At 46.4% G+C, this 70700-nt stretch overlaps 2 protein-coding genes across 10 annotated transcripts; one reads left to right on the top strand and one right to left on the bottom strand.

Moving 5' to 3' along the window:
* The first annotated feature begins 15637 nt into the window (after window positions 1–15637).
* Window positions 15638–64390, top strand: RUFY1 (RUN and FYVE domain containing 1). Of its 2 annotated transcripts, none has more exons than XM_080923174.1 (18): window positions 15638–15942; window positions 24890–25063; window positions 26100–26217; window positions 26853–26954; window positions 29783–29906; window positions 32669–32730; window positions 34608–34673; window positions 37343–37412; window positions 40117–40218; window positions 41730–41846; window positions 43292–43459; window positions 46240–46337; window positions 48781–48900; window positions 49476–49605; window positions 50874–50968; window positions 53768–53816; window positions 54983–55060; window positions 62792–64390. In XM_080923174.1, exons 1-18 carry the CDS (start codon window positions 15639–15641, stop codon window positions 62813–62815), a joined length of 2001 nt encoding a protein of 666 aa, XP_080779300.1. In that variant the 5' UTR covers window position 15638; the 3' UTR covers window positions 62816–64390. The 2 variants fall into 2 exon arrangements, with proteins under 2 accessions (XP_080779300.1, XP_080779299.1); XM_080923173.1 differs by lacking the exon at window positions 62792–64390 and adding an exon at window positions 55408–55978.
* HNRNPH1 (heterogeneous nuclear ribonucleoprotein H1) lies at window positions 57894–66684 on the bottom strand. Of its 8 annotated transcripts, XM_080923179.1 has the most exons (14): window positions 66665–66684; window positions 66040–66176; window positions 64740–64895; window positions 64400–64543; window positions 62760–62898; window positions 61624–61802; window positions 61466–61537; window positions 61277–61410; window positions 61028–61163; window positions 60625–60684; window positions 60443–60532; window positions 59658–59750; window positions 59188–59237; window positions 58503–58633 (listed from the first exon to the last, which is right to left on the bottom strand). In XM_080923179.1, the coding sequence occupies exons 2-13, from the start codon at window positions 66134–66136 to the stop codon at window positions 59188–59190; spliced, it is 1350 nt and encodes a 449-aa protein (XP_080779305.1). In that variant the 5' UTR covers window positions 66137–66176; window positions 66665–66684; the 3' UTR covers window positions 58503–58633. The 8 variants fall into 8 exon arrangements, with proteins under 8 accessions (XP_080779301.1, XP_080779302.1, XP_080779303.1 ...); XM_080923175.1 differs by lacking the exon at window positions 59188–59237 and having other exon boundaries at window positions 57894–58633; XM_080923176.1 differs by lacking the exon at window positions 59188–59237 and having other exon boundaries at window positions 57894–58633; window positions 60473–60532.
* Between the last annotated feature and the right edge of the window lie 4016 nt (window positions 66685–70700).

The raw sequence follows: 70700 nt of genomic DNA, 5'->3' as shown, positions 1-70700 counted from the left end.
CCTCTCTCTCTGTATGTGTGCCCTCTCTCTCTGTATGTGTGCCCTCTCTCTCTACATATGTGCCCCCTCTCTCTCTGCATGTGTGCCCTCTCTCTCTCTGCATGTGTGCCCTCTCTCTCTGTATGTGTGCCATCTCTCTCTGCATGTGTGCCCTCTCTCTCTCTGCATGTGTGCCCTCTCTCTCTACATATGTACCCTCTCTCTCTCTGCATGTGTGCCCTCTCTCTCTCTGCATGTGTGCCCTCTCTCTCTCTGCATGTGTGCCCTCTCTCTCTGTATGTGTGCCCTCTCTCTCTCTGCATGTGTGCCCTCTCTCTACATATACGCCCCCTCTCTCTCTGCATGTGTGCACCCTCTCTCTCTGCATGTGTGCCCTCTCTCTCTCTGTATGTGTGCCCCCTCTCTCTCTCCATGTGTGCCCTCTCTCTCTCTGCATGTGTGCCCTCTCTCTCTACATATGTGCCCCCTCTCTCTCTGCATGTGTGCTCTCTCTCTCTCTGTATGTGTGCCCCCTCTCTCTCTCTGTATGTGTGCCCTCTCTCTCTCTGCATGTGTGCCCTCTCTCTCTGAGTGTGCCCTCTCTCTCTGTATGTGTGCCCTCTCTCTCTGCATGTGTGCCCTCTCTCTCTGCATGTGTGCTCTCTCTCTCCATGTGTGCCCTCTCTCTCTCCATGTGTGCCCTCTCTCTCTGCATGTGTGCCCTCTCTCTCTGCATGTGTGCCCTCTCTCTCTGTATGTGTGCCCTCTCTCTCTGCATGTGTGCCCTCTCTCTCTGCATGTGTGCCCTCTCTCTCTGTATGTGTGCCCTCTCTCTCTGTATGTGTGCCCTCTCTCTCTCTACATATGTGCCCCCTCTCTCTCTGCATGTGTGCCCTCTCTCTCTGCATGTGTGCCCTCTCTCTCTCCATGTGTGCCCTCTCTCTCTCCATGTGTGCCCTCTCTCTCTGCATCTGTGCCCTCTCTCTCTACATATGTGCCCCCACTCTCTCTGCATGTGTGTCCTCTCTCTTTGCATGTGTGCCCTCTCTCTCTCTGCATGTGTGCCCTCTCTCTCTGCATGTGTGCCCTCTCTCTCTGCATGTGTGCCCTCTCTCTCTCCATGTGTGCCCTCTCTCTCTGCATGTGTGCCCTCTCTCTCTACATATGTGCCCTCTCTCTCTGCATGTGTGCCCCCTCTCTCTCTGCATGTGTGCTCTCTCTCTCTCTGCATGTGTGCCCTCTCTCTCTCCATGTGTGCCCTCTCTCTCTCTGTATGTGTGCCCTCTCTCTCTGCATGTGTGCCCTCTCTCTCTCTGCATGTGTACCCTCTCTCTCTCCATGTGTGCCCTCTCTCTCTGCATGTGTGCCCTCTCTCTCTGCATGTGTGCCCTCTCTCTCTCCATGTGTGCCCTCTCTCTCTCCATGTGTGCTCTCTCTCTCCATGTGTGCCCTCTCTCTCTCCATGTGTGCCCTCTCTCTCTGCATGTGTGCCCTCTCTCTCTGTATGTGTGCCCTCTCTCTCTGCATGTGTGCCCTCTCTCTCTACATATGTGCCCCCTCTCTCTCTGCATGTGTGCCCTCTCTCTCTCTGCATGTGTGCCCTCTCTCTCTGCATGTGTGCCCTCTCTCTCTGTATGTGTGCCCTCTCTCTCTGCATGTGTGCCCTCTCTCTCTGCATGTGTGCTCTCTCTCTCCATGTGTGCCCTCTCTCTCTCCATGTGTGCCCTCTCTCTCTGAATGTGGACCCTCTCTCTCTGCATGTGTGCCCTCTCTCTCTCTGCATGTGTGCCCTCTCTCTCTCCATGTGTGCCCTCTCTCTCTGTGTATGTGTGCCCTCTCTCTCTGCATGTGTGCCCTCTCTCTCTCCATATGTGCCCTCTCTCTCTCCATGTGTGCCCTCTCTCTCTCCATGTGTGCCCTCTCTCTCTGAATGTGTACCCTCTCTCTCTGCATGTGTGCCCTCTCTCTCTCTGCATGTGTGCCCTCTCTCTCTCCATGTGTGCCCTCTCTCTCTGTATGTGTGCCCTCTCTCTCTGCATGTGTGCCCTCTCTCTCTCCATATGTGCCCTCTCTCTCTGCATGTGTGCCCTCTCTCTCTCCATGTGTGCCCTCTCTCTCTGCATGTGTGCCCCCTCTCTCTCGGCATGTGTGCTCTCTCTCTCTCTGCATGTGTGCCCTCTCTCTCTGTATGTGTGCCCTCTCTCTCTCTGCATGTGTGCCCCCTCTCTCTCTGCATGTGTGCCCCCTCTCTCTCTGTATGTGTGCTCTCTCTCTCCATGTGTGCCCTCTTTCTCTCCATGTGTGCCCTCTCTCTCTGCATGTGTGCCCTCTCTCTCTCTGCATGTGTGCCCTCTCTCTCTGCATGTGTGCCCTCTCTCTCTGCATGTGTGCCCTCTCTCTCTGCATGTGTGCCCTCTCTCTCTCTGCATGTGTGCCCTCTCTCTCTGCATCTGTGCCCTCTCTCTCTACATATGTGCCCCCTCTCTCTCTGCATGTGTGCCCTCTCTCTCTCTGCATGTGTGCCCTCTCTCTCTGCATGTGTGCCCTCTCTCTCTGTATGTGTGCCCTCTCTCTCTGCATGTGTGCCCTCTCTCTCTGCATGTGTGCTCTCTCTCTGCATGTGTGCCCTCTCTCTCTGTATGTGTGCCCTCTCTCTCTGCATGTGTGCCCTCTCTCTCTACATATGTGCCCTCTCTCTCTCTGCATGTGTGCCCTCTCTCTCTGCATGTGTGCCCTCTCTCTCTCTGCATGTGTGCCCTCTCTCTCTCTGCATGTGTGCCCTCTCTCTCTGCATGTGTGCCCTCTCTCTCTGCATGTGTGCCCTCTCTCTCTGCATGTGTGCCCTCTCTCTCTGCATGTGTGCCCTCTCTCTCTACATATGTGCCTCCTCTCTCTCTGCATGTGTGCCCTCTCTCTCTACATATGTGCCCTCTCTCTCTCTACATGTGTGCCCCCTCTCTCTCTGCATGTGTGCTCTCTCTCTCTGCATGTGTGCTCTCTCTCTCTGCATGTGTGCCCTCTCTCTCTCTGCATGTGTGCCCTCTCTCTCTGCATGTGTGCCCTCTCTCTCTCTGCATGTGTGCCCCCTCTCTCTCTGCATGTGTGCCCTCTCTCTCTGCATGTGTGCCCTCTCTCTCTCCATGTGTGCCCTCTCTCTGCATGTGTGCCCTCTCTCTCTCTACATATGTTCCCTCTCTCTCTGCATGTGTGCTCTCTCTCTGCATGTGTGCTCTCTCTCTGCATGTGTGCCCTCTCTCTGCATGTGTGCCCTCTCTCTCTCTGCATGTGTGCCCTCTCTCTCTACATATGTGCCCTCTCTCTCTGCATGTGTGCCCTCTCTCTCTGCATGTGTGCTCTCTCTCTGCATGTGTGCTCTCTCTCTCCATGTGTGCTCTCTCTCTGCATGTGTGCCCTCTCTCTCTCTCTACATATGTGCCCTCTCTCTCTGCATGTGTGCCCCCTCTCTCTCTGCATGTGTGCCCTCTCTCTCTGCATATGTGCCCCCTCTCTCTACATATGTGCCCTCTCTCTCTGCATGTGTGCTCTCTCTCTGCATGTGTGCCCTCTCTCTCTCTCTACATATGTGCCCTCTCTCTCTGCATGTGTGCCCTCTCTCTCTCCATGTGTGCCCTCTCTCTGCATGTGTGCCCTCTCTCTGCATGTGTGCCCTCTCTCTGCATGTGTGCTCTCTCTCTACATATGTTCCCTCTCTCTCTGCATGTGTGCCCTCTCTCTGCATGTGTGCTCTCTCTCTGCATGTGTGCCCTCTCTCTGCATGTGTGCCCCCTCTCTCTCTGCATGTGTGCCCTCTCTCTCTACATATGTGCCCTCTCTCTCTGCATGTGTACCCTCTCTCTCTGCATGTGTGCTCTCTCTCTGCATGTGTGCTCTCTCTCTCCATGTGTGCTCTCTCTCTGCATGTGTGCCCTCTCTCTCTCTCTACATATGTGCCCTCTCTCTCTGCATGTGTGCCCCCTCTCTCTCTGCATGTGTGCCCTCTCTCTCTGCATATGTGCCCCCTCTCTCTACATATGTGCCCTCTCTCTCTGCATGTGTGCCCTCTCTCTCTCCATGTGTGCTCTCTCTCTGCATGTGTGCCCTCTCTCTCTCTCTACATATGTGCCCTCTCTCTCTGCATGTGTGCCCCCTCTCTCTCTGCATGTGTGCCCTCTCTCTCTGCATGTGTGCCCCCTCTCTCTACATATGTGCCCTCTCTCTCTGCATGTGTGCTCTCTCTCTCTCTGCATGTGTGCCCCCTCTCTCTCTGCATATGTGCCCTGAATCCCTTTGGTCTTTCACAAAGTGTGCATTAACCCACCTGGAGACAGACAGGCGGGTTAAGTCCTCAAATACACCCCCTCCTCTCCAATGCTCTTCGTCCATTAGTTAATGTTTCATAATGTAGGCCTTGCCTCCGTTTCCCAGCCATGGCTGTCTCTCACAGGTGAAGCAGCTCCAGTGAGTACTAGATATGGGATTCCAATACGAGTCTTCAGACCGGCAAGAAACTTAATGGTTTTGTACTAGTGTTATAAAGAAATAACATGAGGTGCTACTGTAATCGACATATTAGTGCTGACCGCAACCTCAACTGTAAATGTAACTTCGTAGCATTAATGTCACCGGGTTAATATTAAAATGTTATTACACTTCTCTGAGATCTACAACAACAGCAACAACCCATGTATAGGGTAAGGGTGTAGCTCCGCGGCAGGGTGCCCGCCTAGCAAGCAGGACAGCCTGGGTTAATCTCCAGCGCACCAACATGAGTTAACAGAATGTGAACCAGCAAGGACGTTTCCGAATAAGAAGAATACGAATGTGTTCCTGGGGGCAGCTGGGGGCTGTCTCTCAGAATCCCTACCACCGCCTCGGCCTTTCCCTGCTCCCCGTGGACAGGAATGCTAGCTGCACCTACGGCCACATCCCCACCTATCCAAGGAGCTGTCCACCAGCAGCATCCTCTCCCACATCATCTGCTTTCCACATCACTGGCCTTCTCTAGCATATTAAGATGCTGCTGCCCACCCCGGCTGAGAACAAACAGAACCCAGTCTTACGTGCTCTACCAGCTGTTTGGCTTTACTAACCTCTCATCCCTCCCCACATCCCAGCATCTCACTTAAGCCTACTCCAAACAGGTTTTTGTTTGCTTGGTTTTGCATGTGGCTCTGGGAAATTATTTTAATCAAGATCTCAGGTTGTTTGTGCCTGCTGGTCCTCAGTCAGCTTTCCTTGTTTCCTCTTCTGTGTGTACGGAAGGAGGGCGGGGTCCAGGGTCTCTGTGTCTCAGTCCTGGCCTCAGCCTCCTAAACCCTGTGACTGCATCTGGATTCCTACCCATCTTGATGACTCCCTCCCTGGGTTCTATGATATCTCCTGACCCTCTCCCTCCACTCCTCCCTCAACACGCTTCTATTCCCCTGTCCACTTTGCGACAGCCTCCTTTCCCTCTCTGTCTACCTACTTTTCCTTGTTCTCTTGGCTCATCCATATATCCTCTCCCACTTTGCCAGGAAGAAGAAAGGCATCTGCAACTGGTTCTGGCCCAAGAGCTGTGAACAAAAGAGACAGGCCACTTCCCAGCACCGCCTGGTGCACGAGTCTCCAGCTGCCTTTTCTCTGGCTACGACTATTTGCAAAGATCTTCACTTCTAGACGTGTGACCAAAAACCAAAGCAGCTGGATGGCTGAGTCATGCTAAGAGACAGATGGGCTGGGAGGAAGCCCAGACCTGCAGCAGGCTTCACAGGAGCAAGAAACAAAAAACGGTGCCAGGTGTGGTGGCGCACGCCTGAAATTCCAGCACTTGGCAAGCGGAGGCAGGAGGATTGCAAGTTCCAGGTCAGCCTGGGCTATGTAATAAGATCATCTCTTTTTTAAAAAATTAAATCTAACCACAGATTTGGGGGCTGTTTGTTACCAAGGCAGAGACCCAAATCTGCCCTAACTTCGTGTAGTTACGCTGCCCGGGTTTGTATTTTAAATACCGTCTGTACACTAATGACGTCCACAGTTCTAGATCTTCCCTGAGTCTAGACCAGTGAGTGCTCCTCAGCCTTCCTAATGCTGTGACCCTTTAACACAGTTCTTCCTGTTGTCATAACCCCCAAGCATAAGAGAAATTATTTTGCTTCTTTGTAACTGTCATTTTACTACTGTTATGAACCGTAATGTAAATGTCTGTGTTTCCCCATGATCTTAGGTGACCCCTGTGAAAGGTGGCTCTGCGCCAGCTTTAGTACTGGTCTAGACTCAAGTAGCCAATCACCCAGCCAACACTCCAATAAAATGTTAGATACTTCAGAATCAATATATACAAAGTGAATTCTGTGTGTGTGTGTGTGTGTGTGTGTTCTGTGTTTCTGACTGTTGCTGTCTCTTTCTCTCTTTCTCTCCTCTCTACATGTGTGTCTCTCTCTCTACCTGCCTCTCTCCCTTTCCCTCCCTCTCTCCCTCTCTCCCTTCCTCTCTCCCTCCCTCCTTCATTCTTCTTCTTCTTCTTCTTCTTCTTCTTCTTCTTCTTCTTCTTCTTCTTCTTCTTCTTCTCTCTCTCTCTCTCTCTCTCTCTCTCTCTCTCTCTCTCTCTCACACACACACACACACACACACATTGAAGGAGGACTATTCAGGAGGATAAAGAAGAACCGCAGGGCAGGGAGAAGGGAAGAGAGAGGATAATAGAGATTAGATATGCATATGTTAAAAAAATGTTATAACGAGCCCTATTATTTTGTATACCAACTACAAATTAACTAGATAAAAGGAAGCCATCAGGCATCTAGCATAAAGATGATGTTTATATCATCTGAGGTTGAAGAGGGTGCCGGTGTGTGTGTGTGTGTGTGTGTGTGTGTGTGTGTGTGTGTGTGTGTACCACATGCATGCAGTGCCTGAGGAAGACAGAAGGGGGCGTCATATCCTCTGGAGCTGGAGCTTCAGGCGGTTGTGAGCTGCCCGCCATGGGTGCTGGGAGCTGAACTTTGGTCCTCTGCAGCATATGCAGTAAGAAGCCACTGAGCCATCTCTCCAGCCCCCACGCTTTACTTTTTTGTGTAATGAAGTGTATCCATTGTTGCTCTTATTGCTTCTGGATTTTGAGTCATAGGAGACTAGACTTGTTTCCAGTGTGAGTCATCGTGTGAGCAAACAGCCGGGGCGCTGCCTTCCTGCAAGTGTTATTTAATGACATGCACATGTGTGAGCGAACGTTTGCCCAGAGAGCTGCATCGCTAGGCTCACAACACTGGGAAATTTACTCACTCTATAATGTTTCGATTAATTGTCAAAGAGACACCCTGGGAGGGAAGTCTCAATAAGTGGTTGTCTGGATCCAGCTGGCCTCTGGGTGTGCCTGGGGGTGGGAGTGGGGCTGTCTTGATTGCCTTAATTGAGATTAGAAGACCCAGGCTGAAAGTAGGCAGCACCATTCCCTTGGCTTGGGCCCTGCTCTAAGAGCAGGGAATGCTAGCTGAGCACCAAGCAGGCGTGAGTTTGTTTTGTCTGGGCTCTAGACCATGGATGAGCTATAACCAGGTACTTCAAGCTCCTGTCCTGACCTTGCTGTAATGGTGGGCTGTAATGGAACTGTGAGCTAAAAGAATTCCTTACTCCCTTAAGGTTAGGGGCCAGGTTATTATAGAAGCAAAAGTGGGTCCAGGAACTTGTTCTCTGTTCTCATTCTGTTTCCTTGAAAGCTCTGAGGTCAGTCTTACTCCTCAACTACCAGTTGTAAGGGAACGTCTCTTTATCGTGCGTGTATGTGCAAAGGTGGCAATTATGTGCCTGTGACAACACGTGCGCACGTGTGTGTGAAGGTATGTGCATCCACCATACATGTGCTTATGAAGACCAAAGGTGGAGATTGAGTATCTATCTTAATTGCTCTCTGCTTTTATTATTATTATTATTATTATTATTATTATTATTATTATTATTATAGACAAGATCCCTTCACTGAACCTGAAGCTTGCCATTTTGGTTAGCCTGGCTGGCCAGCGAGCTCCAAGGAGCTGCCCATTTCTGCCCACCCCACCGCCAATCTAGAACTGCAGACCCATGGAGTCACACCAAGCCTTTTACATTGTGCTGTGGATCCGAACTCGGGATTTTATAATCATGTTTCTTAAATTTCTCTTTTACTTTTTTAAAGGGTGTGTTTTCATTTTTATGTGTCTGGGTGGTTGCCTGCATTTAGAGATGTACACCACATGCGTGCCTGTGGAAGTCAGAAGAGGGAAGGCATTCGATTTCATGAAACTGGAGTTCCAGATGGGTGTGAGCCACCCTCCCTGTGGGTTCTGGGAGCTGAACCTGGATGGTCTGCAAGAGCAACCAGTGCTCTTAATCTCTGAGCCATCTCTCCAACAAGTCCATTTCCTTTCCTTTGTTCATCTTGTTCTCTGTGTACCTTTTGCTGCTTCTGGGAGTGTTACTTAAGGAGTTCCAAAGTGGCCATTCTTTTTTTTTCAGCGCGCTCTCTCTGTCACTCTCTCATTCTCCCTTGCTCTCTCCTGCTCTCTCTCTCTCTCTCTCTCTCTCTCTCACACACACACACACACACACATACACACACACACACACACACTCTCTCTCTCTCTCTCTCTCTCACTCTCTCTCTCTCTCTCTCTCTCTCTCTCTCTTCTCTCTTGCTCTCTCGCTCTCTCGCTCTCCTATTACCTATGTCATCTATTGTGCTTTTCACCTCCATTGTTATCTTTTGGACACTTAACCTTTTTTTTTTTTTAATTTAAAATGATCGCTATGGGGCCTGGAGAGGTGACTCTGCCATTCAGAGCAAGAGCATTTGCTGCTCTTCCAGAGAAAGAGTGTAAGTATAAAATAAAATATAGCCAAAAGAATCAAACCATACACAGGGGGCTGGGGAAGGGAGCCTAAAGCGAAAGGGAAAAAGCCCACAAGGCCTCAGTCTTTCACAAAGGACTACAGGCAACAAAGCAATGCTGGGGTGAAAGAAATACTCTTTCCTAGAGAAGAGAACACCCATTGGTTAGAGGCATATGGGGGGGGGGGGACAAGAAGAAGAAACAAGAGGGGAGAAATGATCTAATTATATTGTAATCTCAAAAAAATTGTCAAGATAAACCTTTTCCTTTATTAAGTTGATTATTAAATTATTGTGCTACTATGGTACAAAGCTGACTAAAACAGAACTCAAAAACAACACCTTCCCAATGCCAGGTCTGGTGATAAATGTCTGTTTTCTCAGCTCCCGAGAGCCTGGGACAGAAGAACCACTTGGAGTGGGTAGGAAGATAACCACTGGAGTGGGTAGGAAGATAACCACTGGAGTGGGTAGGAAGATAACCACTGAAGTGGTAGGAAGATAACCACTGGAGTGGTAGGAAGATAACCACTGGAGTGGGTAGGAAGATAACTATTTGGGGTATGTATGGGGATAAGCACTTTGAGATTAGAAAGATTACCACTTAGGGTGGGTAGAAGGGAAACCAGATGTGGGACTTCCTTTCCCGTCTGAAAAGCAGACATGGACCAGAAAAGGATTATTCTTCATCCTGCCCTTTGACTTGCTTGTCAGTTTCCTCCCAAATTCCAGTCCTAAGCAAGCCTCAGTCCTGAACCTTCTTACAGCGGGTACAACATGCTGTGTGTGTTTCTGGGGTTGTTTGGTTGATTTTGTTTGAGGTTTTTTGGCTTTTGTTTTGTTTGTTTGTTTCGGGGGGGTTGTTTCTTAGTTTTTTAAGATTTATTTATTTACTTTATATGAGTACACTGTTGCTGTTTTCAGACACACCAGAAGAGGGCATCAGATCTCATTACAGATGGTTGTGAGCCACCATGTGGTTGCTGGGAATTGAACTCAGGACCTTTGGAAGAGCAGCCAGTGCTCTTAACCCCTGAGACATCTCTCCAGCCATCTCTCCAGTTTTGTTGGTTTTGTGTTTTGTTTTGTTTTGTTTTGTTTTCCAGATCTTAGTCCAAGCTGTCCTCAAAGTCACCTTTTAGTTTAAGATGACCTTGAACTTCTAATCCTCTTGCTTCTAGCTTCTCAGTGCTGGGATCACAGGCATTGAAAGGATCTTCTTTCTGCTCAGGACAAAGGAGACGCATTTACCCCAGAGGAACAAAGGGGAGGGAATGAGAGACAAAAACAGAAGATACAGGATGAGGTAGACTGGAAGGGACAAGGAGAGGAAAAAAGACATTTGCACCAGAGAGACAAAGGACTGCCTCTGGGTAGAGAAAATACAGATGTGTCCCATAGGCAAAACGAAGGCTATAAAGGAAAAAAAGAAACCCCATTAGGATGACTTGGTTTGTTTGGATTGAGCATTTTAATTAGGATAGCCAAAGGGGGCTTTGGATTACTAGACTTCTATACTTTGATGGCTTCTCTTGGTGGTCAGCCTTGGGGGTGGAGGGGGGGAGTAGCTAAATAAGGGGGTAGACCTTGGAGGTTAGCTTTAGGGATGAAGTCTAACAGTTGAGCAAAGCAGAAGAAATGGGGGGGGGGACTGTTAAGGACATGATTACTGTGCTCAGGTCTGAGTGTCTGATGCCACCAGCCCATGTCTTCCGAGGTTTAAGAGATCAACTCACAGCTTTGTGTGTCCTATGAAAGCATGCTGCCAAGGAGCTACAACTGCAGGCCCAGCCCCAACCCAGTACCAGTACCAGCCCCAGCCCCAGCCCCGGCCCCAGCCCAGGCACCAGCACCAGCCCCAGCACCAGCCCCAGCCCCAGCCCCAGCCCCAGCCCCAGCCCAGCACCAGCACCAGCCCAGCACCAGCAGCAGCACCAGTACCAGCCCCAGCACAAGCTCCACTGTGTGTATTTTTATCTCTCTTTCCTCCAACCACTTCATCACAAAAGCTAAACTGGTGAACAAAAGGAAGAAGGTGCCTGGGAGTTAGGCAAGATCAATGGTGCTGGGAACGAAACCCAGGGTCTCTAGAAAAGCAGCACGTGGTTAACCACTGAGCATCTCTTTAGTTCCCACTCTTTCTAGTAACATGTTTTTCACAGAGAAATAGATGGGCCTTTGAATCCACAGAGCAGCATAGCCCTTCCTGGCCAGGGTGGTCACCAAACAAACTCCTGTGCAAAGCTGTTAATGCCCTTCGCCTGGGCATGACCAGGGCAGGTCTTGAAAAGCTAAATTCCCCAACTGCTACCTCTGAAGCAAGCGGCCTCCTCTTATTCACAGTGCTGAACATACAACCAAAGTTACCACACCCTCAATGGGTCCTGATGGAGAAAAGGAGGAGGTACAGCTTACAAGGTGAGAATTTCGTGTCTCACAAGGTGGGGATGCTGAGGCTAGGCCCTACTCTAACTCACTCTATCATGGATAAAACCAGGCCTTTTCAGACTGTACATAGGAGATGAAAGACCTCCGAAGGGAGACCCTCACTCAAATCTCAGGAGAGGCGCGCACCCAGCGAGGCACCGAGACCAGACTTGCTGCAATCGCATGAGGAAGTTTATTGAAAGTGAAAGAGTGAGATCTCAGGCCAGCATGCTGGGGTCGAGACTCATACACCACGCAGGGGTAGAGGAGTTCGACCCCGGCCTGAACTTGTAACGGGCTTATAAAGGCAAAAATCACAAAGGAGGGGGAGGACAGGCGGAATGAGGAAATTCAAAGGGGAAGAATCATACATTTTTTTATCAGTACACCCCCAGGCACACCTAGGGCGTTGGAACATTCCACAGAGGTCATCCGGACCTTCTGTGGTATTTTGGGAACTCAAATCTCAAGAAAGTGGGATTTCCTGGGTGGGATTTCCTGGGAGCGATTTCCTGCAGAGGAAATCCCTAGGGCAAGGAATCAGTGTCCTTCGACAACCTTTTACTCTTCAGAGACAATATTTTACAGGCAGTTTTTGGCTCTATTTAGGGAAGAGGGATGTTAGGAGGAAAGAAAACTAGGGAGATTTACCGGTGATGGGGATCGGTTTGCTGCGGAACAAACCTGAGAAAGTGAAGATCAGAAAAGATGAGAGAACTTCCCTTAGAGGTGAGGTGGGGATTCGAACTGGCAGAGGGAGGGATTGAGGTCCGGCATGGTCAGGAAGTGTTACTAGTTAAACTAGAATATGCAGAAATGGTGTTAGTAGTATTGACTTCAGGAAATTGGATCCGTAGATGCAGGAGAGTAGTCACAGGAGGAAGACATGGTTCAGGACCCACGACTTGACCATCTGCCGGGCACAGACCACGCATCAGAGACTTATTAAATAGGTGCTTTCTGGGAACAGAACCAAATTACAAGCTTCTCCCTCTAAGGTGAACTGAGAGGATAGGGAAACATAAATATTTTCAAATCATGAGGGGAAAACAGGCCACACCAGACCAAGGACAGTGTGTAACTCCCCGAACCCCATAAATTGATGGACACCCAGCACTAAGATAACATGCTATGGCCCACCAGCCTGACACCCAGTATGCACTAAAGATCAACAGTCACAAAACACTAGTCTGACGCAGGAGCTTCAGCTCAGCTTGGGCCCTGCTACCTACTGGAAAGCCGACTGGTCCATCTGTTTGCCTGGTGGACATACACACACAGAGAGAGAGGGGGGGAGAGAGAGGGGGAGAGGGAGAGAGAGAGAGAGGGAGAGGGAGAGGGAGAGGGAGAGGGAGAGAGAGAGAGAGAGAGAGAGGGAGAGGGAGAGGGAGAGAGAGAGAGGGAGAGAGGGAGAGAGAGAGGGAGAGGGAGAGGGAGAGGGAGAGAGAGAGGGAGAGGGAGAGACCTGCTCCAGCCTGTTTTCACACTTCACTAGATCTTCCCTGAAGTCTGTCCTTAAGCCTGACTCCTCCCTGGGCCACAGCAGCAGCTTCATCCCAGGGTTGGTCTCAAGTTCTCATCTATAAGGATTCTATTGACATTATCCATACACTTCTCAAACCCTTCACACTCTGCTTTAGCCTCTTTAACTTGAATCCACTCTGTAAACCACATACTAGGGACCTATAGAGAGCTATAGGCACTGTGTGCAGTCTGACGGGAGAATTAAGGTTGGAATCAATGAATCTGTGTTAGCCTCTGCCACAGCTCCAAAATAGGCGGATTGTCTGACAAACTGCTGCCACAGAAACCACCAAGCATTGCGAAGGTGCACAGAGAATGAGTCACTTCTCAGATCTCCAAACTCATCTGCATCAAATTTGGGGAAGGCCCAGGCCCTTGATATGTGGGTGGATATCTAGTGGTCAGTGTACTTGAGCCTAGCCCGGCTATAAGGCCGCAATCGCATGCTTCTCCTTCTGCAGCTCGGAGCAATGGACCTGATGCTCTAGAGAAAGAGAACCTTGTGTCTCCTGTCTTCGAGCACACAGACACTATGTTACACTTGTGCTGGCTGGTTTTGTATCAACTTGACACAAGCTGGAGTTATCACAGAGAAAGGAGCCTCAGTTGAGGAAATTCCTCCATGAGATCCAGCTGTAAGGCATTTTCTCAACTAGTGATCAAGGGGGGAGGGCCCAAGCACATTGTGGGTGGTGCCATCCCTGGGCTGGTAGACAGTTCTACAAGAAAGCAGGCTGAGCAAGCCAGGGGAAGCGAGCCAGTAAGTAACATCCCTCCATGGACTCTGCGTCAGCTCCTGCTTCCTGACCTGCTTGGGTTCCAGGCCTGACTTCCTTTGGTGATGAACATCGATATGGAAGTGTAAGCTGAATAAACCCTTTCCTCCCTAACTTGCTTCTTGGTCATGATGTTTGTGCAGGAATAGAAACCCTGACTGAGACAACACTTCTCTGAATTTTTCCAGTTTTAGTGTCTGTAATGCCAAAGGGAGCCCAAATACATAACTTCTCACTGCAGTCATTCAGCCACTACTGATAATGTATCACCATCAGGAAACATACTCTTCTTTATTTACTTTGTGTATATTATCTTCAGACTCACCAGAAGAGGGCATCAGATCCCATTACAGATGGTTGTGAGCCACCTTGTGGTTCCTTGAAATTGAACTCAGGACCTCTGGAAGTGCAGTCAGTGCTCTTAACCACTGAGCCATCTCTCCAGCCCAGGAAGCATGCTAAGTTGTCCAATCTTTCAATGATTGGAAAGGACTAAAATCCAGATTTTAGGTGAAAGTATTTGATTTCTAACAATCTACCACAACATTTTGTTTTGTTTTGTTTTATTGAGACAGAATCTTACTGCCCAGCCTTGGCTGGGTTGGAACTGGTTGTGTAAACTAGAGTGGTCTTGAACTCACAAAATAAACCTGCCTCTCCTCCCAAGTGCTGGGATTAAAAGTGTGTGCCACCACACCTGGCCTGAACAACACTGTAATAATTTTAAACACTAAGAGTTCTGTGGTTTGACATGGTCCAAGTTGTTAAATTCCAATTTGCAAATTGTTAAATTCTCCTGACAGTCACATCCCAATCTGGCCAAATTCCCTTCCATTCCTAGTAAGAAAATAGGCTTAAATAACCACATCTCTGTATCGTGACTCATGCTGGCCAGAGTTTGAAAGCAGAGACAATAATCACAAGGTAGGCTGTGTGCCGTGTCTCCTTATTGTGAAATCCCATTAAGTAATGAGGTTGGTTCAATTCCTATCACACTTAATTAAGAGCAGAATCCAGAGCTCATTTCCAGTCCACCACGGTGGATCTTGCCTGCCAGGCCGTCGTTCAGATTCATCTGATTTAAAAGAAAAAGCCCCACCACCACACACACACACCTCTGACTCATCTGCCCTAGTTTCTTTGGCAGTTCTTTTATAGCCTGTTCTGAAGAATGCTGAGGAAGACGAAAAAGTCCAAAATAGTAGACGAGTTGACATGGTGAGGCACACATTTAATCCCTGTACTCAGGAGGCAGAGGCAGGATGATCACCAGGAGTTCAAGGCCAGGTTGTGCTATATTACTGAGTTCTATGTCAGCCTGAGCCACACACTGAGATTCTGACTGGGAACGGAGTTTTCTGTCAGTAGCACGCCTGCCTAGCATGGTGTGTGGTGTCAGAAACACTTGGGAGATGGAGACAGGAGGATCACAAATTCAAGGGTCCTGTGGGTTGTGTGTGTGTGTTGGGGGTTGGGTGAAGCACACTAGTAGAGGTCTTGATTAGCATGTGTAAGACACAAACTTTAATTCCCAGAACTGCCATTTCCCCCCCAAAAAAGTGGTTAAGCACACCCTTGCCAAGTGGCCTATTGGGAGGTGAGAGGGACTGGGTTGAGACGTGATTTCTCTGTGTAGCTCTGGCTGTCCTCAGAGATCTGCCTGCCTATCTTTTTTCTAACAATCTACCACGACATTTTGTTTTGTTTTGTTTTATTGAGACAGAATCTTATTGCCTAGCCCTGGCTGGATTGGAACTGGTTATGTAAACTAGGGTGATCTTGAACTAGTGCTAAGATTAAAAGCGCGAACCAGCACCACAACTTAAGAGGGGAAGTTGTTTAAAAGGGGGAAGCTGGGTCGCAAAACGTCAAAATAAGGCGCATTCCCGGTCGTGGGAAGTAGAAAGTCTAAAGGTAACTTCCAAGTACTCCCGGCCTGGGATCCCCCGCGGTTAGGAACCGTATTTCCCCCGAGTGCTGGACAAGAAAAGCAAGCCCAGGCGAGCGGGAGCAGGGAGGGAAGCCGCCCGGGCGAGCAGCACAAGGCCGGCGGCCCGGGCCCGCGGCGGCTCACGTGACCGGCCAACATGGCCGCCCGCGGAGACTGCGGCCGGGCGGGGCAGGATTCGGAGCCGGAGGCCGAGCCCCGGCCGGAGCCCGAACCCCAAGCAGGCCTAGAGTCCGGGGAAGAGTTCGAGATCGTGGACCGGAGCCAGCTGCCGAGCCCCGGCGAGCTGCGGGGAGCGTCGCGAACTCGGGCGGCCGACAGCTGGTCGGCGCCCATCCTGACGCTGGCGCGCAGAGCCACCGGGAACCTGTCTGCGAGCTGCGGCAGCGCGCTGCGCGCGGCCGCGGGGCTGGGGGACGGCGGCGGCGGCGGGGAGCGCGCAGGTAGGCTGGGGTCCGGCGGCCCGGGGCTCTGCAGTTGGTGTGACCCAGCAGGAGAAGCGCGGGACAGGGCGACTGAGGCCGGTGTCGCCCTCCCACCTTGTGTTTGTCTCTGTGAACCTCAGAACCGTGGCGGCGTCGAGGTCACGGGTTGACTTTAAACAGGTTTAGCTTAGAGGCTTAGACGGAAGGTCATCTGTGTTCATATTTTGCATACTTGAGAAATAAAGTCCGGTGCGGGTCCCTAGTTAATAATCTCGGCGGCCAGCCCGATGTGCACCTGCAGCTGGGGTCGACAGCGTATTCCAAAGTTCGTGAGAGCAGCTAGTCAGAGTCTGGTGGTTTTGGTTCCTTTTATTCTCCGCCACTAACCCCCTGGGGAACAATGACAACCCGTCACCCCTCCTACTCGCATTTCTCAACCTATAAAAATGGGGATTTAAAACAAAATTTTAATCAATTATCTTGTACAATCCGGTTCAGCTCTTATGATCTAGATTAGAATTTCAGCATACCAGTAAGAAACAATAAAACAAATGATTGTTTATTTTTGAGGGCTGAGAGCTTGGTGATTCAGGTGCATACTTCCTGCACAGCGTGTTAATTACGTACTCTGAACTGTGCTAATTATAATGAGGTGGTGGTTCTGTTTCTAAACATCTAAAATTACAATATAAAAGCCAGCCAGCCAAGGTGCTGGGCCTTGTGGTGCGTGCCTTTAATACCAACCAGCACTTAGGAGTCAAAGGCATGTGGAGCTCTGAGGGTTTGAGACCGGCCTGGCGCACGTAGTGAGCCCCTGCCTCTAAATAAATAGTCAAATAAATAAATAAGCATGTATCTCATGGCTCAGCACTTACTGTGACTGGACTATGCGGACCTCAAGTGGCTGTGGTAAAGAGTGTTGACTAATTGCCTGGGGCATCACGTGCACACAATAGACTTTATTACCCAGAGTTTAAACAGAATCACAACAAAAACAACAAAAAGGCTTCTTTCCCTGGTAATGAATTAACCTTGTTTTTGGGGTTTGGTTTTGGTTTGTTTTCATTTTGGCTTATTTTGTTTTGTTTTGAGGGGTTTTTTGTTTGTTTGTTTGCTTTGAGACAGGGATTCTCTAAGTAGTCCTGGTTGTCTTAGAACTAACTCTGTAGAGCAGGCTGACCTCAAACTCAGAGATCCTCCTGCCTCTGCTCCTGAGTGCTAGAATTTAAAATGTGCACCGCCACTGCCTGGCCATCTTGGTTATTTTTATAACCTTTACTTTTGTGTGTGTGTATGGGTTCACATATGTTTGTACTTGAAGACCAGAGGTCAATGTTGATGGTCTTCCTCAACTGTGTTTAATCTACCTTATGTTTGAGACAAGGTCTCTCACTAAGCCTGGAGCTCACCACTTGGCTACACTGTCCAACAAGACCCAGGTATTCTCCTGTCTCTGCTTTCCCAGCACTGGGGATACTAACAAATGTTGTCATGCCCAGTTTTTAATGCCAGGAATCTAAACTTAGGTCTTCAAGTTTCATCTCTCTATCCATGATGATGGTGATAAGGATGGTGATGATGATGGTGATGGTGGTAATGGTAATGATGATGGTGATGATGATGGTGATGACGATAAAGATGACGATGAAGATGTCACTATGCATGCCGTTGTGTGCCTGTGAAAGTTGGAGGATGCCTTTCAGGAATCCATTCTCTTCCTGTGCCATGATATTTCCAGGGTTAGAACTCAAATCACCAGGCTTGTCAGCAAATGTCTTTACTGACTGAGCCATCTCACTAGCCCTGGATTTTAGTTTTTGACTCTTATACACATACACACTTGAAACATACACACATTATGTACCTATACAAAAATAGTTTCTTGTCAGTCCATATTTTATCCTTTTTCTGTTTAAAATTGTTTTGGTTTTAGTTTCTTACTTAAACCTGTTGGCTCAGAGCAAAGATACAGAGAATCAACAATAGTTCCCAAATCTCAGGCAGTTCTGGGTAGTGATGGGAAGAGGCAGGTTAGTGAATTCAGGGTAGACCTGGGTGGGCGGAATGTTTCTGAAGATCTGTACTGTACTAGAAAAGCTAAGATCCACAACTATTGAATTATTTTCTAACAGCTAATGGAGATTTTCCACACCTTCCCTCCCCTAGGGCAAGGAAAACTGAGGTGGTAGGTATGCCAGTTGCCCTGGTGATCAATACATGTTATAGCCATAGGCTAAAATATCACACTGTACCCCTTAAATTTGTACAATTACTGTTGAATCTACTAAATATAAATATATGTTGACAAATGGCCCAGGGGTAAAAGTGTTTGCCTCCATGTGAAGGCCCACATGGGAGAGGAGAACTGAGTCTCAGAAACTGAGCTCTGATCACCACATGTGTACCATGACATGTGCAAGCACCCCTCCCAACTCACTAAATAAAGTATGTATGTATATAGACATGTATTCTAACTAAGATACATTAGCTCAGGCCTCTGTCAGGATTGTGATTACTTCTTGTCCTATTGGAAAATCTTCAGGAAACAGTACACATAGAGCCATCACCTGTTTACAGTGCCTTCTTCTAGAACATACCACACACACACACACACACACACACACACACACACACACACACAGCGCTAACATTTGTTAATCTCACAGAAGGAGAATAAAGACCATTATCCAAATTCTTTGGTCAGATTATGCAAGCCCTATTTTCTGTCAGACAGGGATAGGTGGGCTTTTTGAAAATAGCATCAAACATCGGAGAAAGTGAGATCCAGAAAGCAGCGGGCTCAAGGGGCTCCGAGGGTTTTTTGGTTACATAGAAAAGTGACAGGACACCTCATAATTCTTTGTCAGAACATCCTATCTAATTAAGGTGGAAGTTAAGGTATGGAACACATCAAAGGGGTCAAGACATAGTCAAACCCAAATTTTACAGAAAGCAGGAATGAACTTACTTTGACCTTGTAACAAAATGGCTTTTAACCTTTTGGGTGGGTGGGTTGTTTGTTTTGAGTTTGGTTTGGTATTTGGTTTTGTTGAGAAAGTGTTTCTCTGTGTATCAGCCTTGGCTGTCCTGGAACTCACTTTGTAGAGTAGGTGGGCCTTAAACTCACAGAGCTCCATATGCCTCTGCCTCCTGAATGCTGGGGCTAAAGGTGTGCGCACTACCCCCGAGCAGTGCTGGTGGTTTATAATCTTGAGATGAAGTCCAGTTGGTCCATCACTTTTCAGTTAACGTTTTTAAATGTGGAAGGAGGACCTACTGCAGTAATGACAAAAAGGGTGAGTGATAAAATAGGGTGAGCACACAGGCCAGTAACTACAACTTATCCCTACCAGATTCTCATCTCTCCACGACTGTGTGGGGACCACTCTGCACCTCCAGCAGTGTGAAAGGCTTGTTCACATGGCTGTCCCGTGGCCCATGAAGAATGCAATGCAGCAGCTCTGAGGGTCACAGACCTCGGAGATTCGGTTCCGTTGCAGTCTTGTATTTTATCAATCACTGACAGAAGCACTTTACATTAATCATACTGCTCGTTGTGGGGAAAATGCGCCCATGCCTCTCGGAATCACAGATGATCAATAACTGTCTGATGAACAAGAATGTATCTGTTTTCCTTTCAGGGAAACAGCATAAAGTGTAGACAGCACTTTATTCTGTGTTAGGTCTTTGCTCACACCATCACCCTCATTTTACTCAGTCTCCACAGGAAGCCTGATAGTCATGGGGCTGGCTTCATAGGTACGCCCCTGCAGCCGCTGTGATCCAAAGGCAAGGCTTGCAGAAGCCCCATGCTTGGAATTGATGATAATTTTTTTCAATGAGGCATTGTGGCTCATACCTCTAATCCTAGCACTAGAGAGACTGAGGCAGAAAATTTACCGTAAGTTTGAGACTAGTTTGGCCTACAGAGTGAGGCTCCTGCCCCCCCCCCCAACACAATAATAATTTTTCCTTGGATTTCTGGCAGGCGGATAAGTGATTATTGTGTTATTTGTGTGCTTGGGTGAATTTACACTCTTGTTATATGTGTAGGTGCTTGCAGAGTCCAGAAGGGGCAGCAGATACCCTGGAGCTGGAATGAGCTGCCTGATATGGGTGCTTGGAACCAAACTCAGATCCTCTGGAAGAAGTAGTGCACGCTCTTAATTACTGAATCAACTCTCCAGCTCTGGATTTGTGTTTCATAAATGAAGCATGCTGAGACCAAGGAGCAGGGGCACCTGGAGCCAAGCTCAGATGAGATCCCTGTCTGTCTTCTTTAAAACGCTGAATCTTCTCCCTAACAGCACTCCTCAGCTCCACTGTAGCCGGAGTGGCCAGGAAGGGCAGGGACCAATACCCACTGAATTCCAGGGCAGGGTGGAACCACAGCCCACTAGTCAAGCCACTGAGGAGGCAACTGTCACTCATCAATCTATGAGAAAGGAAGGCTGACATTGGTATTTTGTTCCAGGCCCAAATTTTACATAGGTTTTATGAATTGTGTGGTAGTTACTATTATTTCCATCCATTTTATTACATTTTTGACTGATTTAATGAATGACAGTGAGAGGGGTGTGAGAAAGAGACAGATACATAGAGAGACAGAGAGATACAGAGACAGAGACAGACACACAGAGACAGAGAGAGATACAGAGAGAGAGACACAGAGAGACAGAGAGATAGAGAAAGCAGATATACACAGAGACAGATACACACAGAGAGGAGAGAGAGAGAGAGAGAGAGAGAGGAAAGAAAGAAAAAGAAGCTTCTGTGGAATGTTTCAGCATGTTTTGATCTGTGTTTTAAAATATCCCACATGAGCCCAGGTGCATAGTTGTCTTGTTTTACTTGGCGACATTTTCTTACACATGCATGTGTGCATGAGTGCCCATGTGTACTGTTGAATCTTTCCTTGCACATAGCTCACTAGCTTTCCCCTCCGTATGGTGCTTTCAGATACACTGGATATCCATAACAGCATATCTTGCTTTTTAGAGTGAAACTTCCTGAAAGATGAAGGCAGTCTTTACTTCAGTTTTTTAGATAGGCCTGGAGATTCGGCTACTCACAAGCTTGGGAAGAGGCTTGCTGAGCCAGGAGTTGAGACAAAACTGGTAGCACACTGGCAGGCTGTCTGCGGGGAGGTCCCTCCTTGTGTCTGTCTCATCTGGTCATGGTGGGAACTGTGACCGCCTGTTCTTATCCACAATTTTTGTTTGTTTGTTTGTTTGTTTGTTTGCTTGCTTGCTTGCTTGCTTGGGTTTTGAGACAGTCTTTCGTGGTCCAATCTGGCCTCAAAGTTGCTATATAGACAAGACTGGTTTCAGTCTCTGACGCCAAGTGCTGGGATTCAGGAACATGCCACCACACCCATCTTCCGTGTGTCAGAACACCTCTATACATATCTGGTGCAGTTCTTTTTAAGTGACACAACCTAGCTTTTCCCTTCACTTTAGTGATTAAGTGAGCTGTCAAAACAAACACAGAAAATGTCTGAAAATCAACATAGCCTAGGATTGTTCGTGCTGGCAGTTCAGCGTCGTAAACACTACCCCATATTAGTGCACCGTTCAACCTGGGTATGGAGCATGCAGCTGGGGATAATAGTGGAGCATGCAGCTGGGGATAATAGTGGAGCATGCAGCTGTGGCTATAGCTCAGTGGCAGAGTGCTTGCCTTATATGCACCAGACTTTGGGTTAAGTACCCAACACAAAGTAAGTGGGCATGGAAGCATGTGTCTGTAATCTCAGCACTTACAAGATGAAGCAAAAGGATCAGAAATTCAAGGTCATGTTGTCTTTTATCTGTTTTCAATTTTTGTGCATCCCTGTACTTGTATGTGCTGGCCACACTGCTTGTATGACAGAGGATAACTTGCAGGAGTTGGTTTTCTCCTTCCAACATTTGGGCCCTAGGGATAGAACTCAGGTCTTTGAGCTTGGCAACAGACATTTAACAAGCTGAGCCACTTTAGCATGCTGGGCCAGGTACTGACTTTAAACCTAAAATTGTGGGCTGGAGAGATGGCTCCGTGGCTAAGGATACTGGCTGTTCTTTCGGAGGACTCAAGCTTGATTCTCGGCATCACATGGAGGCTTACGACCATCTGTAACTCTAATCCAAGCATATGAGACACACTGTTTTGGCCTCCGTGGGCACCAGGCACACATATGATAACATGCATACACGCAGGCAAAATCCCCATACACACATAGTATAAAAATAAGCTTTTTAAATGCTTTAAAAAAAAAGAAAAAGAAAGGAAGAAATGTCTCTACTTCTGAGAAATATCAAAACTATTTCACCAAGACTTACCAAATGGTAACCATACCTGTTAGTCGTCCATTTACACACACACCTTGTGTGACGCAGAAAACTTGAAATGATTTAAATGTTTCTCATTTCATTACTCTTTTGTCAGTGCAGCCTTTTTTCCATGACGTCACTGCGCTGAGAGGAGCTGTAGGCTCAGGGATCACTTGCCTTTATAAAGCAAAGCAAGAATGCACAGGAACCCACAGCCTCACAAGGAGGGCGCCGACAGACCTCAGGGGCCTGGTGTGCTGTTGCATGTCTTTAGTTCCAGCACTCAGGAGGCAGAGGCAGTCTGATCACTGAGTTCAAGGCTAGCCTGGTCTACAGAGAGAGCTCCAAGACAGCCCAAAGCTACACAGAGAAACCCTGTCTCGAAAAATCAAAATAAATAAATACTTTTCATAAACTTTCTATGACTATGATATATTCATGGTTTTTTCTTGAAGAAGTTCTCCTTTCTATTATTTTTCCCTTAAGTTTTACAACTTTTTCTAATCTATTTCTTTAAAATGTAAACATTTAATTAATAGGTTTTCCCAATAGATAAAAATAACTTTTACCACTCCTATCAAACTCAGCACTTAACCCACTTTCTCCTCCCCACAGCCAAGAGGAAATGTTGAACAGCAGGACCCAGCACCTCTCCCGGATTGAGAGAATTTAGAAATGTTAGCCCCATGCAGTCTTAATAACCTTCATTGTAAACTCAGAATTGTAAATCCATCTTCTTTTAGATTTAACTATTGTGTGTGTGTGTGTGTGTGTGTTTGTGTTTAGGTATTAAATACCTAGAAATTCCTCTCTCCAAAGTCTGGCATTTAAAACAAAAAGCCAGTCATTCCCTCAAGATTTAAGAAGGTCGGTCACACTTCCTAAAAGGAGTCATTCTCCTTATCTCTGGCAAAAAGGACAAATGGCTTCTCCACTGACCTTTGTCTGTGGTGCCTATCAGCATGATAAGGTCTCTTCTAGCCCCTAAGCTCCCTCATTTTCCATTCAGAAGTGTCTGCTACCTAGTAATTCTGACTGGCATACCCCGCGCCCAAACCTAAACCTCCGCAGTGCCCACCCCCACCTTCTGTTCCCACCCCAGCTTCTCTTTCCTATATAACTCAGCCATTTTGGCTAAGAACTATTGGCTTTCCGCTTAGCTCCCCTCTTGGTCCTCTGCGTCTCTCCGCATCCGTTTGCACACACTCTTCTTCCCCAGGGCAGCGCTCTCCCGCTGCCCATACCGTCTGGACTCTTCCAGATGCCTCTGGCTTTTCAGTCTCATACCTGCAATAAAAAACCTTCTCAACCATACCCAGGAGCCATGACCGTTCACATCCAGAATGTACATTATCAACGAGAAGGGAAAAACCAAAAAAACTAAAAAACCTAGGAGGCACTAGATGATGAAAAGTTGTGTGACCTCAGTGATCTAGACAGCTGCAAACAAACTGGAATCTCAGGTGCCAAAGGACAAGATAGAAGGCTGTCCCAGGCCAAGGGGCCAGGGAGCTCCTCCTCCGCTGGGCAGCTAGTGCACCTGTGGGAACTTTTAGTTTGAAGCCTTAGGGTGGGTGGGTGGGGCTTAAGGTATTTTGGGGGATGGTCCTTGGGAGGGGGTAAAACGTGTATGGGGGAGGAAGGTGTGTGCAGGTTTCTGCACAACCCAGAAAACCTCATAGGATGCTCAGGAGCTGGACATACGGGTGGTTGTGAGCCTGGGTGGCACATGTTTACAACCAATAATCTCTCCAGTGGCGGAGTCTATGTGTTTTAAACTCTGGGATGCCATTTCCTAGGTTTGAGCAAACATTTGGTAAGCACTTGTCCTAGATGTCCCATACTAATGGTAGACAGACTCACTCTCCAACTTTACAAGATAATAGAGTAGAAATGGAAAACGTAAAAGATTTACTTATTTATTTATTATGAGTACACTGTGACTGTCTTCAGACACATCATAAGAAGGGCATCAGATCCCATTACAGATGGCTCTGAGCCACCTTGTGGTTGTTGGGACTTGAACTCGGAACCCCTAGAAGGGCAATCAGTGCTCTTAACCACTTAGCCATCTCTCCAGCCCTCTAACAAACTTTTTAAGGGTTTGCAAAACAAAGCCACAAGTCGTGGATGAAAGCTCAAAGTCTGGAAAGGGAGGAGGGACGCTTTTCTGCAGGCACGGATAATGGGACAGAAAGACATCTGAAACCCTGTAAGCCCCAGAAAGCTACAGATAGCACAAAATAGCCACTTTCCTCCATAGGAGGGCTCAGAGCTTCGTCCAATAGAAATGGTCAGGGGCGGGGTGGGGGCTGGTCAAGGCTCTCTAGACTTTGCGCCTTATCATTGGTCAAGGAAGAGACCAATCGGGGCGAATCTTGTTAGAACCAGCCCCCTAGCAACGCAAGGAGCGGCTTTGAAGGCTGCTGAGCTTCTGGCAGTCTCTGTGGCTATATTAGGGCCCCTCTCCCCCGCACTCAGGAGCTGTGGCCTGCAGAAATGGACTGCGACTTAACTGTGAACCCCGGATATCCTCCCGCCAGTGCGTCCTCACCCTGAGCAAGCCCCCGACCCTCTGCCACACCACTCTGACCCCTGTCACCTCCAAACCCCACTCAGCCCACTAACGAAGCTTTCCTTTCATGTGCCCACAGCTTCCAAAGGCCAGATGATGGAGGAGCGCGCCAACCTAATGCATATGATGAAACTCAGCATTAAGGTCTTGCTCCAGTCTGCCCTTAGCCTGGGACGCAGTCTGGATGCAGACCATGCCCCCTTGCAGCAGTTCTTCGTAGTGATGGAACATTGCCTCAAACATGGGCTAAAAGGTGAGCCTGGGATGTGTGGGAGCATAGTCTTTGACCTGGCTAGTGGTTGTTGTGGTTGTAGAGAGGAGAGTAGCCCACAGAACAGACAAGTTCCCTGTGTTCTAGAACGGCGCTGTCCAGTAGAAATGATACGGCATGCCACAGAGGCCACTCTTAGTTCTCTGATAGCACTTTTTAATAGGAAGGCTTAAAATCCACCATGTTTTACATTGCCAGCCCATGTCATTTCAGTCCTTGCTGAACCTGCCACACTGCGGGTGCACCATTAGTAACTCACAGTTAAAGGCCAAGACGGTGAATGCAGAAACACAGAATTATGAAATGCCACCAATTCAGGGAAGCAAAAAAAAAAAAAAAAAAAAAGATGGTGGTAGAGAATGGAGACCAGAAAACTTTTTTTGAGGGGTTGACATGTGATCTGAGACTTAAGGAAGAGAGAACACTTCGGAGATTTGTCCGACAGCATTCCTAGCACAAGGGAAGGGAGAAAACACAAAACACACACAAAGGTGCCAACGGGCTGAGTGGGACCAGTGTGGCTTGAGGCAGACACTTGGTGACCAGGGAGTGTGGGATGGGAGACGGGAACCAGGAGGTGGACAGGGCCTTAGAGGCCATGACAGGGAGCTGTATTTTCTTCTTAGTAAATGTGGAGTTTACAGGAGCAATGTGACTCGGTTTGCATCTTAAACAAACAAACCCGTCCAGCCCAATGGAGAGCAGATGTTAAGGGTAAGGAGATGAAGCCGTTAGGAAAGCAATGAAGTTAGTTTGGCAGTTGAGGTTGGAAGTGGCCGTGTCAATCAGGAGTCCAGCATTGATGCTGACACCAGGACGAGGTGACAGGGTTTCGCAGATTTCAGTCCATGAGCTGAAGGAAAGTGGTGCTGAGCTATTCTGTGGGCTCTGCAACCATAGGGTCATAGGGCGGTGGATGGAGCTTTGTAGCTGTATTTGACTTTTGAAAGGAAGACGGTGGGCCTCAGGAGAACCTGCAAGCCATTCTCATGACTCTCACTGATGTTTCCCCTCTTAGTCAAGAAGAGTTTCATTGGCCAAAATAAGTCTTTCTTTGGTCCTTTGGAGCTGGTGGAAAAACTTTGTCCTGAGTCATCAGACATCGCTACCAGTGTCAGGAATCTTCCAGAACTAAAGTGAGTAAGAAGTCATCCTGAGTGTTTACTTTCCCCTCTCTGATGTTAGCCTCTTCGGAACACCCTGTAACAGGAACCATGGTTGACGTGGACTGTCGCCTGTGCTGCTCATTAGTCACATGACCTTGAGCGAGACTTGAGCCTTTCTGGGCCTCATACTTACATTCTTTATGAAGACAGTGGTTTCCCTTGCCACATGGTTCACATCATTTACACTGACTGCAGACAGGGCTCAGCAGTGAGGAGTGCTTACTGCACCTGCAGAGGACTGGAGCTTTGATTCTAGCACCCACAGCAGGTGGAACACGGGAATCGGGGAAACTTCAATGTGTCCCCACCGCAGTGACATGGTATTTCACCACAAACATGAATTACATACATGAGCCTGTGCTTCAGAAATGTTATGAGACACTTCTGTGATACAAAACTCAAAAAGTACCTAGGTTGTAGAGTAACTATTTTCTATGCCCAGACAGTACCTCTAAAACTCCTAAATGAAGTGTGACTTGTGTGTGCGTGCACGTGTGTGTGCGTGTGTGTGCGTGTGCGAGTGTGCATGCATGCATCCCTCCCACAGGTAATTATTTCATTCTGTGTTACTGCCATGGTGGTCTGATTCTCTGTTTGAATTCTAGGACAGCTGTGGGAAGAGGCAGAGCGTGGCTTTATCTTGCTCTCATGCAAAAGAAACTGGCAGATTATCTGAAAGTGCTCATAGACAACAAGCATCTGCTAAGGTATCATAGACAACAAGCATCCCCTAAGGTATCATAGACAACAAGCATCCCCTAAGGTATCATAGACAACAAGCATCCCCTAAGGTATCATAGACAACAAGTGTCCCCTAAGGTATCATAGACAACAAGCATCCCCTAAGGTATCATAGACAACAAGCATCTGCTAAGGCATCATAGACAACAAGCATCACCTAAGGTATCATAGACAACAAGCATGTACTAAGGTATCATAGACAACAAGAGTCCCTAAGGTATCATAGACAACAAGCGTCCCCTAAGGTATCATAGACAACAAGTGTCCCCTAAGGCATCATAGACAACAAGCGTCCCCTAAGGCATCATAGACAACAAGAGTCCCTAAGGTATCATAGACAACAAGCGTCCCCTAAGGCATCATAGACAACAAGTGTCCCCTAAGGCATCATAGACAACAAGTGTCCCCTAAGGCATCATAGACAACAAGCGTCCCCTAAGGTATCATAGACAACAAGCGTCCCCTAAGGTATCATAGACAACAAGTGTCCCCTAAGGTATCATAGACAACAAGCATCACCTAAGGTATCATAGACAACAAGCATGTACTAAGGTATCATAGACAACAAGCGTCCCCTAAGGTATCATAGACAACAAGTGTCCCCTAAGGCATCATAGACAACAAGAGTCCCTAAGGTATCATAGACAACAAGAGTCCCTAAGGTATCATAGACAACAAGTGTCCCCTAAGGCATCATAGACAACAAGCGTCCCCTAAGGCATCATAGACAACAAGAGTCCCTAAGGTATCATAGACAACAAGAGTCCCTAAGGTATCATAGACAACAAGTGTCCCCTAAGGCATCATAGACAACAAGCGTCCCCTAAGGTATCAAAGACAACAAGCGTCCCCTAAGGTATTGCATCATTGTATTTGTCTATTTGTAGTTGCAGCATAGTCTGTAAGTCATAGTCAAATAAAGAAAATAGAATGTTCATAGCTGAAATCAAAATCTTACTAGTCTTGTGCTCTGAGATTTGGTTTGAAGTTTTCTTTATTGAACCCTAGTATCCCAGAAGCATTATGACTGAAACTCACAGGACTTCATTTTGAAATTCTGATGATAATTCTCCCAAAATATTAGTACTTATAATTTGCTAACTGGCAGCCCATTCAAAAAGCTTCAATAAAATGGTATTTCTTAGACTGGATGATAACAGGAGTAAAATAACTTTTGAACTAGTGATGGTATGGCACGTAATTTCTTTTTAAAGAACATACACATGTTATCTAACTGAAGATTTCATAGCCATATGTAAAATGGATATTTGTTAGCATTAGTGAAAACTTAAATAGTGACTATCACTGAAACTTATGACTGACTCATTCTTTATATTTGTGGTTTATAAACAAGTAGTCATAAAAAAGATTTTCTCTAGACTGAAATTTATATAACAGATATATTAAATTTCTAGAGTGAATTCTCTTGTCTAGTTCAGATAAAAATATCCTTTACATCACAGCCAAAACCCAAATTTTTCTTATTGTTGAACATAGCTTGTTTTAATTTTTGGTTTTTCTTTCCTTTTAAATTAACTTACTTATTTTGGGGGGTAAATTTTATAGATATCATGGCACACTGTGTGGGTCAGAAGAGAATGAGGAAGTCGGTTCTCTCTCTCTCTCTCTCTCTCTCTCTCTCTCTCTCTCTCTCTGAAACAAGATTTCTCTGTGTAGCCCTGTCTGTCCTGGAACTCTCTGTAGACCAGGTTGGCATTGAACTCACAGTTATCCACCTGCCTCTGCCTCTCCCAAGTGCTGGGGTTAAAGATGAGCCCCACCACACCCTGCCCAATTCTCTCCTTCAATCCAGTGGGTTCCAGAGATCAACTCAGGTTGTCAGGCTGGTGGCAGGGGCCTTTGTCACTGTCACCTCACCAGCCAGTCCTAGTGACCTAATGTTTCAGAGAGCCAGGTTTTGTGATAGGGACACACAGGAGAATGACAGGACAGTGTTCAGGAGTAGGGAGAAGGACCGAGATGAAGCGCCCAATGGAGGAGCCTGTTTTAGGCAGCTTTGCAGGTTTCCCTTGCTGTCACAAAACACCCGAGAGAGGCAGATTTTAAAGCAAAGAGGTAAAGTAGTGGCTAGCTACATAAACTGCTTATTGTGCAGACATGAGGTTCCGTCCCCAGCACACAAATGAAAAGGCTGGATTTGGAAGCGCTATTTCATGCAGACAAAACACCCATACATGCACATAGAATAAAATGATAAAAATTAAATGAAAAAGCAGGCATCTGGGACCAGCACCTGAGGCACCTGAAGTTGACCTCTGTCATGCACACACACACACACACACACACACACACACACACACACACACACGTGATCCCACACAACCACATATATAAAAGAAAAACTCTGGCTCACAGGTTTCTGAGGTTTCAGTCCATAATTGGTTTTTTTGCTTTGTGCCTGGAGCAAGGCCTCATATCCTGCAGGAAGCATGTGGTAGATAGAATAAAAACTGCTGACTTCCAGCAAGTGAGAAAGGGGAAGCCAAAGGCCATGTACCTTCAGAGCACACCTCCAGTGGCCTCATGGCCTCTCTACCTTCCCAACTGCTAACTTCTTAGCAGCGCCAAGCTGGGGCGCAAGGAGACCATGTAGGCTTTGGGGAAACATTTAGGCCAAGAAGAGGCGTTTGACACAATAGGAGAAAGGAAGCTCCCAAGGGCCCTGCTCAGGGTAGGGCTGGAAGCCAGGCGGCAGCCTAGCAATGGAAAGGCAGGAGGGCTGGGGTAAGGTAAGGGATTTCCCAGCAGCTCCCTGACACGCAGTCTCTTGCAGTGAGTTCTATGAACCTGAGGCCTTAATGCTGGAGGAGGAAGGAATGGTGATTGTCGGTCTGCTGGTGGGGCTCAACGTTCTGGACGCCAATCTCTGCCTAAAGGGAGAAGACTTGGACTCTCAGGTAACGTGGAATTTCCGCTTTGGCAGAATGAACCAGGTCAGCATGAAATCTTCAGGCATGTGCTGAGCCTAAGGAAAAGACAAAAGGCAAGAGCCCTTTGGTAGAGGTTAGGACATTTGGCTGTGCTGGGGAGGTGGGAAAGCAGCTAGGGTGTCTCGGGAAAGACCGGGGAAGGAAGACTCAGACATGGCTCCTTTGGTAGTACTTTCATAGTATATACAAGTTCCTAGCACCACATAAACTAGGCATGATGGTTCATGCCTGTAATCCCAGCACTCTGGAGCCAAGAGGGTCAGAAGTTCAAGGTCATCCTCAGAACACAGCAGGTTCAAGGCCAGTCTGGAATACATGAAACCATGTCTCAAAAAGAGATAGTACTAGAGAGATGGGTCATTGGTTAAGAGCACTGGCTGTGAGCTGAGCATACTGAAGCATGCTTTTAATATCAGCACTCTGGAAGACAGACAGGTGGATCTCTGTGAGTTTGAGGCTAGCCTGGTCTCACAAAGTGAGTTCCTATCTGGAAAATAAAATTTTTAAATAAAAAGCACTAGTTGCTCCTTCAGAGCATCCAGGCTTAGTTCCCAGCACCCACATGGCGGCTAACAGCCATCTCACTCCAGTTTCAGAAGAGCTAACGCCCTCTGCTGGCTTCCGTAGGCACTGCAGGTACACCCATAGACATAATTTGTAAACAAGGAGGGAAGAAACTAAACATTACAATGTCTCCGTTTTTAAAGAAAGAAAAGAAGGAAGGCTGAGGGTTGATGATGTATACCTTTAACACCAGCACTGGAGACACAGAGGAAAGGCAGAGTTCTTTCTGTAAGTTCCAGGGGAGCCTGATCTAGTGAGTTCTAGGCCAGCAAGGGTTACACAGTGAGATCTTCTCTAAATAAAAGTGAGCTCACAGCGGCACCTTATTGACTGACTCCTGAACACCTCTCTCCTAATCTGTATGCTGGAGCCTGTATTAACATATCTTTAATAAAGTGCTTCACTCTGCTGAAAGAAACAATCAGAACACCCAGCACCAACCTGGGGCCTCTGAATGCACACACCTACATACATCCACATACATCCACAAAAAAAATGTAAAAAATGAAAGAACCGTTCTGAGATAGGCATAGTTGTAAGCCAGATACATGGGAGACCAGGGCAGGAGGATTGCAAGGTTGAGGCCAGGCTGGACCATTTAGTGAGACTTTTGTTTTAAAAAAAAAAAAAATAGAGATCTCCAGGAGGTATATATATAATCTTTTATTCTAGTTTTCTAATTTACTTTGTGTTTTATTAGAAGTGAATGTTGAATGCTATTGCTCTCCTGTTTGGTTGACATCTGCTTTTAACTCAAACACAGCAGTTAATGTATGGCTTTGTCATAACAGTACTGTTTCTGTGTCCCCCCAAATGAGCCCTACTTGGTCACTGTGTCATATTCTTTTCCTAACTCCTGAATCATGAGTCTCTGCTTCTGTTCTGAGTCTCCGGTGGGCCTTTGACTCCTTCTGGGATTGAATCCCCTCTCAGACTGAGCCAGGAGACAGTCATTCTCCTGTTTGTACCGTAGCTTAGTAGAACACAGAGCTGGATCTTTGCTTGTTTGTTTTGTTCTTTCCTTAAAGGTTTACATTTCTTTCTTTAAAAAAATGCAGTGTATGTGTATTCTTAGTACATCAGTGCAACCTGCTCAGTCTGCATAGTGTTACCTGTGTGTGTATTCTCAGGGCTGACTGCTCAGTATTAGGTAACTAAGTGGTGTGCTCTTCCCTGAGGAAGTTTGACTCCAGCTCTCAGCATCCCTTAGTTGCCTACAGTTCATGTGGCTGTCCTTGTTCAGTTCCTGTTTAGGCTGTCATGCTGATGAGACTTCATGGGTGTAGCTTCAGACATTCCCAGGAGGCTACCTCACTGGCAAAATCACGTCCCTGCTTCTCTGACTCCTACAGTCTTTCTAACCTGTCTTCTGACCCCTACGCCAAGGTATATTGTAAATGTGTCCATTGGGACAGGGCTCCACATCTCTACATTTTGGGTGGATGTAATTTTCTGTAATGATCTCCATCTGTTGCAAAGAGGAGGAGTTTTTGATGGGGGTGAGGACTACACTTACCTGTTCACGTACGGATATTTAGAGTGTGGTTATGGATTATAGTGGTGGTTGTTCCTCTCCGGGCTCCGTGCCCTCACTAGCTCTGGGTAGATGGCTAGGTTTCCAATACCAGGTATGGTTTTTGTCTCACTGAGTGGGTCTTCAGTTCAGTTAGAGAGCTGTCACTTACTGTCACTGTAAGTTCAGTATCTGGGCCACTCTGGACCCTTAGGTCTGTGGTGCCATACTGGTCATTGTTTGGTTCATATCAGCCTTTCATAAGCATCCAGGAGCACATGCCCAGTGGCTCCACCTACAAGGGTCTCAGCCTTCCCATATCAATCAAGAAAATGTCCCACAGGCTACAGAAGCCTGTGTTCCCTCTTCTCAGATAACTCTAGCTTGTGTCACATTAACAAACAAATGAACAAGACAGGTGTGCAAAGGACTTAGAAGTGTCAGGTAAATAAGACTGTCACTTTAATCTAGAAGTCTGGTGTTTTCTCCCTCCCCTCTAAAATTACTTAGTACACCCAAACCTTGACACTCTTTATAAATACCATGCTCCTCCTTTAGACACACTCACAGTTGTGGAGTGACCATCCTGAAGTTCCAAGGTTTGTGGGGTGAGCACTGTGTTTGACCTGAGCTGTGCCCTTTCTTCAATCAGGTCGGAGTGATTGACTTCTCCCTCTACCTGAAGGATGTGCAGGATCTCGACAGCGGCCGAGAGTGAGTATGTGCTGCTCGCAGCTCCTCGCTCGGTGACCGGGGCTTGGTTTTGCTTTGCCATTTTAGCTTTGTTGAATAAGTTTGTCTACAGAGGTGGGTCTGGTGGCATCCTCTCTGTTTTAGGAGTTGAACTCAGACTAGAGCATGCATGTGCAAGTTCCCCTTTTATACATCTCCTTCGCCTCTACGCAACCCACTCCCCTCACCCTGGGAAGCTGCTATGGTCACTTCCTTCTAAGCCATGTGGTGAGTGTGTGGTGTAGCATATGGGTGGGTGCACATTCCACAGCACACCTGTAGAGGTCAGGACAAAGCTGGCTGCCTGAGCACCTCTATGTGGGTTCTGGGAAGTGTGCTTGGGTCACATGCTTGCAGGTAAGTACCTCCCACTGAACTGTCACCTCTGACTCCAACTTTATTTTATTGACCATCCAAAACATCTGGAGATTTTCTACAGTAGGGGGTGGTTGAAGGCCACCTGTGGTGCTTACGGGTAGCAGACATGCAGGACTGACTGACTGCAGGACCGACTCTGAGCTACTTGACTAGTGGACTAAGAGAAACTTGCCCAAAGGATGATGAAATGAGAAAAGTATAATACCAAGGAACATATATATTCCTTTTTTATAAGCCAAAAAAGTTCATATATAGTGCATGATATACATTAGCTAGATATGATAGTTTATGCACAGAGGAAGACAGTCAGTAAGCCATTACTATGGTTACCTCAAGGAGCAGTATCAAGTAAAGAAAAAAGCAAAAGGTAAAAGAAGCAAAAAGATAGCAACTGGAAAACAAACTCCAACCCAGCCCCTGTGGCATGAAGCAGTGTGCGATGGCCATTTATGAGGGTCACACAGTGTGGGACTGAAACAGTGTGGGACTGATACAGTGTGGGACTGATACAGTGCAGGACTGATACAGTGTAGGACTGAAACAGTGTGGGACTGATACAGTGTGGGACTGATACAGTGCGGGACTGATACAGTGTAGGACTGATACAGTGTGGGACTGATACAGTGTGGGATGGCCATTTATGAGAGTCCCACATATGGAGGGATGCGTAGAGAAGCTACAGGAAGGACAGGGAGGCGGCTCCGTGTGGAACAGTGCCTGCTGCCAAGTCTGGCAACCTGAGTTCAATTCCTGGGACCCACGGTGGGTGAACTGACAAGTTACACACACACACATACACACACACACACACAGAGAGAGAGAGAGAGAGAGAGAGAGAGAGAGGAAGGGAGGGAGAGAGGGAGGGAGGGACGGACAGAGAGAAAGAGAATTCACAGAAAAAGGAGGTGGAGAGATGGTTCAGTAGTTAAGTTGCTACTCTTAGAGAGCCCACCCCAGATGCTCACAGCTGTTTGTAACTCCAGTCCCACAAAACCTGACAGTCTCTCCACGGGTATTTGCATATGCTGTGCTTTACTGACAAACAGGAAAACTCATGTACGCACAATTTTTAAGTGTTTGGAATTTTTTAAAAAAAAGAAATCAGTCAATGAGAGGGAAAGCTCGGCTGTGAGACATTGAGGTTTTTACACCCCACCATCCCTGACCTGTAGATTGTTGTACTGTGTTCCGAAAAGTCGCTTCCTTGAGAGTGCACCCCTTTCCTTCAGCACAGTAAGACAGAGCCCTGTGTGTGGCAGGCAGGTGCGCTCACCATGCACAGATGCCCACGGCTTCTGCTCTCTCCCCATAGAGGCCCCCGAAGTCAGGATGGCCTGTCCTCAAGCCAGGCTGCCGTGTCAGACAAGCCATGCCGTTTGCTCTGCGGTGGCCCTGATGGTCTCTGAGGTCAGCCATGACTACACACAGGGCTATACACAGCTTGACATGGCTCTAAGGTCTTTGTGTGCTCTTCTCACAAGGCATGAAAGAATTACCGATGTCCTTGATCAGAAAAACTACGTGGAGGAACTGAACCGACACTTAAGGTAAGGCTTGGTGCCACTGAGCTCTTCCGGGGTCTACTGTAACTGTTATGATTACCTTTCGTCTACACAGAGAGACAAATTGTAACCATTCAAGCCACATTTGTGTGTTCAGCCTCAGAGAGGACCCCTTCCTGATGAACAGCTTTGGGGAGACTGCTGGCTTTGTTTTGTGCTGTTGTACACAGAGTCTGGAGCTCTGCCCCTCCTCCACAACCTTGGAAAGGGAACAAATGAAATGATGTGAGAAATGAAGGGAGAGGCTAGCAGTGGTTCTGAACCTTCATAACTAACACAATTCCTCATGCTGCGCTGACCCAACCATAAAATCACTGCCACTGCTACTTGATAACTACAACTTTACTACTACGGTTATCAGTTGTAATGTAAATGTTTTTGGAGATCGAGGTTTGCCAGAGAAATCGTGACCCACAGACTGAGAACCACTGCTAGCTCAGCAGTTAAGAACACATACTGTGCTTCCAGAATTCTGTTCCTACTACCTACCTCAGGCAGCTCTCACTGCTTCTACTCCAGCTCCAGAGGAAGCTCACATTTTGTACTCCATGGGCACTTGCATGCACACACACACACATACTCATGAATAGGGGTGTGTGTGTGTATGTGTGTGTGTGTGTGTATTAAACAGAGTCTAAATATGTAGTCCTTGGCTGGCGTGGAGCCTGGAACTCATAGAGACCCACCATCCTTGGCTTCTCCGTGCTGAGGTTAAAGGTGTGGGCACAAGCCTGGCTCAAAATGAAGTCTTAAATTTAAAGACGGAGGAGGCATTCTGAGGTTGTGATTCAGAGATGCCCTAGATTTTAGCCCCATCACCAAAAAAAAAAAAAAGAGTCGAGTTCCTTAATAAATGCTTATGCTCGACCGTGAGCCAAGCAGATGAAGAGTGGCAGACTCTCCCTCTCCCGTTATGGGGAAGACTGAGCTGATGCTTAAATGATTTAAAGTGCTTTTGGCAACGATGGCTTGACATCTAGTCCAGACGCTTCCTGCTCTCGTCAAAGGCCTTGTTGCCATCATCAATTCTTACTCCCTGTTTACAGAATCTTTACATTTTTCAGTATAAAAGTGGCTTAAAATGTTGCAGAGGTGGCTTAGTGGTTGGGAGCACTGTTGCTCTTGCAGAGAACCCACGTGGTAGCTCATAAGCCCAGCTCCCGGGGATCTAACACCCTCTTGTGGCCTCTGTGGACACTGCATACATGTGGAGCACATAGATTTATGCAGGCAAAACATTCATACACATAAAAACATAAATCTAGGCTGGGTGTGTTGGTATACGCCTTTAATCCCACCACTTGGGAGTAAGAGTCAGGTGGATCTCTGTGAGTTCAGGACCAACCTGGTCTACATAGCAGGTTCCAGGGCAGATAGAAATACATTTAAAAAATTAATTTTTAAAAAGAAAATTTCAAAAAGTAGAAAAGTGTGAATAGGATTTAAAGGTGAACTTTGTAGGACTGAACAGATGGTCCAGCAGTTAAGAGCATTGTCTGCACTTCCCGACATGGTCAATTCCCAGCATGTATATGTATGTATATGCTGGCTATAGTTCTAGGGGATCTGACACCCTCTTCTGAGTTCTGCAGGCGCCCTGCATACATGTAGTTAAAATTAAAAATCCCCCTTGCAGCTGGGGAGATGGCCCCGTCCTCACTGAGTTCCTCAGTGTGAGGAACTTGCTGTTCGAGGACCTGAGTTCTGAGCTCAAGTCCCCACATCAAAAGCTGAGCATTGCCAGCTGCATGTTGAAACTCAGCCTTAGGGACATAGAAATAGGCAACTCCTAGAACTTACTAGCTAACCATTCTAGCCAAGTAGTGAGCTACACATTCAGTGAAAGACCTTGTCTCAGAGGTTGGGAGAATGGGGCTGGAGAGGTCACTCAGTGGTTAGGAGTGTCCTGGGTTTGGTTCTCAGCACCTACATGACAGATCACAACCATCTGTAACTTCAGCACCAGAAGCTCTGATAGTCTGTACTGGCCTCCTCAGCCGTCAGGTACATGGTACAAGCAGAGCACCCATAGAGAGCTCCAGGTCAGCCAGGGCTACACAGAGACATCCAATCCCAAATAAAATAAAATAAGCTGAGCCCGACCTCTGGGTTCCATGCGGTAGAAGGAGAGAAGTAATGCCCATGCGTTGTCCTCTGAGCTCTACAGCTGCACTGTGGCAAGTAACCCCAGCCAAATAAGTAAATAATTGTAATTTAATTTTCCTGTTTTAAAAGGTTTAATATAAGTGCCAATATATTTTTGATTCTCATCTATTATAGTGGAGGGAAATATTTTCTTTATAGCTGAATAGCTATATCAGTAGGTTGTTTGGAGGATAAGATTTATTGACAATAGTTTGTTGTTATTTTGGGGGTTCTATGTCAGGGTCTCTCTACACAGTCCTGGCATTCACTGTGTAGTCTGGGTTAGTCCAGAACTCACAGGGACCCTGCCTCTGCCTCCTGAGTGCTGGAATGAAAGGTGTGCACCAGTGCATCAGGCTGGTCACACACTGAGAGTTCCTACCTCTGAGTTCTGAGCAGCCCTGAGCCTCCCTTTCGTGCAGGAAGTCAGGGCAGCCCTTATTGTTCTCCGTTAGGAAGACAGGCCACGGTTTTAGTTCATGTTGACCCTGCATATTCATTCTCTACAGCTGCACAGTTGGGGATCTTCAGACCAAGATTGATGGCTTGGAAAAGACGAACTCAAAGCTTCAGGAAGAGGTTTGTAACGTAGCTTTAACTAAGAGTGACCCAAGGTTAAAGGAGTGGTATAAGCTGGGCTTGTCATCCCAGCTTGGGAGGCTGAGCCAAGAAGATTGTAAGTTCACAGCTGCCTGGGCTAGAGAGTGAGTTCCAAACCAGCCTAAACAGACAGGAGACCCTGTCTCAGAAGTAGAGAACTCCAGGACAGAGTGCTCGCCGAGGATACGCAATACTTTGTACCACAGGAAGAGAGGCCGAGGTGGGATAGTTGGTGCTTCTGACCTTAGCATCTCACTGGGAGGAAGGGGAGCTGTACAGGAGACAGCGCATCTGTGTTCCACCTGTGTAGGCTTTCCTGGGAAACCCTGAGGCTGATCTTGAGGCAGTTCCCAGCAAGCTCGGTTTATCACCTCTGGGCAATGCACCATGGTGGATGTTAAGTGGAAGTTTTCTTCCCTACCCACCTTTGCTGTAATGTCACGTGCTTCCCTGCTGCCCCGGGGCACCCCAGCCCACCCCTTCTGCTTCGGCCTCTCAGGAGCACAGATCCAGTCTCCCCACAGTGTGGTCTTTCTCTGCTTTCTCACTAGGAAGAGAGAGAATGACAGACAGGAAGAAGGAGGGCTGAGACTGAGGAAGAAGGCTGCCCGCTACCCCGCAATCTCCCTGCTGGATACATCTTGTCTCCTGTTAGCAGGAGGGGGGTTTGTCAGCCTTGAGACTTTCCACAGGTAGTAGGAAGGAGGAGAGCTTTGAGAAGGGGTTAAGAAGGAGCGTCCCTAAGTGTGGAGGCAGGATGCATTAGTCTCGGAGGGTCTGTAAATGAAGGACCCACCAAGGCTCACTGTAGGCTTTCACGGGAGGGGCTCAGGACTGAGTGAACTAAAGGATACACAAAGACAGTATTCCCAGGGGATTGTCATGACTGGGTAGGCAGGCCTTGGAGCCTCCTGAAGATAGGTAGGTCTTTAAGCCTTATTCTAATGTCTCCCAAGTTGAGTGATACATAAACTTTAAAAATTTGTTGTGGAAATTAGGTCAGTGTGTTGTGGTGTAAATGCTCATGAAACAGCGCCGAGGGAGGGGCTGGGGGCTTGGTTGGCCTCAGAACAAGGCAGGTGGCATGCTTCAGTGGAGATTGGCTGTGCACTTGAAACTCAGCAGCTACAGGGAAAGACCTGCTTTAGAGAACCCTTCACAGAGGAGGAGAAGTAGCCAGTGGCTGTCACCTGCTTCTTCCCCTTTGACAACCTACATCTCCAGGGCCTTAGGCTGTCTTTCTTAGACACAGTTTTTGAGAAACTTTAGTCTGGGGTCTTAGAACTCTGAAGGGTTTTAGAGGGCTGTTCAGTGTCTCAAGATCCATCCACTGAGGAAAAATTAACAGATGGCTTGTTCCTCCAGTTCTGCAAGCTGGGCCTGGAGCTGAAATGAGGAGGGTCTGGCGTCTGTGTTGTCCTATCTCCCATGCTGTCTGCTTACTAGACACATGTATGAATGAGTCCAGCCATGAGGACATGTCCCAGGAGAGGAAGGGCTCCTCCAGGGCATGCTTCTGATGACTTAACTTTGATTCTTTCCTCCAAAATCCTTAATCTCCCTTGACAATGGAATCTATTTCTGCTTATAAAGAAACTGAATGTGAGAACTGGGGCGATGGCTCAGTGGTAATGTGCTTGCTCATTGCATGAGGAGCTGAGGGGCATCTGCAGCCCCCGGGGTCAAACCCCGCATGACGGCACATACCTGGAACCCCAGTGCTGGGAAGCAACAGGCAGATCTATAGGCTTGCCAGGCCAGCAAGCCTAGCACACTCCAGGTTCAGAGAGAGACCCTGCCTCAAAAATTAAGGTGGAACAATGGAGAAAACCCCTCTGTCAACCTGTGGCAGTCACATGTGCATGCACAGGCGAGGGTGTGTACACACAGCAGCAGCAAAAGGGGGCTGGGAGTGGCCGCACGCCATGCTGATCTCAGTACTTGGAAGGCAGAAGTAAGCACCTCCCTGTGAATTCCAGGCCAGCCAGTAGCTACACAGTGAGACCCCATCCCAAGAAACAAGAGAACATTCTGAGATCCCTCTGCTGGGACCTACTTGATTTTTTTAAAATCACTGATCAGACTGTACCATACAACATGTCCCCCTGTTGGTATAACTGTTCTCAAGTCATTAAAAGCTATTTTAAGCTGGAGAGATGGCTCAGTGGTCAAGAGCACTGGCTGAACACAGGTCCTGAGTTCAATTCCCAGCAGCCACATGGTGGCTCACAACCATCTGAAATGGGATCTGATGCCCTCTTCTGGTGTGTCTGAAAATAGCTACAGTGTACTCATATAATTAAAATAAATCTTTAAAAAAAAAAAAAGCTATTTTAAATGTTTGAGGAATGGCAGATTTCTGTTTGGTGCTTCTGTAATAGTGGATCATTTGTATATTTATGTACATAAATTATCACTCACATGAAGTAACTTATCTTGCAATATGGGGAAAAATTGAAGAGGGTACAGAAAGCCAGGATGGGGCACATACAACAGAGATTTTACTGTGTAGATGTCTCTGGAAGTTTGAACCATACATTTCCTACTTAAAGCAAGGAAATAAAATATTAGGCATTAAGTTGTGTCATAAATTGTGTCGAAGCTAAGTAAGTATCAGCTCTTAATATGGGCAGCAAGATTGGTTTTAATCTTAAAAAAATATTAAGAAATCTTTTGTAATCAGCTTTCAGCTGCAACAGACCGGATTTGTTCCCTACAAGAAGAACAGCAGCAGCTGAGAGAACAGAATGAATTAATTCGAGAAAGAAGTGAGAAGAGTATGGAGGTGAGAGGCTGACCTGACAGCCGGGCAGTCTTCCTTACTCCTTCCCCTCCCCTCCCCTCCCCCTCCCTTTCCTCTCTTCCTCCCCCTCTCACCCTCACGAGCTCTCGTGTACACACACACACACACACACACACACACACACACACACACACACACACACACACGTCATTAGTCCCAAGCTTGTAGCTGACCCTTGGCACAGTGGGGAAAACTTCAGGCCCCTAAGAACACTGAGTCTTGTATAAAATGGCATCAGTCCCCTGTCACCTGCACGTGTCCTTCAGATACTTCAAACCTAGATAACCCGTGGAAGTAGTGGCCATCCTGGCTCTCCTGAGGAAGAAACACTGCGCCTGTGCTGTGCAGAGATGAGTTGCTGTTCTTCCTTCACTGCGGGTGTCCTGGCATCTGTAAGGCGCTAGGTTGCAGCTCTGCCTAAGGTAGCCTAAGGGTGGAGATCAGTCTGAATTGGCACAGTGCTAGGTGAGAGTGGCAGTAAATGCAGTGTGACAGATCGGATCAAAAGAGAGCCTTTATCCCCAGGAATTCTTGTCCAGTTGTAAAGAAAATTAGCTAAACCATTACACAGTTTAGCTCATTATAAAACTCTGTTGGGTTATCAACATGTCGTAGCACACCCATACATCTATCACTAAAGAAACAGAAGCAGAAGGATCGCAAGTTCAAGTCCTGCCCAAGGTACATAGTGAGACACTGTCACACAGTCATACAAAATGTGTTATAGTGAATATTAAAAAATAAAAATGGGTTTAACTCGTTATCGGCCCCACAGTCTCGCTCCTCGGCCCAATTCTGGTAAGGAGCCCCGAGCACCTCTGTCACTCGGTCTGAACCACCACCGGGGTCTTACTCCGTTTGCACAACTCCCTTCCCTGGCAGTTCTTCACCACCTATTTTCCACCTCTGTCCCGGGGTGTTCATTTACCCCAAAACCCAAAACACAACTGTATAGCCCGGTAGCTTTTCATACAGGTTTATGTGTTCAATTCTCAATCCACTTTCTATACAACAAGATTACATCAAATAGACAAAGATACAAACTGCTCTTCTATATGTGATATTAGACTTATAAAATAACTTAAATGTTCATAGCTATTTAACACCAATTAAGCCCACCTGGATCCAGCACGTCTCTCTGGACATCCATGTTGGGACCTGCCCCTCCCTTGTCCTCTGGCCTCTCTCTCCACCTCCCTCACCCCTCCCAGTCACTGGCTTCCCTTTATTTTACTAATTAAAATAGGAAGGTTCAGATGAGGTCACCTCTTGGGTTCAGGACTAGGCAACCCTGAAGTGGAATTAACATCAAAATAAGAACAGCTTTAGGACAATCTACAAAAGTGATTTGGCTTGCTGGTGTCCTTCGTCTCTCAGGATGTTGCATCTCTAAGATCTCTCATGTTTAAGCAGTAGAAAGGACCCTTCTGTTGTTAAGGATTGTGACATAGTTTGAAATGTATTGTCACTCTTGATGTTCCTGTTTGACTCAGATAACAAAACAAGACACCACAGTTGAGCTGGAGACTTACAAGCAGACCCGGCAGGGCCTGGACGAGATGTACAGTGATGTGTGGAAACAGCTGAAGGAAGAGAAGAAAGTCCGGCAGGTGAGACCCAGGGCCCTCCAGATGGAACGTGTCTGCACTGCACACGCATGCTCACACCTGCACTGCACACGCATGCTCACACCTGCCGGCACTCCTAGAAAGCCGGAGATTGTCCTTTTGAGCTCATGTCTACCCTGCAGTTCTGTGTCATCATCTGTGTTTGCTCCTATTGTCTGCATCTTCTCTTGAGGCTGCCATGAGGCCGGTTCTGGCTCCTTATTTCCACGCTGTGCATTGGTAGCCACAGTTCCCTTTCAAACCTAGTTCTCCTGTGTGCTTTCTTGTCTTGGGATGCTGTGTCCCTGAAGAGACATTTCAGAACGGTGGTACCTGTTCTGTGATGAAAGTCCGAAGTATTCAGAAACTGTAGTCTTGCTCTGTGAGGTCTCCTGGTACGCAGCCACAAGCCAGTCAGTTCTGTAGCCTGTGGGCTCTGTTTTCCAGTTTGAGAAAACCTGGCTTCTAGAACTCCAGGCTCGGGTTGCCAAGTCAGTGTGTATTGCCCGGCATTGAAGGCCAAACATCTCCGGATTATCTCCGCCCACTAGCTTCCCAAGTAATGACATGGACTTTTTATTAATTATGAAAGCCCAGGCCTTATCTTAGGCTGGCTCCCAACCAGCCGTTATAGCTCAAGTTCACCCATTTATAATTTACACTCTGCCATGTGGCTTGTTACCTCAATTCCTACCTGAGCCTGGCTCTTTCCCAGAGTTCCTATCTCTGGTGGAAGTCCTGCCTATTATCTCCTCCTTTGCTCTAGGCCATTAGCTCTGTATTAAACCAATCAGAAGGTGTCAAGGAGTTTACCAGATGTGATGCAGCTACCTGTAATCAGATCTCTGCCAGTACAGAAACCAGCATTTGAATAATACAAAGACAACCTTCACATGGTGCACAAAAATATCACCCAACATTGACTCGATACAGAGCCACCTTTCACTCTTCCATAAGAAAAGGGGGACAGGGCTGGAGAGATGGCTCAGAGGTTAAGAGCACTGACTGCTCTTCCGGAGTTCAATTCCCAGCAACCACATGGTGGCTCACAACCATCTGTAATGAGATCAGATGCCCTCTCCTGGCCTCCAGCCAGACATGCAGGTGGAATGCTGTATACATAATAAATAAATCTAAAATAAATCTTAAAAAAAAAAAAGAAAAGAAAAGAAAATGGGGACAAAGATCCAGGTGTGGTGGTGCTGTACTCACAACAACTTAGGAGCTAAGGCAGGAGGATTATGAGCTAAAGGCCAACCTAGGTTACACAGTTAGGTTCTTTCCAAACTGAGAAGAGGGAAGAGAGAGAAAGAGATGGACGGGACAGAGGAAAGGGAAGGGGGAGGGGCAGAAGAAAGGAGAGAGGGAAGAGAGAATAATGAATGAAAAAAATCCCATCAGACCTTTGTCCATCTCTGTCTCCATGCTTCTTGTCCATGTCATTAAAGGAACTAGAAAAGGAACTGGAGTTACAGATCGGAATGAAGGCCGAAATGGAAATCGCTATGAAGTTACTGGAGAAGGACACCCACGAGAAGCAGGACACACTCGTCGCCCTCCGCCAGCAGCTGGAGGAAGTCAAAGCTATTAACTTACAGATGTTTCACAAAGTTCAGGTGAGAGCTGGCCTCAGGTCTGTACTGCTGGCTCAAGCACACACACACACTCACACACACACACACACACACACACGCCTTCCAGTGCTGTCTTCCTTCCTACAGAGTGTGCAAACAAGCCTAATCCTCAGCCCCCACGTTATTGTAGTGTTTCTATTTGTTTGTTTGTTTGAGACAGGGTCTAGTGTAGCCCTGGCTGTCCTGGGACTCAACATAGACCAGGCTAGCTTGAAACTCATGCGTTCCGCCTGCCTCTACCTTCTGGATGCTGGTATTAGAAGTGTTCACTGCTGCATCTGTTTATTTTTATGTATGTGTGTGCATGTATGTCTTTGTGAGTGTATGCACACGTCTGGGCAATTACCTGAGGAGACCAGATACCTCAGATTCCTTAGAGCACTTGTGAGCTGCCCAGTGTGGGTGCTGGGACCTCTTGACACACCATCTGTTTGAAGTTTTTACATTGTTTTCTGGTTTTGGCTCATAGAGATACCGGTGTGTGTTAGGGAAGCATGCTCTACTAATCGACTAGAATACCTTTAATGCCTGGGGCTTCTCTGTAACGGGTGAGCCCTGCAGACCTGCTCCAGGCACTTACTCAGAGACCGAGGCTGCTTGGCAGTGGTGCCTCTGAAAGGGAAGAGGAGAAGGAGTCGTCTGGAGCTAGCCAGACACGGTGTCTCGGTGAGAGGGCGGCTGTACCATCACCGCTGGTGTGCTCCATGTTGATCATGGTAGCTGCATGGCTCGAGGAACTCCATCTTTTTAGGCTACAGCCTGGTGACAGAGAGAATCTTTGTTGGTGGGCACATAATTATCTGTCTATGGTTAGCCCCAAGAAAGCTGCTGGGCAGTTCCATCCAGACCCTGCATTCTCCTCAAAGGCCACAGGCTCCGGCAGATGAAAGCCAACTGTCCATCTCACGTTGGCCCATCACAGCCTCTGATGATGGGATGGAAACAGAATATGCAGTGTAGAGGACCAGCTTGGAAAAGAGACAGGCATACTGTCTGAATAGAAACGGCCAAGACCACAGCCCCCAACAGTGGACTTTGTTTCTGCTTCTGAAAGGACTTTTGTGTCACCCAAGGGTCACCACCGTCCTTGTCCACATTCTGAAGGGGTTCAGGCAGTGTGTCCTTCTCAGAGATAAACAGCTTTGATAGCCAGCCTTCTGCTGGTGTCAGTTTCCCAGCCTGGCATTTGTAATAGGAACCGTATTCCTCAGTATTTCTCACAGCAGATTCTTGGCTCCCCGGCAGTACTGTCACCTCTGTCACAGACTCTGGTCATTTCTCTCCCAAGTTCAGTGACTGTTTCAGGGTCTGGGTCTCTCTCTTTAATGACAGTTCTGATTTTCACTACATGGGGCTACATGCGTCCCAGGCAGGATCCATTCCTCCAGCCTTTGTGAGCTGATTTGCAGGGCCTTTATGGCCAGTGTTTAGTCTTTATTGGTTGGTTGGTTAGTTGATTTGCTTGTTATTATATATACCTGGCTATACTGGAACTCTGTATATAGACCAGGCTTATCTCTGCCTCCCAAGTGCTAGGATTACAGACCTGAGCCTCCATGCCTGGCCTAGTGTTTAGTCTTCTGTGTTGAAGGGTCAAGAGCAGTTGCTCCTCTAGCCCCTTCCTCTGGATGTGCAGTACGTCTCTCTGCAAACTAGTAGGCCTTGGCCTGGCCTCTTCCCTTCTTTCAGCATCTTGCTCAAGCAGCAGGGAGCACTGATAGCTGCTGGCACTCTGACCCCCAGGTACCTCTCCTGCAGTGGTGGTAGTCAGTACTGTCACTAAGTATCTTCCAAGTTTGGGTGACAGGGTTTACTAACTGCTTTGCGTAACTGTCAAGAACCACCAACTTTGCAGCTTGTCACATCGGCCTTGACAGGGCCATCCAGGTCACTGAGCCTGTCCTCTGGTCAGCAGTACCAGCAGAGGTACAGGTAGTGACTATGGGGCCTCCCCTGAGGTGAGGAGAGTGTGCTCTCCTGCAGAGTGCATTCCGCCTGTGGTGCCCTCATTAACTGCAGGCTGCCAGCAAAACTGAGCTAAATTAAGCTGTAGAATACCCAGGTGCCATCAGGGGTGATCCTGTGGAAAGTGCCCCACACACTAGGGTCTGAAGTGTTGTTGAGAGGCTGGTCACCCTTCTCTGCATGTCCTCTGTGGCTCTTCCTTTGAGCGGAACTACACTTACCGTGCCATCCGTCTTATTTTCTGTGGTGCTTTCCTTAGTGTAAGCGTCTGCCAGAGAGTGCCACCTGTGTTCCTGAGGACTTCTTCCACAGCAGCCTCTCAATAGCCTGTCCTTTTACAGCATGCCTTTTATGACTCCTGCTTCCTGGTCCTTGGTGCCTGTTCTGATTACCCAGTGCATCTCACAGACATGGCTGAGGAACAGCCCTGTCTCTGACTGGCTCTTCAGTCTCTCTGCTCTTCTGAGCCTCCCTCTCTTGATAGGAAACCGAGGCTGACAAAACCTCCCTTGAGAACCTTCAAGGGATCACATAAACTGCCAAGTATGCCCAGGCTGTGAGAACTCAGGAGCAGAGTTCACACTGATCCCAGCGAGACAACCCCAGTGCCTGCCTCTGCTCTTCCTCCATTGCCAGAGCTGGAGCCCTGACCTGGTGTCTTCTAGCTCCAGGGAAGAACAGCCATTGATGACATACTCTTGAGGGGGTTGTAAAGTGTGTTAACGGTGAGACCTATGTGTCACGCAAAGATGTGGAGGAGCCGTGGGCAGCTTACAAACCCCTCCTTGCTTTGATAGAGCGCAGAGAGCAGTTTACAGCAGAAGGACGAAGCCATCGCATCTTTTGAAGGAAAAACCACTCAAGTGATGTCCAGCATGAGACAAATGGAAGAAAGGTAATCACTCCCCTCGTAGACAGGCCATCTCTAGAAGGTTCTGAGCATACATAGGCCTAGAGATACAATCCCACTGGGATGTACAGACAAGTTGGGGTGACTGTTCTTCCTCGGCCACCCTCTGCCTAAGGAAAAGGCCGGGGTACAGCAGCCTGGCCTAAGCGATGTTCAGGCAGGTAGGCTTTTGGACATTCCATTAGAGTGTCCTCTCAGGATTTGGAACTAGACAAAGGGTGAATTACCACTGTCACATTCAAATATCAGCTCAGAAGTGGATCAGAGTAGAGTTTCAGGGACTGAGAGATGGCTCAGCAATTAGGAGCACTTACCCCAGTTCATTACCAGCACCCACATTGGGTGGCTCACAATAACCTGTAACTCCAGCTCCATGAGTTAAGTTCTGGCCTCTGCAGACTTCCGACACACAACACACATGTGTGTGCCCACACACGTGCACACACACATATACACACTCACAAAAATAAAATTTAAGAAAATGATAGCATCCCAAACAGACCTTCAAAGAGGTAGCCAGCTGTGTCTTGAGAGATGCTGATGCCAAACAAAGGTGATCTTTTGGATAAAGAATATCAGAGCAATTGGTACTTCATTTGCAAACAATGACTCCCAACCCATGCCTCTAATGTGCTAGAACTGCTGCCTCAAAGGAGACAGTACATTTCCATGTAAAACTAAAAGCTGTACGTCTTTTAGAAGAAAACAGGAAACTCTGCATGACCTGTGTCTTAGGGTTTCTTTTGCAGTGAAGAGACATTGTGACCATGGCAATTCTTAAAAGAGAAAACATTTAGCTAGGGCTGGCTTACAGTGTCAGAAGTTTAGTCCATTATCAGCATGACAGGAAGCATTACGGCAGACTAGCAGACATGGTGCTGGGGAAGGAGCAGAGAGTTCTAAACTGGACCAGCAGGCAGCAAGAAGAGAGAGAGAGAGAGAGAGATGCTGGGCCTGGCTTGAGCATTCAAAGCCCCAAAGCCCACCCCCAATGATGCACTTCCTCCAGCAAGGCCACACCTCCTAATCCCTGCCAGGTAGCACCACACCCTAATGACCAAGCATACGAATATGAGCCTATGGGAACCATTTCGGTACAAACAACTGAAACCTATAACAGAAAAACTGGGTGAATTCCAAACTTACTGGGCAAGGTGTCATTAGCCTTTAATTTCACACTCAGGATGCAGAGGCAGGCGGACCTCTGAGTTAAAAGCCAGCCTGGTCTATAGAGTGAGTTCCAGGTCAGTCAGGGCTATATAGAGAAACCTTGTCTCAAAAATCCAAAAGGAAAAAAAAAAAAGTAGTAATATTGTGGTGGTTTGAATATGCTTGGCCCAGGAAATGGCACTATTAGGACTGTAGGCTTGTTGGAGGAAGAGCGTCACTGTGGGGTGGGCTTCGATACCCTCCTTCTAGCTGCCTAGAAGCCAGTCATCTGTTTGCCTTTGGAACAAGATGTAGAAGTCTAAAGTCCTGCAGCACCACACATGCCTGGACGCTGCCATCCCTCCTGCCATGATGATAATGGATTTAAACCTCTGAACTGTGAGCCGGCCCCATAAGAGTTGCCTTGGTCATGGTGTCTCTTTATAGCAATAAAACCCTAAGACAGATATCAACATAATACTTTAAACTTTCATCCTATGAAAGGTAGTTAAAAGAATTAAAAGAAACTCATGAATTTAGAGGAAATTTACAGGTAATATCTGCAAATGAACTTGTATAGACTATATAAAGAACCCAACAAGCCAAACAATTCAACTAGAAACACCTGGAGATGGGAGGATGACTCTGCGGTTAGCTCCCCATGGGAGAGCATAAGGACCTGAATTCAAATCTCAAGAGCCCACTGAAGCTGTGGGCAGTAGCACAGATCTATAAAAAATGGAGTGCCTATGGCAGGATAGGAGTTGAAGAAAGCCAAGTTCATGGGAGACTGTGGACCAGCAAGCCCTGTGCACCCAGTGTCAAATATGGATCTGTCTCAGCAACATGGAAGGGGAGGACTGGTGTCTCGGTTAGTCCTCTAACCTCCACATACACATGCCTTTAATCCTAGCACCTAGCAGTCAGAGGCAGAAGGATTTATGAATTCAAGGCCAGCCTAGTCTTAAGTTTCAGGACAGCCAGAGATACGCAGAGAAACCCTATCTTGGAGGCAGGGGGAAGAGCATCCATTCATGTATAAATGCCTGGTCAGGTGACGATCTGTGTGTGGTGAGTACCTGTACGTGGTGCACAATGAGGCTAAGGGAGGAAGATCATGAGTTTGAAACTTCAAGGTATACCTAAGCTGCAGAGCAAGATTCTATATCAAAAAAGGAAGAAAGGAAATGAGGGAGGGAGGGGAAGTTGAAAGTTTTTAGTTACTAGAGGTGAGCCTTTTCTTATAAGATGGAATCTGTGTGCTTGGCATTGCCTGCAGGTTACAGCAGGCAGAACGCGCCAGGCAGGGGTCAGAAGAGCGGAGCCACAAGCTGCAGCAGGAGCTCAGCGGGAGGGTCAGTGTCCTACAACTGCAGCTGTCCCAGCTGCGGGACCAATGGTGAGTGTCCGGGCAGTGCCGGGCCAGCTTGAGAGGACCTTTCTCGTCTCCAACAAGAGTAGGAGGTAGCCCGCCGTCACCAGAGTTCACCCTTGCAAGGTTCAGTAAACATGAGAGTATGTCAGGTATAATACCCAAACCTGGTTCACAGACGGGAACAGGGCAAGCAGGCTCCAGGAGTCACCTGTGCCCCCAGGCCCCTTGGCTAGTGAAGGAGAGTCAGGATCCAGCCAAACTCACTCCTGACCATGGCCACCCTTTGGTATCTTCCTGTCTACTGACTGTGCGCTGAAAGAAGGCAACTGATGTGAACTTTCTTGCTGCTCACTCCAGTCCTTGTATGTCCTCAGTGTGTGTTCCTCTCATTGGCATAATACCCAAGCATGTACCTGGCAGCCACTAGTCTTTGAGGGCTCAGGTGACCATATAGGAGGAGGAGGAGGCAGCATATAAGAGTTTTTTGATGTCCATGTGGACATTCAGATGGTTCCCCAAATCTCGTATGGTAGATTGTGGGTCTTCCATGGAAATTTCCCACTGAAACTAACTGTAGTTCACTTTTGGGGAAACAACAGCTCAGGTCTAGAGAAAGAACTGAAGTCAGAAAAAGAACAAAGACAAGCTCTTCAGAGAGAACTGCAGCATGAGAAAGACACCTCCTGTCTGCTCCAGACGGAGCTGCAGCAATTGGAAGGTCTGAAGAAGGTAAGAGATGCCTGTGGACAGCACAGTATCCTTCAGCACTGGGCTTTGTCCAGAAGCTCCACAGAGGCCAGTCCCTCCCCTGCCTCTGTGTGGGAGCAGGGTCTGGTGCAGTGCTTCCCCCCAACAGAGAGTCTGTCCTAAAAAGATTTCCAAGGTGAGCTGTAAGCTTAAGAGTGAGAACAAAGACAGAAATGGGTGCTGGGAAGAGCAGAGAGAGAAACGGAGGCCTGGGGGGGACAAGCCAGCTACAGAGAGAGAGGTGCTGCTGCTCTTAGGATCAGCTCCTATCCGGAGAGCTTCAACACTTGAGCAAACCCTGTGCATGTGACCTTCTCCCCAGAGGTTAGCGAGCCTTTTCTCCACAGCTCAAGATGTCCCAGGATGCAGACAGAGCCAGACCCCATAGTCATCCCATGCCCCATCCCCTTCAGCAATTGGCTCAGTCCTCTGGAGTGCCTAGTGACAGCGCTCTCAGGAAGCTCCGCTGACTGCAGTCTGCTGGACTGTGGTCTGCATACCTCCATGCATCCTGAGCGTCACTGGGCGGGAAAGGACCTAGAACGTGTCACCATTGAGCATGCCCACCTCACAGACCTTCTGCTTTCGAATCATATGCATGACTGCAGACTTGACGATGTGTGCTAAGTGTTGAGATTAAAGGTGTGAGGCATGTGCCACCATTGGGGTGGGGGGCTAGAGATAAGGTTGGTCTCTGTAGCCTTGGCTGTCCTGAAACTAGGTCCAAACTTTAAAGATCCCCCTTCCTCTGCTTCCCCAGTGCTGGGATTAAAAGTGTATGCCACCATGAGATTGTTTACCAGTTGAAAACATTGGCTATTCCTCCAGAGGCCCTGAGTTCAATTCTCAGCAACCACATGATACCTCATAGCCATCTATAAAGGGATTTGATGCCCTAGTCTGGCATGTAGGTGTACATGCAGCTACAGTACTACATTTAAAAAATAAATAATAATTTAAAAAAATATATGCCACTTTGCCCAGCCCAGGTAACTATTCTTAATTGGCCTGACTGTCTCTCATCCCTGTCCTGTGCTCTTGTATAGAGCTAAAAGCCACTGTTTGAAAGGGCAGGTCTCACTGTGTCCCCTGCTGGTGTGAAGTCATCTATCCACAAGACATGACGGTCATGCAGCAAAACCGTTCTTTGCTTTTGTAAGACATTCTGATCCCCTGAGGATAGATAGTGCTTACTAAACATTTACAAAATGCAAATGCAGTGTGTGTGACATGTGGCATGTTTATTTCAGGAGCTGCGGGAGCTCCAAGACGAGAAGGCTGAGTTACGAAAGGTCTGCGAGGAACAGGAGCAAGCCCTCCAGGAAATGGGACTGCACCTTAGCCAGTAAGAGCCACACGCAAGCTGGGTCTGTGCACCTAGCAGGCCTAGGGTAGGGGCCAGCAGGGAAGTCTCTCGGCTGTTCTTGAATGACCTCCCAGGAAGTCAGCCTCAGGAGGCAGCTGTGTGGCTCTTGGTGCTTTGATCAGACCCTGGTGGATCTGTCACTTGGCAGGTCTAAGAGAAGAAAAGTTCCTCTTGCACCCCTCATGACCAGAGCCTTGGGGGATTGTGACCAGAAGAGGTTTAGAGATGGGAACCAAACAAGAGAAAGCTAGAAAAATTCAAGAAGTATGAGAATATACACAACCTTTTGTTTTGTCTGACAAGTTGGAAGGTCTATTTTGTTTTTTAAAGAATTAGTTTTATTATTAAGTATGGGAGTGCTGTGCCCTCAGAGGCCAAGGTTGTCGGGTCTCCTGGAGCTGGAATTACAGGCAATTGTGAGCCACCTGACATGGGTGCTGGGAACTGAACTCAGGTCCCCAAGTAAAGCAGTGAGTGCTCTTAACTACTGAGCATCTGCCTCTTCAGCCCCAAGGGTTGTACACTTGTAACACTAGAGCTTGAACCCAGGACATGGATTCTGTCACTGTGCTTCATCCCAGCTCTTAGTGCCTGGTACAGTCTTAGTATGTAGCCCAGGCTAGCCTTGAACTTCTAGCCCTCTTTCCAAAGCTTCCATACCAGGATTAGAGCATAAGAAAGGAGGACATTCTGTCTTTGTCTTCTCTCTCATGCAAACAAAGGCTCGTTTACTATTCTCTCTGAGCAAATCTTTCTGGAGATGCAGGAGGCTACAGATGGGCCATACCCCACCCTGGGCTTTCTCTACAGGCTCCACGCTGCTTTCTCTTGGCCTGGCACTTGCCACGTTCTGCCCTTTTCCTTACTCCAGCCTACTGTCCCTGAGCACACAGGCCAGTGTCTGTCCCATGCCAAGCCCAGGAGCACTCACTGGGAGCAGATGTGGAGCTGGCTGGAGGGGACTACTTGGGTTTATACCTGGGGTTTCCTTCTGCCTGTCCCCACATTGGGTGGGCACAAAGCACAGTCACACCTAGTAGTCCTCAAAGATGTGGGTTTTTGACTTTGGGGCTGTCTCATGGCTACCACCTGATCTAACTTTGGAATCCTACCTGGAGATACTCAGTCACTGTGTCCCTCAAAGCCATGCTGTGGCTGTGCCAGAGTTAGGTGTACATGCAACCCAGATAGGGCTGCCCAGGTAGCCACTTCCCCTTAACTCCCCTTCCTGCAAGCCCACGCCAGGACAGCCTCTGGTCCAGTCAGTCTGTTGGCCTTTTTCTGCAACTTGACAGGAAAGGGGCTACCTACTGGTCAGTAACCATGGTGGTTTTCTGAATGTTTTGATGCTATTTTTAAGTTCTGGGTTTTCTACCCTATCTCAGAAATCTGCCCCTTTGGCACCTAGCAATCTGAGATGTTTTAGACTAATCAGCTTTTTAAGAAAGCCCAAGGCTAGCTGTAGTGGTTCACACCTTTAATAATAGCATACAGGAGGCAGAGGCCAGTGGACCTCTGAGAGTTCAACGCCAGCCTGGTCTACATAGTGAATTTTAACATGTCCCCAATTACATATAATTGCCAGGCATGGTGGAGGACACTATTAGGCCCAGCATTTTGGGAGACAAAGGCTGATAGATCTCTCTGAGTTTGAAGCCACTGCGGTATCCATATTGACCTCCAGGTCAGCCTGGAACCTGAGGCCCTATCTCAAAAAAAAAAAAAAAAAAAAAAAAGCAAATAAATAAAACACAAAAACAAAGGGCTCTAGCCACTGTGCTACAATCATGGTGCACCTGCACCAACCTGCACTTCCAAACCTGGGCAGGGGACCTAAAGGCCTGTGCCAGTTGTGGTAGCACAAACTGATAGGAGATGCTAAAGAGGTGGAGGCAGGAGGATCACAAAATTGAGGCCAGCCTAAACTACACTTGAGACTGGGAAGATAGTCCTTTGGATAAAGCACTTGCTCGCTTTGCAAGCATGAGGGCTGGGCTTGGATCCCAGCAGCTATACAAACAGCCAGCGGGTGGGTAATCCACTGTAACCCCAACGCTCAGGTAGGCAGACTGTCCCCCAGGGCAAGTGGCTAGCTAAACTAGCCAAAGTCAGCAAGCTCTGGTGAGGTAATGTGGAAAAGTGACCAAGAATACCCCCCAATGTCAAGCATCTGTACCCATCTGACTTGTGCAAACAAGCACGTGAGCACATGCACACACCACACATACACACCAATAACAAGGTCCAGAGCACCAGTGCGGTGTCTCATGTTTGCTGACGCAGTTCTGCCAACCTAAGCCTTGTTCAAACCTATCTTCTGTGTGAAGGAATTGTCCATCAGTTAATCTGCCCCTTCCGGAGTGCCCAATGGGTTGGACAACGTCCAAGAAACCTGGGAGATTGAAGCCGCTACTGAAAGTGCCAATTAGACCTGTACTTCCTGGCCTTGCCATAGGACATTAAATGCAGAGACAGTTAACACAGAGAATCCAGACTTCCAGAGTTCGTTCACCATCCTTTGATAATGGGCAGCCATTTCAGTTCTTTTGACTCTTGTGGGCTTGACAATTTCCTCATAGGCTACATAGCCCTAGGCTTAGCAGACACTCAAGTCGGGGGAATGAAATGCAACTGCAGGTCACACAAAAATGGGGAGCATTTTAAAAGCACCGTTTCATCCTTCTACTCCAGGGTCCAACTATGCCCCTACCATCACCCCTAGCCATAGTTGGTACATTAGCTGTGTCACTGTTGAAAAAATTCTCTTTATTTTTGCAGGTCCAAACTGAAGATGGAAGACATCAAGGAAGTAAATAAGGCACTGAAGGTATTAGATAAAATTACATTTACCAGCTAAGTCACAGCTGGGTGTGGCACATGCTATAAACCCAGCACTCCAGAGGCAAAGGCCACAAATCACGGAGTTGAAGGCTAGCCTAGTCTATATGGTGATCTCCAGGCTAGCTAGGGTTACACAATGAGACTGTCTCATTACAAGTAAAATAAAGACCGCTCAAAGTGTCACAGCGATGACAGTGCAGTGAACAGCCATGTCTGAGATGTCAGTGCTGCGTGTGGACAGACATGAGCTGGAGGCTGATCTTTTTTGTTTAAGATTTTATTTACTTATTTATTACATATAAGTACAGTGTAGCTATCTTCAGACACAGCAGAAGAGGACATCAGATCCCATTACAGATGGTTGTGAGCCACCATGTGGTTGCTGGGATTTGGACTCAGGACCTCTAGAAGAGAAGTCAGTGCTCTTAACCACGGAGCCATCTCTCCAGCCCAAGGCTGACCTTCTGTTCTTCTAAGACCCTAGCCTAAGCTCTTGATAGATGCTATGCCCATTGGCTCTCTGACCTTGTGTGCTTGAGAAGTTATCAGACAGCAGGTTCTCTGCTCTGCATGTCTACAGGGTGCCTGTCTCATCCAGTTGCTACAGCAGAGCAGAGGCTGAAAGACAGAAAGGGGCTCCTTCAAAGGTGGCAGCCCAGCAGGAGTATAAATCCTGTACTTGGAGTATGATTGTAATTATTGGGAGCTGCCTGTCTGTCTTGCTATGTGGTGTTTGCATAACAGTGGCAGCAGACAGCCCCAGGACTTTCTAGAGCAAGGTAGCCCCAGCAGCCTGCTCCTCTAGTAAAGAGCATGTCATAGGCCCTCTTCACCCTTCCGATCACCTGCAGAACTCCTAAGGGAGAATACACTTCAGATCAGTTTTTCCCAGTAAAAATTTGCAAGACATCCTCTTTCAGTGCCTCCATTTTCACTTATGCAAAGTAACTAAGCTGTTTCCCAAGGCCATTTGAGGACCTAGGGGTGGGTGGGCAGAGGAGCTGCACTGGACTGAAAGCATCCCTCCCTGAACATTGTCTCTCTGCAGAAGTCCAGGTCACTTGTTTGAGCCTAGCTCAGATCTGGTTAGCCTTCCCTCCAGCCAGTGTAACTACCGTGAAGTGGAGTTCTCAGGTGTTCTCTCTTCCTCAGGGCCACACATGGTTGAAAGATGACGAGGCAACACATTGTAAGCAGTGTGAGAAGGACTTCTCCATTTCCCGGAGGAAGGTACGTAGGAGCCACTCCTTGGATCCCTGGAAAAGCCCCTTTTCACTACAGCGCTGCCCATCGGTCTGCTGGAGGCCCTTGCCCCATGTTCTTTAGTGACTGGCATGGGTGGGTCAGCCATGTCACTCTTAGCAGAGCTGCTGCAAGTGTGTATACCACATGCAGTCCTCTATATGCAACAGGACCAGCTAACTTTGGCTAACTTAGGCAGACCACCTAATCAGTAGAGGCGGTCTAAAAACACATGGGTGTACGACACACATAGCTGTTTGTAGGAGCCCTGATTTACAAAGCATGATAGGTGTGGGGTCCCACCTCCAGTTCTTAACACCTTTCCCCTCTTCTAGCACCACTGCCGAAACTGTGGCCACATTTTCTGCAACACCTGCTCTAGCAACGAGCTGGCTCTGCCCTCCTACCCTAAGCCAGTGCGTGTGTGTGACAGCTGTCACACCCTGCTGCTACAGCGGTGCTCCTCCACAGCTTCCTGAAGCCACCAGCCCTGCCAGCAGGGACCTGAGTGGAGGAAAGCTTCGGGTACAGTGCCAAACTTCCCATCTCCAGAGACCTGTAGGGACCCAAGAAAATCAAAGGAAAGAATGAAACCTTCACCAGACTGTCAGCCTCTGAAGAGCGCGCCATGTTTTTATGGAGCCAGCTCCTCTGGACAGACACTTGTGTCCTGGGTTATAGCCTGGCTTTGGTACAGGTGCAACTTCATGATTTTGCTACTGTCACTTTCACCTTCAAAGGATTAACCTGTTCTGCAGCAGTTGCACTAGTTCAGAAACCTTCATTTCTGCTGGCCTTTGAGCCTTGTGGGTGTCAGTGGGCCTTGTCTGCTTCAGCACCCAGTACTTGCCGCCATGCCCCTGTCAACACCTACTGTTAGCCCTGCAATAAATCCTTTATTTTTCACTCTTGTACAAAGTGCTGGCCTCCAGCTTGCCCGAGGGCTCCGCAGGCCTGGGGAGGAGGGCCTGCCGGGTTTGAGCTTTTCACTCAGGCTGCTCCACCCGGTGAGCCACAGCCAGGGGAAAGGACCTCAAGCCTGTCACCAAAGTGAATTACTCACACAGATGCCTTATTCAAAGTGGAGTTACATCCGCATTGCAGTCAAGTAGAAATGAGCCAATAGTGACCACAGTACAGCCTCTTAGCCTGCCTTGAAAGTACTTAAAAAACAGAGCTTGCAAAAGGCAGACGGCTAACAGAATCTTTTTAGACAGTCTCAAATAGCCTGGTCTGGTCTCGAATTCAAATGTACCTACCCCTCACCTCCGCCTTCCATGTGCCACCGTGTCCAACAGGACGTACAAAGTCTGTTTTTATAGCTGCTGAATTATTTCAATAATTTACTGAAAGCTGGCTCTACAGGTACTAATATAACATGTAAAGCTGAGCCACCCATAAGAGCCACCATGCATGAGACTTGCAGATATCTATGGCCATATTGACTGTCCATCTTCCTTATGGTCCCTCCCAAGGCATGTTCTCAGATTTCTTTGGGCAAATGTGGGGGAAAAGTAGGCACGTCCAGGATGCAGGTCAGGTGGGTGTTTACTAGAAATTCCCTCCACCATGTGTCATCCAGAGATTAAACTCAGATTAGGCTTGGCAGTAAACACCTTTACTCAATGAGCTGGCCTAACTCTTGAGTCTTCCAGCCCTTGTACTTTACAGCCCTTCTATACCTAATCCCTTGTTCACAATGACACCTTCACTGCTTACCAATTCCCTGACCTGGTTATTGTCCAGACTCATCCCAACCCAATCCAAGCCTTCATCTCCTGCCTTCAGTTTCAGTCAGGACTGGTACTGGAGCTTTACTTTCAGAAAGGTTTTGTTTTGCAAATGAGAAACAAGAGGATGCGATTAGGCCCCTGCCACTTCTCCAGCCCCCATTTACCCCAAGTCCTATAGCCAAGATTGTACATCCAGGCTTTAACTTGGCCAACTAGATAACTTATTACATTTATGTGCAGAGGCCAGAGCCTTTTGAGGTCAGAGATCTACCTGCCTCTGCTCTGCCTTACCAGTACTTGGATTAAAGACATGTGCCACTAGCCCAACACTGAATTTTCTAAGGTTTTTGTTGTGTGTGGGTATATCATCTGGCAAATGTAAACCAGAGAACAGCTACAGGAATTGATTCTGCTTCTACAAGCCAGGGCTACACAGTAAGGCTGTCTCTAAGTTCTTTTTGTGGGGAGAGGGTGTGGAATGAGTTTCTCTGGCTATCCTGGAACTCAGCCTGTCTTTTGAAGAACCACCACCACACCCACACAGGTTTTTTCCTAGTGCTCTAACTCAGGTGGCTCAAGAGTAATAATGGCATATTTCCAAGTGGATGTGGCTTTCAGCAAACCTTGCAAATCCCAGAAGCATGAAGGCTAAGGATGTAGAACCTATGGCCAGGTGTTAAGGTCCCTGGGGAAACATACACATTTAACTAGCACTCAGGAAGTTTGAGACATGGGGTACCATCAAAACTCCCAGCCTAAGAAAACATCTGTAAACAGATACAAATGCCTTGTACTTTTGCTCCGGCACATCTTTCAGCCGTGCTGGAGAGCCAGTGTTGAGTACTGATGCTTGTGAGCCTTGTGCACACAGTGTTACAGACCATTCAGATGGGGACCAAAACAACCCTTCTGCAAAGGCCCCACAGCCATATGTGCCTGCAGCTGCTTACACTGAAGTCTCAAGACAGCCTCAGCAGCTTGTCATAGCAAGGGAGGTGGATCTATACCCTGGCAGGACAGAATACCAAGTCCACAAGACACTAAAGCACGGACAAAGTGTAGCTTTTGAAAGATTTATTTGACAAGGTTCACTTAGCGCAATACACCTAAAAGGAAATCACAATACAATGAAAGACTTAAATCAAGGCCTCAGAATTTCATACAAACACCAAGACCAAAAATCCTAAAAAGTAATGGTATTGCGTCTCAAAATTTCTCCATTAACTTAAAAAAAAAAAAAAAAAAAAAAAAAAAAAAAAGCTTAAACTTTACGTGCCTTACAGGTTATCAAATGAATTTAGAATCAACAAACATGCCAAATGTTCCACTTTTAATTGTAGACGCAGCTCCTATAGTTTTACAAAAAAGCATGTCTTTTCAACATGCATCAGTGTTGTGTGTTGTTATGTGTATATGTATGTATGTATAAGAGCAACATTTAACATAATTCAACTGCTTTAACCTAAATACACTTACTGCTTACGTACATCCTACAGTAACTAGAGAAAAGCTAGGAATTAAGTTTAACAGTTAAAGTTCACTCAGCTTTGCCCTACCATTCTAGGCAACTGCCATGTTCAACTCTGAACCTTCTCTGAGCGATGCCAATGTTCACTTAAGAGAGCAGGCATAAACCACAAGGCTGGATTGCAAAAACTGTTAAACTGAAGGGTTTAAAAAAATTTTTTTGACCAAGAGTCAGTGATCAATTACATTCCCCATCCAGCACTCATACTAGACATGCTAGACATCCCTCCCATTCCATTCACGCCCACAGATGGTCGGCTTCCACTACTGTAGTAGCTGCTGTCCACTGCTCCTTGGCTACCTGTAAAGAGATCCATTTGACAAGTTAGGAATGGTGCTAAACGATCAGTAAAATAAAATAGCATTCCAAGAAAAAATTTAAAAGGTATACGAGTGCAATGGCTGCTGTCCAAGTGGTGAGACGCTGCTTGGGAAAACGGAATCCCGACTCCAAACAAATCTCAATTAAACCTTTTTCTCTGCAGTACCAACTTGCCAGACTCTTGTGCTACCATTAAGTGGATTCTTCAGGATCAACGTGGAAATTTAAGTTTAAAGGAAAACTAGTGTTTTTCAAAAATTGCAAAGTTACTTCGTTTTTAAAGCTATATACAAAGCAGTTTTTAAAAACTGTACCATTGAATGATGTGTATGAATAAGGAAAACAGGGGAAGTCTTTTGCTTTGCCTATTCATGGTGAGCAAAAAGATAAAAGTTGGACTAAAGGCAACTCACTGTGCCCAAAATGGCAGCCTCCATGGAGTTAAGTCAGAGTCACTGACTGCTATAGAAAGTGTTATCACAACATTATCAGTATGTGCTATTGGGAATTTTTATTTTTGAGAAAATATTTACCTATGCAATGTTTGATTGAAAATCACTGGAGTTTTCCTGTAAAACTTGGTCTGCAAAAGGATTTTGTAGGGTAAGACTAGAATACCAAAATCACCATTCTTTAGACCAATTGAAAAAAACAAAAAAAAACACCATCCCTAGGTTAACCAACTAGTAAAATACTGTCCTAAACCCAACCACCATTCTAAATAAGAATCACCCTGTCAAAAATTAAATATAATGCTACAACAGAAAAGTAAATTAATGTTTTAATAAACAAAGATGTTTCCTAGTTTGACAGTGTTCCAGAATTGCAATGATTAGAACATAACCCTCCCTCCTCCCCAATTAACTATTTCTGCAACTTAAGCTATTAAGAATTATAAAAAAATAACACAATACTCCACTCTTTTTAAAAGGAGCCTGTATATATCACCCCAACTACAGAAACCTACCTAAAACTTACTCTAAGTATGTGGAAAAAAACTCACCATATCCACTCATGCTGCTCTGGCCACCATAGCCACCTCCATAACCACCACTCAGCTGCTGGCTGGCTGGACCACCGTAACTGGACTGGTTTGCTGTTAAGTGAAGAGAACATTAGAGCTCTGTTCCTTGTCTAATGTGGTACCTATGGTACCGGGCTTGTAATTCTATGTCTATAATTTTCCAGTCTTGTTCTTATATTACTGTCTCCTGCTTACTATCTATGACAAAATGCCAATTGTCTATAACCAGATTAACCTTTACATTAATCATATGAGCTAACCAAATGTTTTATAAACCAATGATTCCCTAAATAAAAGCATTCTGTAACCATCTTATCAGACTTTAGTTTAATGGGGTTCCTCCTTAGCTCAATCTATATTTAGATGTCATTATACAGGCTGTTAACACCTAATTAATTATGCCTAACGAAAATTTTAATCTTACATTTTTACTTAGTATTTTAGACTTAAATTTTATAGACAGATAATATTCAATAGTTCCCTCCCCCAAACAGAAGTACTTATATCTAGTTTGAGTAATCTACCTAAGTAGCTTTATGGCACTTAAAAGATTTTAGTAATACATCAATTACAAAATTTATTCAAATTAAGAATCTAATCTACTATCTGCCTACATTTGTTTCCTAACTTAAGATTAATGTAACTTATGTAATTATTGTGCTAACAAACTCTTATGCTAAACTAGTTGAATATATATTAAAACTTAGCTTATTATCTACTTATACAGATATAAATGTTTTGGTTTTTAAAAAAACAATATTTACACAAGCCCATGCCTCCCATCATTTGGCTACCATAAGCACCACCGCTTGCTCCTGCTGTAGAATTCAAGAAGAGTTCTACATATCTGTGTTCTGAAATGAGAGAAAAGGCATACAAGGTTAGCTTTAAAAAAAGACACTAAAGTGATATTTACACAAACCCATGCCTCCTAGCATTTGGCTACCGTAAGCACCACCGCTTGCTCCTGCTGTAGAATTCAAGAAGAGTTCTACATATCTGTGTTCTGAAATGAGAAAAAAAAAAAGTTTGAAAATGTTGGTAAAAGAAAACACGTTAAGTAATTTAAAAGTAATTTGTGAATCACAAATGTTTTGGCAAAAATAAAAAGAAAGTTCCCATGTTAGTTAAGAACTAGCTTTTAAAACACTTAACTTTGAACTAAGGACAAATCCCAAAATAGGTTAAAAAAAACAAACAAACAAAAAAAAAAAAAACCCATAAGCTTCCTTCAGTGCAACCAAGCTATCCCACTAGACATGAAATCTCTTCCTATTACCCCTTTACTATTCTACTCGAATGCTTGCAGCCCAACTGCCTGAGGCTACAATGTTCTTAACCACACTTACGCATATTTGCTTTGTCTTTGGACATAGCTGCAACAGCATCTTCATGGGTTGCAAACTCAACATCTGCTTCACCAGTTACTCTGCCATCAGGTCCAATCTCAATATGTACTCTCACAGGGTTGAGTGGTGAAAAAAACTGAAATACAAGTTATTTGAAATTAGTCAACTTTTAAAAATCTAAATGTATGACAATCATCCCATATTTTTACTGTACCAAATTATCCCAAGTGAATTTATCTGAACACTTACATTATAAATGTCATTCTCAGTAGCTCTGTATGGTAATCCCCGCATGTGAACACAGTGTCCCGTTGTACTCTGGAAAGTAGAGCCACCATCCCCGTATCTGTGGTCAGACATTCCTGAAAAACAATAATTGAGGTCTAGATGGACAAGTGTGTAAGTATCTTCAGTTGAGAAATTCAATTCTTACCTTACCTCTTCCAAATCTATCCGAACCAAATCCATAGCCATCATTATAGCCATTGTAATCATCATAGCCTCCATAGCCTGAAAAACAAAGTACAACTAGTCAGAAACAACAAAGCACCCCACACAAAAGCACTTGTTCATCAGCATATGACACACATACACACCTCCACCATAAGCACCACGCCTCATCCTCTCAAAACCAGCTCCTCTGCCAATGCTGTTATACCCTCTGCCAGCCCCAGGTCTGTCATAGGGACCTGGCCGCTGCATGGCCATTAGTTTTCGTGGTGGATCATAATGAGTTCTAACTTCAGCTCGACTGCTCTTAAATATTTCAATATACCTAAAGCATTGTCCAGAAGGAAGGGGGAATGGGGAGGGGAGAGAAAACATTAGTTCATGTCATACTATATTTTAGTTATACAAGAAAAAACAATTTAGTCATAGCCATGAAACTGACTAATATTTAAAGCCAGATTTCTTACATTTGCATAGGCAATGACCAGAAATTCACTCAAAAGACTATTTAAACTTTATAGAAAAAAAAAAAAAAAAGAAAAAAAGAAAACAAACTCCTCTGAGGCAGAGCCCAACCTTAGAGGCAGAGAGGAGTATTGTTAAAGTAAATGGTTCAGGAGGGAATAATTCCACTCAACTTTCATATTTCAATTCCTTTGGCAGTATGTGTAGCAAGTGGGCTAAAAAGCCAGCCTCCACCAACAGTCTAGCCCACACTACACACTTCCTTTCGCCAATACCCAGCCTATGCTTTTAGTAGGAATCAGCATAGGTAAAAAAGCGCATGCTTCAATGAAAAATAGTCACAAGCAAAGAGAATAAAACCCTTTGTGACAATTTCTTGAAAGCTATGCTTATTAATACATATGCAGAATATTTATACAGCAAGAAAAAGTTTGTTGCATTTCAACTTTAAAAACAAGATCAGAAAGTATCACATTTTCTTATGGTAATATTAATTTCCTATGTGGGTGTTATTACAGCTAAAGACAGGTTTGTAGTAATTTTTTAAAGCCATAGTCTCTCAACTCTATTGATTGTGATTAATAAACTAAGAGACCTACAAAATTGTAAAGATAGACCAAATAAACTAGGGATAATTTTAAAGCCTAAAATTTACTTTGAATGACATACATTAACTAGGAAAATTTAGAAGTTATAGCAGGTTATCAATTAACTGGGAATAGGAAATGGGTTATTTCCTCCTTCTAAGCAGAGAGAATATGGATTTAATTGTTTACCATAAGAAAAGTGACATATCCAACCAACCATCCATCCCCACCTGTGCCCTATTCTTTCCTTGTGTTTCTTTAGAGCCTTTTCAGCTATTTCCTGTGAAGCAAACTGCACGAAGGCCTCCCCCGTACTCCTCCCCTGGAAGTCCACCGGCAATGTTATCCCATTTGGCACGATTTCCAACCCTTCAACCCAAGGACAAATAACCCCAGTAGGGGGGCAATATTAACATCACAAGCCCAGAAATGATTCTTCTTATAGCTTTAAATAAACCAGAATTTTAACTTTAGGTGAATGGTATGCTTTCAACAAGTACTCTTAAAATATGCATTGCAATAATAAGAAGTTCCACTATTACAAAGTATTACTCAATTCTTAACACACCCCAGACACAGTATATACAGTAAAGGGGGAAAAAAACTTTATACTCCTGGGGGTGCATTAAGAATTCAACAATTAAAAACATTTTAATCTAGGCAACTTAATAAAATTATACAAGAACTTTAAATCTAAGCATTAAAACAACAGTTTAAGTAAAATAAGATACCTTTTAACCTCATTATTTCAATTCTTTAAGTTATTGGAACTTCAATTTTAAAATTACACATTTAAACAGTTTACGTAAAAATTAAAAACATTATGTAAGAATCATAATTGACAAACATACAAAAACTAAACTTTCAACAATAACTATCTACAAAGCAATCATGCACTCTTATGGTCTAACAGTAGTATGATTCACTTCTGGAAATTCCGTCTATGAAAAATCCTTCCCGTGGATACATTCCCAAGCTTACAAAAAGGCCTTAAAGCACTTTCCTAGAAGATATGAAATTATGTTCATATTTAACGTTGACAGATAACATTCAATTCTCACCAATTTAGATAAAACAAAACAGACTTGATTTCAAACTACAAAATATTACAATTGATACATATATAAAGTTCTATAGTCAAAGTTCTAATACATACTATGCTAAAAACCATGAAGATTTCTGATTAATTCTGTTTATGTCATCAAGAGTATTAATAGTATTTAAAATAATATATTAAGATTTAACATTCTGCTAAGCATGCAATCCTATCAGCTCTTCAACATAAAAATACTCCAATACTTTAGGCCCAAAATAACTTCAAAAAACTTCTATACTGTTTTCACAGAGACTACAAGCATTCAACCTACACTTGGTTATACAATTAACTGACTTCTAATAGGTTAGCTAAGCCATGTTCCTTTCATAACAACTCTATACAGAGAATTACACTAGCTAAAATATATTCTGGTCCCATGACCAAAAATAAGTTATCTTACAACAAACACCATAAACTATAACAATCTAAACTCACTAATCTAATGTTAAAAGAGCTTACCTTTAACTTGAAGTACTTTGCTAAACAGCAATGTGAGGTAGTTAAGATGGCTGAGTAGAGTCCTCAAAGGTCTACTCTGAACTACGATACTAAATATAGGCAAAGTCAACACTCTGGAAAGACTTCTAATTTCCACCTTTAAGATGGGCTTAAGTTATTTGAAGGTCTCCAGGAAGGAAATGTGAATTCAACAGCATATATCCAACAGCCTACTTTAAGTACCTAGACTACTCAACTGCAAAGTCTACTAAACACTAAGTCATGTCACCAGAAGCTGCCATACCTCGCTGCTCAGCAACAAACAGGACTACATACCTGAGAAGAACTGAACAATTTCTTCCTTGCTACATCCAAAAGGGAGTCCTCTAAGCCGTACAAAGCCATCATTGGCCGTGTCAGGACTATTTGGACCAGTATGCTTCAACACCCAATCCATTTCAACGTTGTTTGACTTGAATACTGAAAGAGGTGCTTAGAATTAGTCAATTAAGATAGAGAACAAAATTCAGATTTCCTGGGTTTTAGATAACTAGGAAGAGCTGCCATAAACTCCCTTAGATGACCATTTCCATGCGGTCAAAAACCTAAAATTCAGAAGGGGTAAGACCTCTATGTGTTTAAACATTTACTGTTACTAGGGCAATGTAAATCAAACCTTCAACATATCTGTGTCCCATAGTTTCTCTGTCTTTTTTCAAGGCCAATTTGACTTCATCTTCTGATTCAAGTTCAACAAAAGCCTCGCCACTTGGTCTGCCTTCTCTGGTGTAGATGAAACGAATACCTTGCGCCCCATTTTGAATTTTGCAGTCTGAAAAGAAAACAATGCTTAATACAGAATTTAAAACCACCTCTGGTTGAAACAAATGCATTTGCGTCATCACAAAAACACCATGCCTAAAGACTAAACTGATCAACCATGACACCATCAAATTACCCTGGTATACAGGATACATTCCTAATCCATCAAGATAACTCAATACTCAAAAGTAGTTCAAATGAAGCTACTGCCTTGCCTCTAAGTATCCACTAACCATCTCTTTGTACAATGTCTCAGAATAGTCTCATCTGGATCTTGTTGTGACTTTACAGAATTTTCTGGTTTGGGTAGCCTGTCAGCTTTCTTCTATTAGCAGCCACATAGCAATTTCTCATTCAAATCCAAACTCCAGCTCAATACTCACCTGAAAGGGGATCAATGTTAACAACTAAAGGTTCCAAGTTGCACAGCTCAAGTCAAACCCCGACGACAACTGCCCCCTGCAATTGCTTCCAGTATACTTGAGTCATTTTCTGTTACCACAGTTAAATTCAGATAGTAGGGTCAACACTACAAATACCTTTTTACAAAACCTTTCGATTTTTTAAAAAATACACCTTTCTTATAACAGTGGGAACAAGATTCTGACAGGAATTATTCAGAACGCCTACATATTGTAAAAATAAGATTACAGTAATAAAGCATTCTTGGTTTCAGGGTTCTCAGTTGTAAAGGGAGCATGAATTCAAGGACCAAATCCTAATTAGGAAAAATGAACTTTTCCGAAGCAATATACCCCTTCTGAAGTGACTATATGTAAAGTGCAGTGATGCTTCAAGGGCAAATTACTATCACTTGTCCAACTACCGCTCTTCAATTTTTTTAAGACTGAGGAAGAAATCATCTTTAAATTTTTCTCAGAGATAACTTCAGAATGCAGATTGGTGCTTCGAGACATAAAAAGTTATAGAAGAAAAAAAAAAAATCAGCAGGGCCACCAGCATCCCAATGGGAGAAAGGGAAGGGAGGGTATTTCGCAATTACCATTGCGTAACGGCGGCCAGCAGAGCGCGAGCCGGGAAACCGCTGGTGCCTGCGACCCGCTAGGGGGAGCCCGTGAGGTCCGCCCCGCCCCAGCCCCAGCCCCAGCCCGGCCCAGCCCCGGGCTCCACTGACAACTCCCGCCTCAACTCACCAGAAAAAAACCGCTGCACTTCATCCGCGGAGCAGGACCAGGGCAAGCCCCGGACCTTCACCACGAAGCCCTCTCCGCCTTCTGCTCCCAGCATCATCGTCTTTTCGCTGGTCCTGGCGTCGAAACTGACTGCAGGGCTGCGGGGTGGAGGCGGGGTGTTAGGAACACGTCTGAGAAAAAGTCATTTAAATGGTCCTCCCACTTCAAGGCGCCCTGCGGGATTCGGGCGCCGCGATGGGAAGCCCGCCCGAGAAGATGCCTCGACCCCGGAGACTCAAGCAAGCAACCCAGCCTCGGCTAGCGACCCGATCCCCAAAGCCGCTCTGAGAGCCCCAGTACGGACGCTCCAAACTAAGAAGACCCTAGCCTGCAGCCATGGCCGAGACAAGGAAATGGCGGCCGCCGCTTCCGCTCCGCCTCCTCAGACATCTCACACAATAGAAGCGGCGCGGCCTGCAGGCCTAGGCGGCGCTGCCACGCCGGCGAGACACTCGCGGCTCCCAGGGGTAGCCTGCGCTTGCCACGGCCCCTCATGTTATAACCTACGTTCTACAATAAGCAATCGTCACCAAAATAGGCGTCCGTGGAGGGCTCCGGCAGCAAACAGAGGCAGACCACCACTCACCTCCACACAAAGCCTCGGTGTGGCTGAGGAGAAATGATATGCGGGCGCCTGCGCAGCCTAAATAAAGCCCTTCCAGCAAGCTCTACGCATGCGCATCCTCTTGCCGGCCCCGCCCCACTTGCGTCACACAGAGATTGAACGCATGCGTATTAAGAAAAACCAAGCTCTCTCCCGCCGTCCTATTATGACACGCATGCGTTTGGGCTCAGCCTCTTCATAAATTGACCGAGGGTGTGTGTGGTTTTTTTTTTTTCCATTTTTTTTTCTGCGCCTGCGCCTTTTTGCAATTATTGCGCTTGGCGTCTCAGCGGTTTATCGTTTTACTTAATGCGCATGCGTCTGCCTTCAAACCGTTCTCTAGACCTACCCGCCAGAGTGGGGGAGGGGAATGGCGATAATCAGCTCCCAGCAGGGACTGGTTTATAATCCAAAATTCGGGTTTGCAGGGGCGGTTGTTCTACCCTTAATCCGCAGCTTCTCATCTGCGCCCCTGTCAGTTTTGAAAGATAGCACGAGAAAAAGGAAGCCAACCCCTTTCTCCCCAGAACGCGTAGGAGCTGGAGGGCCGGGTTGTGCCAAGCCTCCTCTTGATACCGCCCCGCCCCTGCGCTCAAAGCCCTGATCACCGTGGGGCGCCTGGGTCCAGTCCCCTTACCTGCCCGCTTTAGGGGATCAGTCCACGACCCACATGGGCTGCCAGCGCCCGAGCTAGTCCCGTACCCCACTTTGCCTAACGAACTCGCACTTTGTGAACCCCTCGCCTTCCCGAGGCCGCGGGCCCTCGCACGAGAAGCGCTCTGTATCTGCGTCTCGCGAGTGAAGGCTGACACTGCAGGGTGCGCGAAGGACACACCCCCAGAGCACTGCGCCCCACCGACGTGCCTCTCCCTGGTGGAGACACCCCGGGTCATCCCGTGTGCACTTACAGAGATAAATGGGTAAAGTTAAAAGGATTCCAGCAACACTGCAGAATACGGATGATGTCCGAGTCTACGGATTTGACTGACCCTCCCTAGCCACACCTGGTAGAAATTAACAGTAAGAGTGTTAATGTTTGGGCGGTGCCACGGTGGGTACCACAGCTGGTAAGCCTCTAAATGGCATCACAAAAGGTTGCTGGCAAAAATACGTTTTACTTTCAAGTACAGTATTGAGGATGCTAAGTCCAATTTGGACAGTTTGATTTTTTTAAAGGGGGGGGGGGGCTCATCAAAGGAAAGGTGCAGAGACAGCATGCAGAACTTGGACTTTTTGGCTGCGCGAAGGTGTTAAGTAGACAGAAGGGCATCAGGAGTCTTTAGCAAGAGAGAGCAACGGGAGCTGGGTAATGTGAACCTTCAGGTGTAAGGGAAACTCAAATGAAACAGGCTGGGAGAATAACGGGGCAAGACCTCACCTGCAAAGGATCTATCTAGAGGAGACAGAAAATGCTAGTTTAGATCATCGAAAAGTAAGACTCCTAAGTCTCCAGGCCAGAAGGTGGGTTAAAAGCAAGAATACAACCAGCTCATGAGAACTGCAACTTCAAGACCTGCCTGGGCAGCAGTGTGCTTTCCCTGCCTGGGAAATTTAGTGAAAGCCTGTCTCTAAAAGAAAACGAGAGAAACCCTAGTGGTAGAATGCTTGCTCAGCTTGTGCATGGTCTTGAGATGTGAGATAGATTACCAAGAATATACGCTTCTCTAGTTAATTCACACCATTTGAGAGCTCTAGTCTGACTAGATGACCTACGATCAATGGTTTGTGATTATATGAGGGGGGGGCAATGCATGCCAGAGAGGCTTTGAACAAAGCAGTCCTACAGCCTGACACACACATACACACACACATACACACCCGTTTTTTTGTTGTAATCATCTTTTTTCACTTTACACAGTAGTGTGCCTGTAGTCCCAGCTACTTGAGATGCTGAGAAGGGAAAATCTTTTCAATAGGACTTCCATGTCAGTCTCTCACCTGAAGGGGGAAAAATGTTTCCCTTCTGACAACACAACCACATCCCTACAATGTTTCTCTAACTTCTAGTTGTGCAGGGAGGTTATTTTTCCATAGTGAGAGTAAATGCAATGTATAATCATCAAAGATACAAGTCCATACATAGATACATTGTTTTGAGTCATGATTGCAAATATCCCCAAGCCAGCCCCTGACTCACCTTGGAGTGGAGCATGGCCCTGTATGTTTGACCCTCCACCTCCTGTGTGATGGGATTAAGGAGTGAATGCCACCACACTTGATTTAGGATTTTTTAAAGATATATCAATATATTTATATGTATATAAGTACACTGCAGCTGTTTTCAGAAAAATCAGAAGAGGACATCAGATCCCATTACAGATGGTTGTGAGTCACCATGTGGTTGCTGGGAAGTGAACTGAAAACCTCTGGACGAGCAGCCATCTCTCCAGCCCCCAATTTAGAATTTATTGATGGACAATTATTCAGCAGATGGGTCTTGAGTATTTTTCTAACTTATAATAATGGAAGAGTTTGCAGATCCTCCTGCACACAAGGGTTCCACATACCCAAGTCCAATTTCACTATCACTGGCAGTGTTTTTTCTTCTAACCCTTAACTTCATACTGGGAAGATGGTAACTACCTGTATCTTATCACTAGTGAGTACATTTTATGATATAGCCATTCCCCATTAATGTAGAGTATCCAACACAAAGCTTTCTCACATAAAAAGTTCAGCTTTTGGGCCACGCATGGGTTACACACATCTTTAATCACAGCAGAGCAGTCAGGTCCCAGGAGTTTTGAGGTCAGTCTGGCCTAATTAGTGCCTCTTTCCTTTTTTTTTTTTTTTTTTTTTTTTTTTTCCTCGTTAGACAGAATCTTACTATATATCCCTCTCTGGCCTAGAACTTTCTATGTAGACCAGGATGGCCCTGAACTCACCAAGATCTGATTTTCTCTTTGAGCTTTTTCTTAACTGCTCTTTTGGTCTTAGTGTGCTGTCCTTTGTGTTTGAGCTAGAGTCCCTGCGTCCCAGGTTATAGCCCAGGCTAAGCCGGGTGTCCAGAGGCATCATCCTCCTCCTTCAGTCTCCGGGATGCTGGAATTACAAGATTGATCAGTTGGTGCTTGGAGGCTGCTTACATAATACTATAAAGAGCTCTTCAGCAGAAAAGCAGATTAAGCAGCAGAAGATACCTCAGATATTAAATGTAATAAGCCAGGCTCAGAGTCTTTAGGGTGAAGGATTAAAGTCAGATTTTTGGGGCCTGAGAAGCAAGTGCCTTTCCTGGCTAAGCCATCCCCTCAGCTCCTGCTGCTGTATTCTGGAAGAAACAATATTGTCTCTGTAGCTTCCACTCCCTGCAAATACCTTTCTGTACTTGTTGATGGTGATTACCCTATATAACTAATGCTTTTGGCCTAAAAGAGGAGGGAGGGTCGTAGGTGGGTCAGATGGTGCAGCACATACTCCAGGTGTCTACAGGGGAATGCGAGTCCAATCTATAAATAGTCTACTTATAAAAGGTTTATATGAGGGGCTGGAGAGATGTCTTAATGTTTAAGAGCACTTGCCTCTTTTCTGGAGAACCAGAGGTCAGTTCCTGATTCCACACTGTGCAGCATCAGAGGGTTCCCTCCTCTGGCTCCTGTGAGCACCCACATGTGAGACATATATTCACACACACACATGATGTGCTGTGTGCGAGACAGTGTCACTACGTAGCTCTGGCTGGCCAGAACTCAGGCAGAGCAGCCTGGTCTCAGACCTGACTGCCTCTGCCGTTCCTGGCATTAAAGATGTGTGCTACCATGCCTGGGCTGAAACACATAAAGATTAAGAAGGGTTTTATGTGGAAAACCAAAACCAAGCCCTGAAAACCCTTTCCTGTCCAGAAATGAAAACATTTTCAGCAATTGTAAAAACACTTTTTTTTCAGTTTAATTTATCTAAAATATAAATATAACTCAAAACCAATGGCATGCTAGGGTTTGGTTATCAGATGCTTTTCATAGTGAAATACCAAGTTCTACCGCTGATGGCATCTTAGACTAGATAGAGCTTGTATATTCTT

This window comes from Micromys minutus, assembly GCF_963924665.1.
Source record: "Micromys minutus genome assembly, chromosome: 10".
Lineage (NCBI taxonomy): Eukaryota > Metazoa > Chordata > Mammalia > Rodentia > Muridae > Micromys > Micromys minutus.
The sequence above is the reverse complement of the archived record's forward strand: the minus strand, read 5'-3'. Positions and strand labels throughout refer to the sequence as shown.

Excerpts from the sequence above, each read along its gene's own strand:
- HNRNPH1 (XM_080923175.1), bottom strand. The coding sequence starts at position 66,136 with ATGATGCTGGGAGCAGAAGGCGGAGAGGGCTTCGTGGTGAAGGTCCGG. Across the intron at positions 64,544-64,739 it reads GGGACACAGATATGTTGAAG|TATTCAAGTCAAACAACGTT; the intron begins GTTTGATTTACA and ends CACCTCTTTCAG. Across the intron at positions 61,164-61,276 it reads CTGAGAATGACATTTATAAT|TTTTTTTCACCACTCAACCC; the intron begins GTAAGTGTTCAG and ends CTTGTATTTCAG.
- RUFY1 (XM_080923173.1), top strand. The coding sequence starts at position 15,639 with ATGGCCGCCCGCGGAGACTGCGGCCGGGCGGGGCAGGATTCGGAGCCG. Across the intron at positions 41,847-43,291 it reads AAGAGAAGAAAGTCCGGCAG|GAACTAGAAAAGGAACTGGA; the intron begins GTGAGACCCAGG and ends ATGTCATTAAAG. Across the intron at positions 49,606-50,873 it reads AATTGGAAGGTCTGAAGAAG|GAGCTGCGGGAGCTCCAAGA; the intron begins GTAAGAGATGCC and ends TGTTTATTTCAG.